The sequence below is a fragment of the Bufo gargarizans genome, chromosome 2, assembly GCF_014858855.1.
Source record: "Bufo gargarizans isolate SCDJY-AF-19 chromosome 2, ASM1485885v1, whole genome shotgun sequence".
In the NCBI taxonomy this organism is placed as follows: domain Eukaryota; kingdom Metazoa; phylum Chordata; class Amphibia; order Anura; family Bufonidae; genus Bufo; species Bufo gargarizans.
The window spans coordinates 718064260-718136348 of record NC_058081.1 but is presented as its reverse complement, the minus strand read 5'-3'; the positions used below and the strand labels follow the sequence as shown (position 1 = coordinate 718136348).

The following is a 72089-nucleotide window of genomic DNA, read 5'->3' as shown; positions in this document are numbered from 1 at the left end:
GTTGTGATGGATGTAGAGGGGGTGTGGGTGGTAACTGTGCTAGTAGTGCTTGGAGTTTTAGTTGTAGGTTTAGGAGATGTAGGAGTTGAATGTGTAGTAACTGTAGTAGGAGTTACAGGTATTGGTGGAGTTGAGTGAGTAGTGCTTTTTGTTGTGATGGATGTAGAGGGGGTGTGGGTGGTAACTGTGCTAGTAGTGCTTGGAGTTTTCGTTGTAGGTGTAGGAGATGTAGAAGTTGAATGTGTAGTAATGGTAGTAGGAGTTACAGTTATTGGTGGTGTTGAGTGAGTAGTGCTTTTTGTTGTGATGGATGTAGAGGGGGTGTGGGTGGTAACTGTGCTAGTAGTGCTTGGAGTTTTGGTTGTAGGTGTAGGAGATGTAGAAGTTGAATGTGTAGTTATGGTAGGAGTTACAGGTATTGGTGGAGTTGAGTGAGTAGTGCTCTTTGTTGTGATGGATGTAGAGGGGGTGTGGGTGGTAACTGTGCTAGTAGTGCTTGGAGTTTTAGTTGTAGGTTTAGGAGATGTAGGAGTTGAATGTGTAGTAACTGTAGTAGGAGTTACAGGTATTGGTGGAGTTGAGTGAGTAGTGCTTTTTGTTGTGATGGATGTAGAGGGGGTGTGGGTGGTAACTGTGCTAGTAGTGCTTGGAGTTTTCGTTGTAGGTGTAGGAGATGTAGAAGTTGAATGTGTAGTAATGGTAGTAGGAGTTACAGTTATTGGTGGTGTTGAGTGAGTAGTGCTTTTTGTTGTGATGGATGTAGAGGGGGTGTGGGTGGTAACTGTGCTAGTAGTGCTTGGAGTTTTGGTTGTAGGTGTAGATGTAGAAGTTGATTGTGTAGTAATGGTAGTAGGAGTTGTAGGTATTGTTGATGTTGAATGAGTAGTGCTTTTTGTTGTGGAGGGTGTAGAGGGGGTGTGGGTGGTAACTGTGCTAGTAGTGCTTGGAGTTTTTGTTGTAGGTGTAGGAGATGTAGAAGTTGAATGTGTAGTAATGGTAGGAGTTACAGGTATTGGTGGAGTTGAGTGAGTAGTGCTCTTTGTTGTGATGGATGTAGAGGGGGTGTGGGTGGTAACAGTGCTAGTAGTGCTTGGAGTTTTCGTTGTAGGTGTAGATGTAAAAGTTGATTGTGTAGTAATGGTAGTAGGAGTTACAGGTATTGTTGAGTGAGTAGTGCTTTTTGTTGTGGAGGGTGTAGTGGGGGTGTGGGTGGTAACTGTGCTAGTAGTGCTTGGAGTTTTGGTTGTAGGTGTAGGAGGTGTAGAAGTTGAATGTGTAGTAATGGTAGTAGGAGTTACAGGTATTGTTGGTGTTGAGTGAGTAGTGCTCTTTGTTGTGAAGGATGTAGAGGGGGTGTGGGTGGTAACTGTGCTAGTAGTGCTTGGAGTTTTGGTTGTAGGTGTAGGAGATATAGAAGTTGAATGTGTAGTAATGGTAGTAGGAGTTATAGGTTTTGGTGGTGTTGAGTGAGTAGTGCTTTTTGTTGTGTAGGATGTAGAGGGGGTGTGGGTGGTAACTGGTATTGTAATTGGCGTAATTGTGGCTGTTGTAGTTGTTGGTGCTGTAAAATAAAATAATAAGAAAAAGGTAAGTGACAATTGGCTGAATGATATATTGTTTCAGTAAGTTTATTTGGCAGAATTTTTCGAGTTAATTAGAAGCATGTTAATTATTCTTCCCTGCAAGATCAAATGGTTTGCAGCAAGTACTAAGAACTGACATAAGTTTTTGTCAAATTATGGTGTGTAATGGTGTTTTTATGTTCAATGCATCATTACATACAGACGTGGACAAAATTGTTGGTACCCTTTGGTCAATGAAAGAAAAAGTCACAATGGTCACAGAAATAACTTTAATCTGACAAAAGTAATAATAAATTAAAATTCTATAAATGTTAACCAATGAAAGTCAGACATTGTTTTTCAACCATGCTTCAACAGAATTATGTAAAAAAATAAACTCATGAAACAGGCATGGACAAAAATGATGGTACCCCTAACTTAATATTTTGTTGCGCAACCTTTTGAGGCAATCACTGCAATCAAACGCTTCCTGTAACTGTCAATGAGACATCTGCACCTCTCAGCAGGTATTTTGGCCCACTCCTCATGAGCAAACTGCTCCAGTTGTGTCCGGTTTGAAGGGTGCCTTTTCCAGACTGCATGTTTCAGCTCCTTCCAAAGATGCTCAATAGGATTGAGGTCAGGGCTCATAGAAGGCCACTTTAGAATAGTCCAATTTTTTCCTCTTAGCCATTCTTGGGTGTTTTTAGCGGTGTGTTTTGGGTCATTGTCCTGTTGCAAGACCCATGACCTGCGACTGAGACCAAGCTTTCTGACACTGGCTAGTACATTTCTCTCTAGAATTCCTTGATAGTCTTGAGATTTCATTGTACCCTGCACAGATTCAAGACACCCTGTGCCAGACGCAGCAAAGCAGCCCCAGAACATAACAGAGCCTCCTCCATGTTTCACAGTAGGGACAGTGTTCTTTTCTTGATATGCTTCATTTTTTCGTCTGTGAACATACAGCTGATGTGCCTTGGCAAAAACTTCGATTTTTGTCTCATCTGTCCACAGGACATTCTCCCAGAAGCTTTGTGGCTTGTCAACATGTAGTTTGGCATATTCCAGTCTTGCTTTTTTATGATTCGTTTTCAACAATGGTGTCCTCCTTGGTCGTCTCCCATGTAGTCCACTTTGGCTCAAACAACGACGGATGGTGCGATCTGACACTGATGTTCCTTGAGCATGAAGTTCACCTTGAATCTCTTTAGAAGTCTTTCTAGGCTCTTTTGTTACCATTCGGATTATCCGTCTCTTAGATTTGTCATCAATTTTCCTCCTGCGGCCACGTCCAGGGAGGTTGGCTACAGTCCCATGGATCTTAAACTTATGAATAATATGTGCAACTGTACTCACAGGAACATCTAGTTGCTTGGAGATGGTCTTATAGCCTTTACCTTTAACATGCTTGTCTATAATTTTCTTTCTGATCTCTTGAGACAGCTCTTTCCTTTGCTTCCTCTGGTCCATGTCGAGTGTGGTACACACCATATCACCAAACAACACAGTGATTACCTGGAGCCATATATATAGGCCCAATGGCTGATTACAAGGTTGTAGACACCTGTGATGCTAATTAGTGGACACACCTTGAATTAACATGTCCCTTTGGTCACATTATGTTCTGTGTTTTCTAGGGGTACCATCATTTTTGTCCATGCCTGTTTCATGAGTTTATTTTTTTACATAATTCTGTTGAAGCATGGTTGAAAAACAATGTCTGACTTTCATTGGTTAACATTTATAGAATTTTAATTTATTATTACTTTTGTCAGATTAAAGTTATTTCTGTGACCATTGTGACTTTTTCTTTCATTGACCAAAGGGTACCAACAATTTTGTCCACGTCTGTATGTGATCTCAACTTTTCCTGAACCTTCTTAAAGGCGTTGACCAAGTGTTCAATACCGATTATCTATCTTTAAGATAGGTCTTCAGTATGCAGTCAGTGGGGGTTCGATGCTTAGACCCACTACTGTCATTGAATCTTGATTTATAAAATACTGGAATGGTTAGGGCAGTTATCATAGAAACCTGTTCTGCCATTGATGATAATAAAGAATATTCTCTAAAATACACTGAGAATACACAGAAAAGACATGATCTATGTCTTCTTATAAGAATGTTAAGTCTGTTTTTGGAGATTTGTAAAAAGAACATTGCATACAGAGATGAACTCAGAGATCATATGTTTTCTGGTAATCCAAGCCCCAATGGTGAGAAAATGAAACAAACAAATTTGAAATATCATTATGCAAAAAATTACCAGTTTTACCCCAAAATACAAAATGCTTTACATGTCTCAAGGACGCTAATAGATACTGGTATTAAATATCCTTTGTGACAGGAACTCATTTCACATTGGTTTTTATCAATATGCTTATGTGACAGAAAAATAACCAGTTTTTCTCTTTCCATGTCAGACCTTTCTGCTCTGATTATCTCTGATCATGGGCAATTACTGGCCTTGAACAGAGGCAGCATATAAATCTGAGAGATGAGGAACATACTGTACATAACATGAAAATGAAGGCTTTGTGCTCAGTGCTCTACTGATGGCATAAGTAACACATATGGGCTATCCTACGAATTGGAACATTTTTAGGTAAATTTTAATTGAACCAGCTACCTTAGAGAAGAACCCTACAGAATGTGTGTTCTTAAAGGAAGGAAAAGGATGATAAATATTTTTTGTAAGTTGGGTTTATTGCTCAAAATGCCTGGTTTAGTTGTATCTGGGTGGTGCTTCGAAGTGGCTAGAGCTCATTACTACTCTGCTTCCATCCTCTATAACAATTGATGCTATTACGTGGAGTAAACTTTGTATAGTTTTTTTACTATGCCAATATCTTACTTTTTTCTACATTGCTAATACGCTACCTGTATACAGAACTCTGGCTGACTACTGAGTACTCTAATCTAATCCTTCTATTGACAATAGCTGTACCTCAAGCCGTGGCTGACTACTGACTGCACATGTCTCATCTCACTGTTTTTTATATCTGTATATAGAGCTCTGTCTGACTAGCAAACATACTTGTCCAATCCCACTACTGCAGATACCTGTTACCCAGCCCTGGCTGACTACTGACTGCACATGTCTCATCTCACTGTTGTTTTTTATATCTGTATATAGAGCTCTGTCTGACTAGCAAACATACTTGTCCAATCCCACTACTGCAGATACCTGTTACCCAGCCCTGGCTGACTACCGACCATGTTTGTATAATCCCACTACTGCAGATACCTGTTACCCAGCTCTGGCTGACTACCGACCATGCTTGTGTAAGCCCACTACTGCAGATACACTTCCGCCAAACTCTGACTGACTACCGACCATGCTTGTCTAATCCCATTATTGCATATTCCTTTCCACCAAGCCCTGGCTAACTAACAATGAGGCTTGTCCAATCCCACTATTGCAGATTCCTTTCTATCAAGCCCTTGCTGACTACTGACCATGCTTGTCTAATCCCTCTATAGCAGATACCTTTCCAACAAGCTTTGGCTGACTACTGACTATACTAGTCTAGTCCCTCTATTGCTGATACCTGTCCACCCAGCCCTGGCTGACTACCAACCATGCTTGTCTAACCCCACTACTGCAGGCACCTGCCCACCAAGCCATGGCTGACTACGACTATGCTTGTCCAATCCCACTACTGCAGATACCTTTCCACCAAGCCCTGACTGACTACAGACCATGCTTGTCTAATCCCACTACTTCAGATACGTGTCCACCAAACCCTGACTGACTACCAACCATGCTTCTCTAATCCCTTTATTGCAGATACCTTTCCAACAAGCTCTGGTTGACTACTGACTATACTAGTCTAATCCCTCTATTGCTGATACCTGTATTCAGAGCTCTGGCTTACATGTCTATTGCTGATATCTGTGTACCAGACTCTGGCTGGCTACTGACCACTCTTGTCTAATCTCTTTTGCGCTATTGACTTTGACCAGTTTCTGATCCATTCCTATTCAACCCAGAACAGTTCCAGTAACTAAACTCTCATTCTGACCACAGACCGCTACAAATTGAGTAAATAAGATGCATGTATGTTTTACACACTTTTAGCTCAATTTTCCCCAAAGTGACCAACCCATTGCACGCGGGGCTATTTTCTCATTTATACATTTACTTGATGAGTTGTGCCCACAGTTATAAATAATTTCTTTGATTGGCATATTCAAGCATTATTCTTTATATCTGGCTGAGGGCTTCTTTGCATACAAAAAAAAAAGGTTGCAGGAGAATTGCAGACAAAACCGTTTCCATTTACAATATCTATAGGTTAGATGTTTAAAAAAAAATAAAAATCTTGTGCCTTGTCACAAAGGCTGATGACACTGACAAACGCCATACCTTTTTTTCTCATGTCGGCGGTCGGTGTTGAAGAAAAATAAGCTTTTAAAAATATGCAAATGAGGTATTTCAGCACTGGGAGGCGGGTCTATGCCGTCCAAGCACTGCTTCAGTGACGCCCCCATTCCTTACTAATGCTGGCCTTCTCCACTTAATCACGCCCCCATGCCTTTTGATTGACAGCGCTAGACCCGGTGGTCTAGCGCTGAGATCCAGTGCCTGCGCACTCGCCTCCATAACGGCGCGTGCGCACAGGATCTTTTCCTTCCTTCTCGGCTTCTGAATATGTCTAGTGTGCATGTGCCATAACGTCACTGAACCTAGAAGTGACGACATGTGTGCAGGCGCTGGATCTCAGCGCTAGACCCGCTGGTCAAAGGCATGGGGGCGTGATTAAGTGGAGAAGGCCAGCATTAGGAAGGAACGGGGGCGTCGCTGAAGCAGTGCTCGGACGGCATAGGCCCGCCTCCAAGTGCTCAAATACCTCATTTGCATGTTTTTAAAAGTTTATTTTTCTTCAACATCGGACCGCCGACATGAGAAAGAAAGGTATGGCTTTTGTCAGTGTCATCAGCCCTACCAGGCAATATGCATAGGGTAGGCTTAATCCAGATGGCAGAGCCTCTTTAAATGTATTCAAAATGTTGGCAATTTACCAGTAATAGCAGAAAAAAGCATCAGTGTTTGTGTTTGTTGATGCAGCGCTCTGCATGTTTAAGTGACTGGTATTCCAGCAAATCCCATTTCAACTAAGCCTTGCTTTTCGGGGAACTTTATTGAAAGGGGTTCAGTGCTATAGTGAGTCCCATCATTATAATCTGTCAGGAAGACTTGGGCCAGACACCCACTAATCACACAAAACCAGGTAAAACTAATTAATGCTTTATTCAAATACATTGTGAAAAACCTAAAGTCCCTTTGGTACAAAACAGCTTAAAAGGAACTATAATTCACCCAATTGTCTGGTTTAAACCAAACAAAAAAAAAATACACCCACTGAAAAACTCACCTGTTGTAGATGTGTGTTTCTGAGGTTCAGAAACCGGTGGAGTTGATGATGGTGTTTTAATATGAACCAGGGTAGTTGAAGTTGTTGAGGATATAGGGGGTATGTGGGTGGTGGCTGTACTTGTAGTGCTAGGAGTTTTAGTAGTAGGTGTAGGAGATGAAGAAGTTGAGTGAGTAGTGGTAGTTAAAGTTGTTGGGGGTGTTGAAGGTGTAGGGGATGTTGGAGGTGTAGGGTGTGTCGGAGGTTTAGTAGGTGATGTTCCTGGTATATCAGTAACAGTAGTTGAGGGTGTGGAGGGTATGTGGGTGGTGGCTGTACTTGTAGTGCTAGGAGTTTTAGTAGTAGGTGTAGGAGATGAAGAAGTTGAGTGAGTAGTGGTAGTTAAAGTTGTTGGGGGTGTTGATGGTGTAGGGGATGTTGGAGGTGTAGGGGATGTTGGAGGTGTAGGGTGTGTCGGAGGTTTAGTAGGTGATGTTCCTGGTATATCAGTAACAGTAGTTAAGGGTGTGGAGGGTATGTGGGTGGTGGCTGTACTTGTAGTGCTAGGAGTTTTAGTAGTAGGTGTAGGAGATGAAGAAGTTGAGTGAGTAGTGGTAGTTAAAGTTGTTGGGGGTGTTGATGGTGTAGGGGATGTTGGAGGTGTAGGGGATGTTGGAGGTGTAGGGTGTGTCGGAGGTTTAGTAGGTGATGTTCCTGGTATATCAGTAACAGTAGTTGAGGGTGTGGAGGGTATGTGGGTGGTGGCTGTACTTGTAGTGCTAGGAGGTTTAGTGATAGGTGTAGGAGATGAAGAAGTTGAGTGAGTAGTGGTAGTTAAAGTTGTTGGGGGTGTTGATGGTGTAGGGGATGTTGGAGGTGTAGTAGGTGATGTTCCTGGTATATAAGTAACAGTAGTTGAGGGTGTGGAGGGTATGTGGGTGGTGGCTGTACTTGTAGTGCTAGGAGGTTTAGTGATAGGTGTAGGAGATGAAGAAGGTGAGTGAGTAGTGGTAGTTGAAGTTGTTGGGGGTATTGAAGGTGTAGGTGTTGTTCTTGGTATATAAGTAATAGTAGTTGAAGTTGTTGTAGGAGTTACATGTATTGTTGATGGTGAGTGAGAGGTGGTAGTTGAACCTGTTGTTGAGGAAGTAGATGTAGAGGTTGAAGATGTTTGTTGTGTTTTTGTTGATTTTTCTGGTGTTGCTAAAAGAAAAGAAAATCTTGTTGAAATGTGGAAACTTGACAGTTGTGTTTTTATGTCCTAAAACAACCTTAGAAGGATATCAGCAAATGTTCTGTGGGTTTGGATTTGGATGCCTTCAATTTACTTACCTGGTAGAGTTTTTGTTTTGTTATGGAATGTCAGGTATATATCGCCTTTATTTTCTTTATGTCTGTATATGTAGTATTTGTAGATGAATTCACATCAGATGCTCTTACCTCTAGTATCAGTTGTATAATCCATTTTTGTACAATGGAGTCAGAGCTTTAGATTCTGTGACCAAACTGCAAATCATACTGTAAGTGCAGGGGTATGATCACAAAATCATTTGTTTTGGAAATTTAGTATACTTACCTACTGTATGTCGTACAGATAAATCACAATGATTATGTTGAGGGCAACAAAATATTTTAACATGCACTCATCTTATCTTTTATATATGCAGGCGTGTAATGGAGCCCAATAAATTAATTTTAAATAGTGCCAATTCTGTATCCATGTCTTTGCCATTATGAACCTCTCTTTTCGTTCTACGCCTTAGTAATTAATATCCCTCCCCTTTTCACCAACTGAAATGCACTAATCACTGTCTCGTATATTTTTAGGTTTGTGAAGAATGAAGGTGGGGAGGGGAAATGTGGTCTAGTGCCAATGAGGTAGGATGCTCATCCTAAGAGTTATGCTTTAATTTACATTAATCCTGCTCCATCCTCACTAATTTTAGAGATTATCCAGTAGTGTCAATACAAACGGTCCTTAAAAGACAAAAGTGCACATTCTGAGGCATTCCCTTTGCAGCCTGATCATCTAGGTTGTAGCAAGAATTATGGTGTCCAAGCCATGGTCTCGTTTACTGACCTCCCCGGGGCCCTGATGACAGCAGTTGTATTAAGATATAACACAATCTCCCAGATACTTCTGCTGGAAATCGTGAGGCCTCCAGGAGAACCAAGTCATTGAAGACCAGTCTCTCCTCCACAAGGCTTACATGGGTGTCTCTTGAAAACTTTCACTGACACAGTCCGCTTCTTTAGTTTGGCCAGTGCAATCAAATTTATGGTATCTAACACATTTTCTTGTTTGCATTATACTTTTGAATACTGTCTCATTATAGTTTTACTAATTCTAGTTTCACACTAGCGCTAAAATGTTCCAGCCACAACCCAGCATTTGTGCTGGAAAGTGACTGGATCACCGCCAATCTCATTATAGTCAATAGGGATCTGGTGGTGATCTGTAGAATCCGAAATCCAGTGAAATGTTCACCAGAGAACGTGAACTAACCTGGGCATTGAATTTGAGAAGGTTGTCAGATCCCAACAAGCATCTGATAGGGACGGAGGAGCTGTGCAAATTTAGGTTATGATATAACAATCCCCAATGGGAAAACAGGCCACAGCGATCTACCTATCCTTAATTATGAAAACTTTTGTAATATCCTTTTACCCCTCTAGTTACTCCTCTTCTAAAAGGCTCTTCATTCTTTAAACAGGCATTTGAAGCATCACCTTTCTGCCTAAATTAGGGAAATATCTATTGCTTTGCAGCAGTTAGGCCTGGTTCACACGTCAGTGATTTGGTCAGTGTGTGTTCAGTAATTTCCATCAGTGATTGTGAACCAAAACAAGGAGTGGAGTCTACACAAAAATAGGGCATAATGTAAAGGTTTCCGAGGCTTTTTTTTCTGACATTGAAGGCTTAGAGATTAGTTCTTCTATCCACTTCTCTGTAGTATTCCCTGATAACCTTCTAATTTTACTCACATTTTTAGGATAGGAAGGCCTTCCCTAAAATTATTAATGGGGGTTTCGGAGGCTTTTAAGAAATGTTTTTTGATGATGACCAATCCTGGATAGGTCATCAGTACCTGATTGGTGGGTGTCTGACACCCGGGACCTTTATAGTGATAATGTAGACACCACTACTATGGTGGCGGTGCCAGCGGTGTTGAGCTCAAGCCTGACAGGCTCCTGCCGAATTTTGAAGTCAATAGATGACCGCAGCACTCACTGTCTTAAAAAATTTGAAGGTTTATTCACCAACTCAGCGACATTTAGACTATTCAGAGTCTTTCTCAAGCAGACAGCCGGGACCCCCACGATCAGCTGTTTGAGAAGGCAGCAGCGTTCAGAGTAGTGCCGCGGCCTTCTCTCTGCTCACCAAGCACAGCGCCGTACATTGTATAGTGGCTGTGCTTGGTATTACAGCTCATCCCCATTTACCTCAATGAGGCTGAGCTGCACCTAGGCCATATGACTGATGAACGTAATGGTGCCCCGCTGCCTTCTTAAACAACTGATCGGCATGGGTCCCAGGTGTCGGACCCCCACCGATCAGATACTGATGACCTATTCAGAGGATAGGTCATCAGTAAAAAAAAACTTTCAGAAGACTCCTTTAACATTTATTGGCAAATCATCAAACTTTACAATTAACTAGGATAAATCTGGTGCAGAGCCAGAGAGCTCAGACACGCTGTTCTGTTCCCTAACAGCCTGCAGGAACTCCTAACCTAAGGTCTAAGCCATTGGTAGAAGAATTTAATCCCAAGAGGAATGTAACATGGCTTAAAACAAACTAAAAATTTCTCAACCAGTCCCTAACCTACTTTCTGAGACACACTGCAAACTGATTTCCCATCCTCTACTAAGAAAACATCTCCCCCCTCTCTCTTAGGAAAAGCAACTTAAAAATAACTTATTCAAAAACAAATATCAAGCTTGTTCTCGCTCATTTGGTTGGCTTCTCTATACTGTTCCAAGGAGAAGCACATAAAATACAGAACCAGTGAGTGACCACCTCAACTTGACTAACAGTAAGTAATGCTGGCAGTGGATGGAGTTCTTCTTTCTAGCCCCTCAGAGCATTTTGACCCTCCAAATACAGCCCATTAGCTTTTGTACTAATCTTCAGCCAAACATCTAAGTCCGCTTCATTGATTACAGTCTTTGAAGAACTGTTGAACAAAGCTCAACAGATATATCGTCTTGAAGAACTAATCAGCTGGGAGAACCGTTCTTACCCTTTCTTTAAAGAGGACCTGTCACCTGTCTATTTTAGTAAATTGCATTCCATGTGAAATGGCTATTCTGGGGTATTTATTCTTATGACTATGTTGTGCTGTTCCTCTTTTATTTCTGCTCGGAGTTTGTGAATTAAGGTACAACTGGGTATTACCAGTTGGGGGTGTGTCCCTACACAATCTGACTCTGGCCAATCAATACTGCAAGTGATAGACACTCCCTACTGGTAACACCCAGCTGTACATTCATTCATAGCGTCATAAGAATAAATGCTTCAGAATTGTTATTACATGGGGAATGCAAATAGTTGCTGAAACATTCATGTCAGGAGAGCGGACAGGTTCTCTTTAAAGAATAAGCATCCACAATGACTGGTCTAAGAGCCACCCCTTTACCCTACCCCTAAAACCAGTAGTTACTGCCCACTTCCCCCATCTCCCCCACAGTTTTCGCTCATCCCTCTTTCCCTTCTTTAGTACAATTTAGAAAAAAATGCTTATTATTATTATAGAATAATTCAGGAGATGCCCGGGTTCTACCAGCATGGTCCATGTCACTATATACAAGAAGATGTATAACTTATACCAGCTGTACATATATAATGATATACAGGAGGTGCCCGGGTTATACCAGCATGGTCCATATCACTATATACAAGACATGTATAGCTTATACATCTTCGTTTTTGTAGTGATATGGACCATGCTGGTATAACCTGGACATCTCCTGTATAAAATTTTATATGTACAGCTGGCAGAAGTTATACATCTCCTGTATATAGTGATATGGACCATGCTGGTATAACCCAGGCACCTCCTGTATATAATTATATATGTACAGCTGGTATTAGTTATACATCTCCTGTATATAGTGATATGGACCATGCTGGTATAACCTTGGTATCTCCTATATATAATCTCCAGATTATACCAGCATGGTCCACATCAGTATAAAAAGCAGCATACTCAAACCAAGCACCTCCTTCCTTTTATTACCACACTGCTGAGTCGGCTGGAGAAAGGAGGAGAAGAAAATACCAACGTTTGTGACTTGCAATGTGTATTATCAATGCTACGGAAAATGTGATCCTTCTTCTCTCCTACTTACCTTGACAGGGTTTCTCTTCTGTTTTCCTTTCTTTCTCTGCTAGCCATGTTCATCTCTGTGTCAATACTGGACATGGTAGTGTGGGCAAAACTAAGACCAGAGGCAGTCATAGTGTCTTCCACCTTACCTTAGTGAGACTGGATCCAGGACAGCTCTTTCTTGAAAGGTCCTTACCTGCATTGTATTCCCAAGGTGTATCCTAAAAGCCTAGTTCATTCATGCAGTGTTCCTCAACTCAGCATGATTTGAGACTATCCCACAGAATGAATACCTGTGTTAAGTCCTGAGCCATTGACACTAATTACTGTATATCACCTGCTCCATACTAAGTAAATACTGAAAACATGACTAATTAAGTGAGCTCTGAAGACCGGAGTTGAAGAACACTGATTTAATGCACTTTTTTCAAGACAAAAAGCACACACTTGGCAATATTTGTTAATTTGAACTTAATTCTTTGCTTTTACCTATTGGTATTCATAATTAAGAGTTAAAGTACAACTATAGGAGTAAGTAGTATACTTGTGAAAGAATGTAAAACTATAAAAAGTTAATAAAATAGCAAAGATTTACTGCATCTAGACCCAAAATGTTGCTTATGTCCTGTACTCTTGTTCATTTCCAACCACCGTTGAGCCTGTGTATGGACTAAACTGCAGTGATGTTTCACCCAGAGCAGCATAATGTGGAATAGTCCACACAAAAGCCCAAAAGGGTTTGGAGGCAAGCAGCAGCATCCAGGTAGAAGGAAATGATAAAGGTGAGAACATTATAACTTATTTCTCAGTGACAATCTTTCCTCCCACATTCACATTTTTCATCGGTCATCAGGCCAGGGCAAATGAGTGCCGATAGATGTGTTCATCCATCAGCGCTTGCACTTCCCTCTAAAAGGGACGTGTTCTGAAAAACTTCACTGGCATGTGAAGCCCGCCACCCTCTCAGGCTTCCCGGATGGGCATTTATAAAAGCTGGCAAGTTTGCTATTAGTACAAGTGGTCAAATACATTAAATAGCTCTTTCCACACTAGAATTTTTCTCTTCCGTCACATTTAATGAAGAGTAGAGAACACGGACCACCTTCTCTCACCCTAACTAATTGGCTGCTAAATTACCAATATACAAATTGGCAATCATTGAGGAATTAGGTAAATGATAACCAAGTGCACAAACCTGGAATTGTGCTTGATGTTGAAGTTGGGGTTGATGTAGGAGCTGTGCTTGGCACTGGTGTTGTAGTTGATGGTTCGGCTGCAAATAAGAAATTAAACAAAGGAAACGACAGATGTTACTAAAGCGTTATATGCATAGTTACCTATTACAAAGTCGTGTTTGTTTGGGTGATGGCAGTTTTTCCACCACTGTTGCAGTAGTGGTCACTATTAGAACTTTTTGTTCTAAAATATGTCAGAAAAGTTGTTTTTATCACTTGCACATGTACTGTGCTGGTTCTTCAAAATAAGAACAAAAGAATTAACAAAATGTAAAAATGAACGGGTGGTTATCTTCATGAAATAATACCCAACATGGTCTGCGTTACAAAAATATCCTAAAATTTGCACCATAACTGTGCAACCATTTCAAGAACCCAAAATTATTTAGAACCTGCTCCCCAGCAAAAAATGAGAGTGAATGAATAGATGTCACGTTAACAGATAAAAAACTTACTACAAGGGACGCATGTCTTTTTGACTGGATCATAGTACTTGTCATGGCCGCATTGGTAGCATCCTGTATTAGAGAAATGTAGTTTAGAATTACATTATTACATTCTGTTGACGCTCTCATATGTTGTGATGTCTATAAGGGATATATTATTTAAAAAAATTGTATTCATGACTACTTTAAAGGGAATCTGTCACCAGCAACCTCTCTGTTTGCAAAACACTTAGCTGGGGTTCCCCTGATTAAAATGTGTTTTTTTCTATTTTTGATCTGAGTTTTGTTCCTGAGTTAAGATACCTTTTCATAATATGCAAATTAGGCCCTTGGTGCAACAACTGCATCGCGTTGCTCTTGATACACCCAAGCTCCGCTCTGTTCTGTGGCCAGCAACGAGGGAGGGGCTGGCCACTGAAATGAGTGGAGTTTAGGTGCAAAAAGAGCAATGGTGATACCCTCATTGCAACTAAGGCCTAATTTGCACATTAAAAAAAGTATAATGCTAGAAGTCTATCTGCAGTCTTGTTCTCAGCAGCGAGGGGGAAGCTTGGCTGAGCGCTTCTGACTCCTCATTCTAGCGATTCCCTATGACATATCAAAAGTTTGAAAAAAGTGTAGTTACTCTTTAAGTGATATACATAGACATCAATCAGCCATAACATTTAAACCAACTGCCTAATATTGCGTAGTTCACAATTAAGACATGGACTCCATAATAGCCCTGAGGTGTTATGTAATATCTTCCACCCAGACATTACCAGCAGATCCTTTACGTCCTGTAAGTTGCAAGGTGGAGCCTTCATGGATCATACATGCATTAATAAACTTTGGTCACCCATGACCCTGTTGCTTCACAGTGGTCCTTACTTAGTGGTAGTGTACAAAGCATTGCATAGAGGGCACACCCCACAAGACTTGCCGTTTTGGAAAAGCTCTGACCCAGTCGTCTAGCCATCGGAATGAGACCCTTCTCAAAGTCATTTACATTCTTACTCTTGCCCATTTTACCTACTTCCAACATATCAACTTCAAGAACTGACTCTTCACTTGCTGCCTAATAAATTTCAACCCCTGACATGGGCCCTTGTCATGAAATAATTTGTGTTATTCACTTCACCTGTCAGTGATGTTATAATCCTAGGTTTCCAAGCCAAAGCCAGGAATGGGTGATAAGCAAAGGGCACATGTAACGGAATCTTATTCCCTTTTTGAATACATGTCTGGTTTTGGCTTCAAAAACGGCATCCCCTGCTTGTGTGATCTCCTGTACTCCAAAGAGGTGGGTATCCCACCTCTCTCCCTCCCTAATGTACAGGATAGTACACATCTACATGCTTCTTTTCTCCACTGCTCCCTGGCTGTCCTTTCTCCATGTCTCTAGAGGGATCGTACGTCTCATGCTAGGCAGCAGAACACTTTCTCACTAGCAGACCTACATTGTGTGTCAGGGCAGTGAATCATTACAGTAATATCTTACACCTTCTAATATGTGTGCCTGCCGGCAGCTGTTAAAAGATGCAGTGTTCGTTAGAAGGGGAGAAATCTTGTTGTGAACTGTAGTTCTTTACATGGTAATCCCACCCACTGCAAGCCATAGAAGCATTAAAACAAAGGTGCATTACAGATATGGGCAAGATGATAAAAAAAAAAAATCTGATATTTGGGGCATTACCACACATATTAGTATTTTTCTATATTTTTATTAAGTTGTGAAAAACTCTTTAATGTCAGTTCTTGAAAAGAATATAATTCCAATTGCTTAGAGCAGCTAGATGAATACAATGAAGACTGTGAACAGCTTCAGACAGGACATAGCGTAATATAGACCTGTCTTGACAGCAAGAATGGAAACGTACACTATAACTATATAACAAGTAAATATATTGACTTGGTACTATATTTTCATATGACTTGGTCATATGGTAAAATGAGTATTCAGTAAGCAGTGAACTTAATATGAAATAATGATTGAGGTTAGAGAATTTGACCCATTGAAAGACACTGTAAACAATTTACCTGCCGTTCGGATACATTACCTTCATTATTTTGATGAGGATAGTTCTGAGGAGTAAATGGACACTGGCAAGGCTGGTAGTGCCATGTGCAATTTATGTCTGGACTCATTTCATTTCCATTTCCATTCCCAATGTTAATATGTGTGTTTTCATAGTCACAGTAAACGGCTAAACAAGAAGGTGGAAACTCAGATCAGCACAAACAATGGCAGTAGTCGGCTTCCATAAGTAACTATGGACTGTTCAACTAATGATGACAGCCATTCTCAAAGTCATGAAAAGACATTTAGCACTTGGCACAGCATATCCCAGTAACATTGATAAATATCGTTATGGTCTTTGAAGGGGTTTTCCGGGATTTTATTTTTACTGACGACCTGTCCGGATAGGTCATCAGTATCTGATAAGTCCAAACCCAGAACCTCACCAAAGAGCTTTTTGAGAAGGGTCCGTTGCTTGCAGTAGCACTGCATCCCTTATACCAAAGCGTAACTTTGCAATACCTCTGACTAGTGTTAAAACTAAACTTTATTTCACTATATTAAAAGTATCAATAGACTTCTTGGGAACATTAATTAAAATCCTCAGGAGTTCAATGGGTCAGGGTCATATGCCATGTATTAATATACAAATATATGTGTTTGCACTCCATGCTATTACTGGCTTTACAGATTGTGCACCATCTGGGTGTCCAGATAATTTCACTAGGCGCCCTGAACAACTCCTGCCTAAAAACTAAAGTCCTGTGTCTCTACATGTTTCACCCAGCCTCTCGGCGTCTTCAGGGGAAACTATACAGGACCTGTATAGTTTCCCCTGAAGACGCCGAGAGGCTGGGTGAAACATGTAGAGACACAGGACTTTAGTTTTTAGGCAGGAGTTGTTCAGGGCGCCTAGTGAAATTATCTGGACACCCAGAAGGTGCACAATCTGTCAAGCCAGTAATAGCATGGAGTGCAAACACACATATTTGTATATATATTTGATTCTTTGGCTGATCAACTGATCAAGCTAATAATCGGGAACGAGTGTTCTTATGAATGCCTGTTACTGATAATATCTATCCATTCTATCTCATATCTATCTATCTAATATCTATCGATCGGTGTATCGATCTATCTCTATTTAATTCAGTATTTTTTTTCTTTTAAAACTAAATTATTTACTACTAATTTAGTGTTGCTCTTTGCAATTTCTTTTTAGATTTTGACTTCCCTTACTTACTTTACAATTATACTCAGTTTTCAATCATGTGTACAATACAGGATGTCTGACAATTGATGGTGGGAAATTGTGGTTGTCTCTAAGGATAGACCATCAGTAAGTACAATGAACCCGGAAAACCCCTTTACCAACTTCACCGCCCTATCAAGTAAAGGTAATTGTGAACTTACGGCAAAAGTCTGGTGTTCTCCAGTCAACACAAATTCCAGCACTAAGACATGCTGCAGCATAGGCTTGGACAGCTTCACAAAGGCATTCACAGTCTCCTCCTGTGTCACATGCACAAGCATCATTTACACAAGCCTGAAAGTATTTATGATAATACACCTGAAAATAAAAGAGTATGCGGTAAATAAAACGAACATTCAACTAATTCCACCATTGTCCTCAGCTGAACATTTTTGTATTCATACTGCATTTTCAGTGTCCGTTTGCCGTACACACTGGGAAAATTATGTATAGGCCCCAATCATTCGATGTAGGCCAAAGCACCCTGGGCTGATATACATCTATATACCCTTTCTTCTTATGTGTAGATTTGCGTTGTCTGCCTATAACAGTTGTATATTTCTGGAAATAATTCCAAAGTATACCTCCAAAGTATATTGCAAATGCATTTTAAAAGCAGCCTAAGTTTTTGCCCCCTCTCTCCTTCCTTACCACTTTATTGCAGGCCTGAAAAGGTTTAGACGTCAGAACTTGACAACTCTTTTCACCCCAGCTCCTCCGTTTTGGATTTTTTTCACAGGAATCTACGACAGCGTTGACATCCATGCATGTTGGTCTATCTTTCCATGAGTTTATGAACTCAAGCTGAGTAGAAGCCACATATTTGCTTCTTGTTTCAAAGTCATCATTCATGTTTCCATTATAGTTTCCACAAAGACCACATATTGATTCCTGAATGGGAGGAAATTGCTGAATTATTGTAAGAATTATTTCTAGCAAGTACAAGTATGATACAAAGCAAGACATCTGCAGTCACATATTTCATAAGGATGAACAAAATATAGGTCCATTGTTAAGGGCAGTGGGTGTGTGTGCCCACTGTACCAAACAACCGGTTTGGTTTTAGGCTAACCCTATGGGCGTTATCCTGGCAGTGCCCTGTATTCAACCTTTAACCCTGTACAGGAATCCAGACTTCACTGCTGGAAAGCTACCAGGCCTCTACCTCTTGAGATCGCACTGGTGTGGTTGGCAGCAGACCCACTCGGGACAGAGACACTGGTGCAAAGCACCTAGCGGTCAGCCAATATGCGTAGTCTGGAGACAGGATAAAGTCAGGGCAGGCAGCATACAAGCATATTCGAGTGTCAAGTCTGAGGTCTGGGCAGGTGGCAGTAGGGCAACCTGAAACACAGGCTAAGGTCAAGGCTAGTATCTAGAAGTCAGAATTGGTTGTCAAGCAGGAGTTCTGTACACAAGTAGTCAGACAGAATATAACACCTTTTTGGAATACTAGAAACTAGAAACCTACAGCTCAAGCATTTTCCCACTGGGGAGCTGTCACCATGATTTTGGATTATTTTCTGTTGTCATACATGAGTAGTTCTGCAGATAACGAGTCCACATCACAACTTTTTTTTAAAAAATTCCTACTTTTACCCCCTCCCATTTCCTGCAGTCAGGGTTTAAAGCTGGGCTGAAATACATTGTCAGGACTGCTGTTCATGCGCAAAAGAGTTCTTTCCATTATATTAGCACAGCACTGCAATCCAGGCTGTGTATTTCAGAGCAGCTTTCAGTGCTGACAGTGAGGGAATGGGGGGCAGTAGTAAAATATAAAATGGCGAGCTGGACTCCTTATCTACAGTACTACTCATGTATTACTGCAGAAAATAGTCCAGAATTACGGTGACATGTTCCCTTAAACTACCCAGGGACGACCAGCAATTGACTGGGGAAGAATTTACATATGCACGCAGGCCCTTCAAGAGCTCTGTTTAGAAATGATGATTTAGGTGTCCACATAAGCGATGATTTCACCCAATGAATAAGAATTTACTTGTTTATAGTGTGACCATTTACACTGGCCAGTTATCAGTTATCTTATTCGCATCAATGTTCGTTCCCAATAATCAGCCCAATAATAGTCCCTTGTAAATGCACCTTGAGTATCTATCTCTCTGGTCAAAAAAAAATTCTAAAACGTTTACTACAAAACAATTCACTTTTACTGGTTGGGCAATATCGTATATATATCATGGAGTCATATGCACCATTTGCTGTTATAAATCACCCGGTTGTCTTGTATTTTTCACAATTCTAAAAATATGTTTGTGGATGCTAGTGCATAATGACCATTGAAGTGACTATAGATGGTACACCCTTGGTCAGTGTGCACACATGAGCCCAAGACCTAATCAAAGTGAACATGGATGACCTCAGACTTGCACAACTACTAAATGTACATGGTCAAAGGTGTAGCTAAAGGAGAGTGAACAGCTGAATCTGAGCTTTGTACCCGAGGGCCCTTCTATCCAATAGAAAAACACCAGTATTAAACATGGCAGGTGACGGGTCCTGTTATTTTCCATTAGGACCTATGTCAGCTTTGCAAATATCTGTATAAGCACCAAAACACCAAGACGTATCTTTTTGTGACAAATATGAAACAAAGACACATTAGGTCTTAGGATAGACCGGCCAATTAGTGATGGCTGGTTTCATCTATGCCAAAGCTATGTACTCTATAAAAACAAAGGCATATGGTGAAAATGAAGAGGTACAAGCTTTACTTGAAGAGACTCACATACCTTGCCAAGCTTTACTATCTTGATGAACAAATTCATATTCTTGTTCCAGGTGAGTGAGATGTAGAACTTATCAGGGATAGTGATATCAAACATGATGTAGAGGGTGTTGTTCTGTACTAAAATATCCACATCGGGTGTTTCATGGGAGATGGTATATTTTCCATCAAACAACTTTAGCTCTGTGTTCTGTACAATTTAAGATGCAAATTAGTTGCAGTTTATTGATCTAACGTTTGCTAATATCATAATTAGGCTATGTAATGCTAGAATGACTACTGGTATCCTTACCCCAATGGTGACAGTCATGGACCGAGCGCAGGTTGCGCCAGTGGTTCCACAAATTACATTTTCTGTGACTATCTTAAATGAAGACAGCGATGTGTTCAAGCCACATCCATCCTAATGAGAAGAAAACACACATATTAGTCATGTCATATGTGCTATGTCAGGGCTGTGTATGTGGCTGTGTTGAAACCGTACTGTCTGGTTGTACCCTAAGGTATATCAGAACATTTTCAGGTGAATGTAATGGGGTAGTCCATGACTTCAAACTGAAAAGATGCTGGGTGATTCTACAAGACAACAGCTCGAAGCACACATAGAAGTCAACAAACCGAATGGTTGAATAAGAAGAAGATTTGGAATGGCCATGTTATAGTCCTACCCTTGAGGGGGTTTTACGAGACTTTTATTCTGATGCCTTATCCTCTAGATAGGTCATCAGTATCTGATAGGTGGGGTTCTAGCACTCGGATCCCCCATGATCAACTGTTTGCGCAGTAGACTGTTGCGCTGTACATTGTATAGCATCTGTGCTTGGTACCGCAGCTCAGCCCCGTTCACTTCAGTGGGGCTGAGCTGCAACTAGGCCATGTAACTGATAAACATGATGTCAAACAGCCTAGGCTAAGCTGTCAGCACCGGAGCCTTCTCAAACAGCTGATCGGCGGGGGCCCCAGGTGTCAGATGCCCACCGATCAGTATCAGCCCTGTATAAGTATGTACTGCATGATAAAACTATTGTATAATTTAGTGGATATCATATGAACTCTAAGGAGCAGTATAGGGATCTTACAGTGACTAAGGTGTATTCACAGTTCCCATTAAACAAGTATTGTTGTCCGTCGAATGTTTTGATGTGGCTCTCCCCAAACATCATACAGGTGGAGGAACAGTTCGGAGTCTCCTCACATTGCCAATGTCCTCCGCTGCAGGTGCTGTAGAAAAAGAGGTAAATCGTCAAATATAAACTATTGTGCGAGAAGAGAAAGCTGAATGATTCATTATACCATGAATAATCGCTATTGACTCAAAACTGGGCACAACCCTTTATTGACCTGTGATCTTCCATTGACCTGATATTGGATTATCATTCCTGTTGCCTTTCTTACCAGCTCTGACAATCTCCAAACATGGACTCTCCACTTCTGTAAATGATGCCACCATATTCACAGGAACAATCGCTCTCTTCTACACAGCTGCCATCAAGATCCTCATACGTCCCAGCAGGGCAAACACAACCAGCCTCACACTTAGTGGGTACCTATAAATGCAAGCAGATATTTAAAAACAATATCTATCTATCTATCTATCTATCATATCTATTTCCTGTCTATCGATCTATCTATCTTATATATCAGTCTTTGGCCTCCTCAAAAAGTAGGGGCATCCTTTAGCAGTCTGTGTGCCTAGATTGAAATCTATCTAGAGTAGATACCAGTCAATGTTTACCCCACTCCCACCATTCCACTCCACTCCCCAGCGGTGAGGGCTGATAAGAAAAACCAAGTGTGCATAAATTTATGCACACAGGCCTTCAAAAAGTAAAAAAATAGAAGTCAAAATAAATTACCCCAAGTATATTTTTTCAAATCCCAATTGGGCTGTCAGATGGTAGAGATAGCTCTTCAATGTTTTGCAAATGAAATGCACTTAAACTTCCTAATATACTTTAATTTATAAAAATGCATGGATCACAAGATTTCAGTCCCTGTCATTGTGGTCCCAGATGTTTTGAGCTCCTGCTGTAAGTTGTGAAGCCAGCACCCTACTCCATTACAGCTGATTTCAGAGACATAGAAAGGGGTTGACCCTAAAGTGCTTTTCCAACCTCATGTCAATTTTTAACACCCCTCTCCTTACAGGACCTGTTGGGTGAAGCATACTTACCTGCTTCCCAATGATCAGTTCTGACTCCTAGAGTCCACTAATGCTCTCTTTTGGGCTTCGAATGCCGCATGTGAACACCGAAATGTACAGGGCCATGTGCGTCGATGCAGCCAATGACTTTTCTCAGCGGTGACATGTTCCCCAAGCCGCATCTGACCAGTACCAAATGTTTGTGTTCACTAAAGGTCTGGAAAAGACAGTGGTGGACCCTAGGAACTAGAATCAAGCTTCGAGGAGCAAGTAAGTAAGCTTCACCTGTAGGGTGGGGGTTGGGGTTTGAAAACTGATATGGGGCTAGCCAACCCCATTAATCGTGCATCTATACATTGAAAAAAATTTAAGTATAGTTTCAGAATTTGATTATTTAACAAATTTATTTTGTAAAATAAGAGCTTTTTCTGGTGTCAGACAACCCCTTTAAAGGTGGTGACTCAGTAGGAGCTCTATACTTTATATTTTTGGTAAAGGCTTCTCCTCTCTTTTCTGTCTTTAGAGCAAATACATAGAACTGAGATAACACATACGCAGCGGATACCAGTAGCCAGAAGCTGACATGTTGGGGCACAAGCTGCTCCGAATTTATCAGACAGGGACCCACAGGTCTTCATTACTTTAGGAGCCATGCAAGTTTCTTAAAAAAAAAGAGGAATGGTGAGTGGAAGACCTGCAATGACCCATGATAGCAAACACTGCAATGATAAGCCTCAATACCTTCAAAATCCATTGGTTTTCCTATGCAGCTGAGTCTTCCACTGGCGCAATAACTGTAAAATAAGCAGACACAAAAATTAACAAAGTTTACACCAACTGTATGTGCAGCACATGTTACCATAACATATCATGTAATGTTCTAATTTACATTGAGCAGGAAGGTGACATAGGGAGAAACATATGCATAAAGGTAGAGTGGTTGTCCACTTTGGCCAATCCCTACCAGATCCCATTATAGTCTATGGTGTCTCGGAGGGAACGGTAGTATCCAGCAATGCCAGATCCAGTGAACTTGGTCAGACTGTTTTCTGCCGATACACCCACTGGAATCAGGTTACTGAAGGTGTGAACGTAGTCTAATGCAGTAACATGCAGAGTCCTCTAGAGTGAGACATTTTCTTTTTATCTCCCCTCCATCATGGATCATAGAGTAAGGTTTCTGTACAGGGGATGTCCCTCTACTAACTCAAAATTAATAGGAATTTGAAATCACCTTTAAAGGGAATCTGTCACTTATTTCCAGTGTATGTAACAAATAGAAATGCATTCTAGTTCAGGTTACCATGATCACAACTATATCTGTCTTAGGGCTATCGCTGTTTCCAATCGGCAGCAAATGATGTTTGTTTGATATGCTAAGGAGTCTTCCAAGTTCGCGGTGGGGCATGTTTGCAGGAGCCGAAGCCTACCTCTTGCAAGTGCCCAAGCCCCCTTTCATGAAGAGCCCAGGCCCACCTCTACTCAAGTTTCCAGTGCTGCCCCATGTCCGCCCCCTCCTCTGCGAAGTAATCATCTGCACAAAACAAAATGTTTTGCACATGAGTGAGATTTTCGTTGAGACACATGCTGACTAGGCGCCGGAGTTTTGTGCAAATCGTGACATCGCAAAGGAGGGGGTGGACATGAATGCGCAAAGTGCGGCTCCGGGAACTTGAGTAGAGGTGGGCTTGGGCTCTTCATGGAGGCTGCCTCGAGCACTGGCAAGAGTCAAGCTTCAGCTCCTGCAACCGTTAATCACACCCTGCCGGAACCTTGGAAGGCTAATTGGCATATCAAACAAACTTCATTTTCTAAAAACTGAACTAGAATAGATTACTATTTGTTACACACAACGTGTGGATTTCTTTGATATTCTTTCTCAAGCCTTATCCTGGTTGACTTAATCCGTCGGCATCATTTGCTGCAGCTGTGTGGCTGACAAGAATAAAAAGGAGATTCGGGGCTCTGCACAAGAAACAAATCTCTCTGACCACATGAAGAATGAAATACGAATGGGGTTTCTTTAAATATTAAAGGGGTTGTCCAACAAATATGAAAATCTCCTGAGTGCCCCTAAATGTGATCAAATAACAAAAAAATATTATACTCAGTTAAAGGGGTATTCCCATCTCACACAATGAGGGCATATCGCTAGGATATGCCCCCATTGTCTGATAGGTGCTGGTCTCTCCGCTGGGACCCACACCTACAGTGAGAATGAAGCAGGGAGCGCTGTGGCTGGAGGACCCCGGATTTCCCGTGGGTCCGTCCACCAACAATCGCTGCTCCCATAAAAGTGAATGGGAGCGAACCGTGCATGCGCGACCCATTCCTATTCATTTCTATGGGGCAGCGCTTGGCTATTTTGGGCAGAAGAAAATAAAGGAGGGCAGCTGCGCATGCGCAGTGCGCCATCCGTATATTTCCCCGCTCCGTTCTCATTGTAGGTGCGGGCCCCAGCGGTGGGACCCGCACCTATCAGACAATGGGGGCATATCCTAGCGATATGCCCCCATTGTCTGAGATGGGAAAACCCCTTTAATCCCTCTCCATTTCCAGTGCAGTGATGCAGCATGTGACTACTGCAGCCCATCACTGACGTCAGTGGTATACAGCATGAGACAGCCGAGGCTTGTGATTGGCTGCAGCGGTCATGTACCAGATACAGTACCTCTGCATCATCCCTATAGCCTGTAAACACTGCAGTAGCAAGGCCCATTAAGTGATGAGTATCCAAAATTGTACAAATTTTTTACATTTAGGGGCACTCGGGAGATTTTGAAATATGACCAGCAATCGCTTTAACACTTTATTTCAGCACACCAAGATATCATAGACCCAGGGTAAGCAACCTCCGGCACTCCAGCTGTTGTGAAACTACAACTCCCAGCATGCATACCTGCTCTGCTCTTCTAAGAACTCACATGGAAATGAATGGAGCATGCTGGGAATTGTAGTTTCACAACAGCTGGAGTGCCGAAGGTTGCTGATCCCTGTCATAGACCATAAAAGTGATTTTTCCACGCCCTAAGGCCTCTTTCACACGACAGTATGTCCATTTCAGTGTTTTGCGGTCCGTTTTTCACGGATCCGTTGTTCCGTTTTTTGCTTCCGTTGTGGTTCCGTTTCCGTTCCGTTGTTCCGTTCCGTTTTTCCGTATGGCAAATACAGTATACAGTAATTTCATATAAAAAATTGGGCTGGGCATAACTTTTTCAATAGATGGTTCCGCAAAAAACGGAACGGATACGGAAGACATACGGATGCATTTCCGTATGCATTCCGTTTTTTTGCGGACCCATAGACTTTAATGGAGCCACGGAACGTGATTTGCGGCCAAATATAGGACATGTTCTATCTTTAAACGGAACGGAAAAACGGAAATACGGAAACGGAATGCACACGGAGTACATTCCGTTTTTTTTGCGGAACCATTGAAATGAATGGTTCCGTATACGGACCGTATACGGACCGCAAAAAACGGCCCGCAAAACGGAAAAAAAAAACGGTCGTGTGAAAGAGGCCTAATGCCTTGATACAGTCAGTATTCGGTCAGTGATTTCCATCAGTGACTCTAGGTGTGACTTCAAACATAGAACTGGTGCAGGTCATTCCCTGAGATCTTATCTCTGCGGAGGCTCCACAATCACTGATGGAAATCACTGACCAAACACTGACTGAATTCGGGTTCATGCACACAACCGTTTGTGTTTTGCGGTCCGCAAATTGCAGATCCTCAAAACACGGATACCGCCCATGTTCCTTCCGCATTTTGTGGAACAGAATGGCTGGCCCCTAATAGAGCAGTCCTATCCTTGTCCGTTATGTGGACAATATTAGGACGTATTCTATTTTTTTGTGGAGCAAACATACAGACACGGACTGCACACATTCCGTTTTTTTTTTATGGCCCCATCGAAGTGAATAGTTCAGCATATGGGCCACAAAAAAATGGTACGGACAAAAAATACATTTGTGTGCATGAGCTCTACGGCATAAGGCTTCATGCACACTTCTTCATCTGAATTTCAGTCCACAAACAACAGATGTGAAAAATATGGATACCTTCCATGTACATTCCACATTGTTCTCATTTCCAGCCAAAGAACATCTAGAATCAGACATTGCAGCTAGCACATGGATGGCCTAACACTGCAGCCAGGGATGCATGCTGTAGATTGCAATGCAAAGGGTGAAATCGCTACAAAATTAACAGCGGAAATGATCTACCGCATCTGGACCCGGTCTAAATGTACTGGTTGACAACAGTTATTTATTTCAGTTTTGCGATTGATAGTAGTCATGTTTACCATCTACATTCAGACTTTCCATCATGAAATCACCCCTTACCATGTGAGACCATTGAAGGTGGTTTGCTGGTTGGGCATTACAATAGTGTTTGCATCCAAGTAGCAGGGACATTGTGATTTTGGAACACACTGCCGTTTGTTATTCAGGTACAGTCCCAGAGGACAGTTACAGCCGTCAGTTGGGATGTCAATGGGGTAGCACTCCAACTCCATATTAGAAAGAGAGAGACAGGTCCGACCACAGGGGGTAGACTCATAGCTGAAGGTCTGGTTACCACTGCAGTTAATAGCTGGAAAAGCAAATACGACATTCATTTCAGAGATATCAAAACTGTTGTTAAACAATGTAAGTCTACATATCTACCAGGGCTTCTGCTGTAGTGTAGAATATGTGCTAGATGGCGATGTTGTACCATACTGTGCACCATGTATGTTACCACCCAATAGAAAAGTCTAAAATAGAAGTTGTCCTGGTGTAGACTGTCAATGCTGGTGATAGTTTGTAGCACTTGTTAAGGATACAACCACACCCTCAGGTTTCTGCATGCAGTTTTGAAAGCCAAAATTGGAGTGAATTCAAAAAAGAGGAGGCGTTGTATCTGTACTTTATACGTACTCTCCTTTCATGATCCATTTCTGATTTTTGGCTTCCTAAACTGCATCCAGAAGCCTGACCGTGTGGCTGTCTCTGAACAAGGTTCTAAACATGCCCTTGTTAGAATCGTGGGTTTCACCATCTTTGCGTAATAAAACTTTCATATCAGTTCATCCTATATGTGAATTACACCGCTGGAGTCATTGGGATGGAGCTGAAGCAGCCCAGTCACAGTCATAGGTCTTATCACACCCATTGCTCCTTGAATGGCACCCCCCATTAGATGGTACTGTCATCAGGCACCTAGGGGGTTGTCAGTCAAGGAGGAATGGGCTTCATAAGAGCTATGACTCCATGACTAGGAGATAGTGAAATCCACAATTTTAAGGGCATGTTTGGAGCCCTGTTATAGAGTACGGCCACACTGTCAGGTTTCCTTTTGGAGGCCAAAATCAGGAGTTGATCATAAAAGTAGCAAACATATAAAGTACAGATACGACTTCTCTTTTTTGAATCCACTCCTGGTTTTGGCTTCCAAAATTGCATCAGGAATCCTGACCGTGTGGCTACACATATAAGCTTATGGCATTGGATGAATCACAGCAGTTATGGTCATTTTTTTCAATTGTTTATTAAAAATTGTCAGTACTTTTTGTGATAAAGGATTAACGCTTTGCCTAGCTTTGAGCTTCTTACGTTCACGTTGAGCTGTTATCTGCCAGCATATCCCTTATCTTGGAACTACTAACAGCTAATAGACACCAACAGCTCAGGCCTCTTTCACACTTGCGTTGTCCGGATCCGGCGTGTACTCCACTTGCCGGATTTACACGCCGGATCCGGAATAACGCAAGTGTACTGAAAGCATTTGAAGACGGATCCGTCTTCAAAATGCTTTCAGTGTTACTATGGCACCCAGGACGCTATTAAAGTCCTGGTTGCCATAGTAGGAGCGGGGAGCGGGGGAGCGGTATACTTACAGTCCGCGCGGCTCCCGGGGCGCTCCAGAATGACGTCAGAGCGCCCCATGCGCATGGATCATGTGATCCATGCGATCACGTGATCCATGCGATCACGTGATCCATGCGCTTGGGGCGCCCTGACGTCACTCTGGAGCGCCCCGGGAGCCGCACGGACGGTAAGTATGCTGCTCCCCGCTCCCCACTACACTTTACCATGGCTGCCAGGACTTTAGCGTCCTGGCAGCCATGGTAACCATTGAGAAAAAGCTAAACGTCGCATCCGGCAATGCGCCGAAACGACGTTTAGCTTAAGGCCGGATCCGGATGAATGCCTTTCAATGGGCATTCATTCCGGATCCGGCCTTGCGGCAAGTGTTCCGGATTTTTGGCCGGAGCAAAAAGCGCAGCATGCTGCGCTATTTGCTGCGGCCAAAAAACGTTCCGTACCGGAACGGAAGACATCCTGATGCATCCTGAAGGACGGACTGTCCATTCAGAATGCATTAGGATAATCCTGATCAGTATTCTTCCGGCATAGAGCCCCAACGACGGAACTCTATGCCGGAAGACAAGAACGCAAGTGTGAAAGAGCCCTCAGTAAGAAAATAATTGACCTGTGATGATTGTTTATGGGGTCAGGAGATCAGAGATAAGGAGGCCTCAGCGGAGCTCACAGAAGGGAAACAGTACAAACACAGAGAGCTGGCAATAGAGAATCTCCAAGGCTGAACAGATAAAGGACCTGCAAATTTTTAACACAGTCCTACTGATAAAAAGATTTTTAACTCAAAATGAGTACAAGAAAATGGCCCAATGGTATCCATAGCCTTTAATGAGAAAATCATACCTGCTCTCTGGTGCTGTGTTGTGAAGCATGGTTTCATTTGTGATCTTTTGGTCCTCAGTTTGGCCATGGTATGGACAGGGTCATGTGCATCAATTCAGACAATCTTTGGCCTTAGGAGTGATGTGTCCCCAATTGGCATGTAACTCAGCAGGGCTGTGACACTTTGGGACAGATCACCGTTAAGGATGGTCATTGACCTCAGTTGTGCACATGACCCCATCCATAACCCAGCCAGAAGTAAACTGGCCAGAGAATAGAAGATAGCCGAGTCGAGCCAGGTTGCCAGGAATGGACCAGCGGGGAGCAGGTCAGTATATTTTTTTCATTAGGTACCATACAGTTGGTTAAAAAGGGCCATAATCCTGGAAAATCCCTCTAATGCCCTGACTACCTTAATATAATGAGGGTTTATCTACTCACTGCAATTGGTGAAGGTCCTCCACTCGTTTAGGAGGATTCCTTTGGCAGCACAGGCCCGGGCATAAGATCCCAGAGAAGAGCAAATGAAGCTAACAGTTTCTTGGTAATTGCAAGCTTCGTAGACACATGCCTAAAACACAGAATATCAGGTGTAAAGATTTAAAGAGAACTTGTCAGCATGAAAATGCTACTCAGTCTACCAGCAGCATGTTATAGACTAAAAAGAGCTGAGCAGATTGATATATAGTTTTGTAGGAAATGATTCAGTGTAATGTGTAACTTATGGACTCAAATCCATTTTCTTTCTGTGCCTTAGGAGTCCAGTGGGTGCATACAGAGATAACTGACAATCACTTTATAGGTTTGCCCACTGGATGCCTCAGTATAGAAAGAACAGGGATTGCGGTCAAGTTAAAATTTATACTGACTATTTTCCCAAAAACTGCTACAATTTGGTACCTGCAGATTGCATTGCATTTTTAAAGGCTTCCTTTAAACACAGTTAGGCCTCATGCACACGACCGTTGTTTGGGTCCGCATCCGAGCCGCCATTCATTTCAATGGGGCTGCAAAAGATGCGGACAGCACTCCGTGTGCTGTCCGCATCCGTGGCTCCGTTCCCCGGCCCCGCTAAAAAAATATAACATGTCCTATTCTTGTCCACGCCATTGCGGAAGGCAACACGGGCTCCTTCCGGTTTTTGCGGATCCGCGGTTTGCGGACCGTAAAAAAACGGCACGATTGTGTGCATGTGGCCTTACATTGTGATTTCCCATCCTTTCATGTGAAGGTTGAGACTATGTTCACATGGGCATAATCTGCCAATAATTCAGCAGCGAGAAAAAAAAAAAAAGGCAATTTCCACTTCGTAAGTCAACTACTGATTTTTCTGCTGTCGATTTTCCATGTGAACCTAGCCTAAAAAAGGTCCTGTCATCTCTCCTGACAGGTCTGCTTTAACTACTGGCATTCCCCTTGTAATAACAAATCTGGGGTGGCTTTTCATAGAACTGTATGCTGTACAGCTAATCTGTTATTCCTTCAAAAAGTTTAGGAAAGAGGTGCTAGCAGATCCAGCTGGCAGCAGCGATTGGATAGTGTCAGACTGTAGGGACACATACCCAACTAGTAACACCCAACTGACTGGAGGTGTGAATAGTCTCTGATTGCTGCAGTTACATGATATGTGACACAGGGGGCGTTATCACAAATATTTAATTGAACTAACATGAAGACGAGAACCAAATCGACAAGGCTTAGACACCATGTGTAAGAGAACCAAACCCCTTTCAGCTAATTAGAAGATATCGAGGGGAGAGAAAACAGATCTAGGTTGCAATATTAAGTATTGCCAGATGGCTACAGAGGAGACATCGTGTATCTAAACAAAGGAATTCCTTTGCTTTTCCCCGTTAGTGTTGTCTTAATTGTGTCCAGATGGTATGTTTTAAAGTCATATAGATCTGTGTGGCAGAATCAGTTGTATTTTTAGGTTGTAGGGGTAAGGGCTCATGCACATGGCTGTTGCCCAGCCATAGCCGTGTTGCGGCCAGCATACGGTGGGTCCACAATACACAGGCACCGGCCGTGTGTGTCACGGATTGCAGACCCATTCACTTGAATGGGTCCGCAATCCGGGAGATGCGGAAAGGAAGCACGGATCGGAAGCACTACGGAGTGCTTCCGTGGGTTTACTGTACGTGCCTCCGCACCACAAAAAAGTAGTGCAAAGTCAATGGGGGTGGATCTGTTTTCTGGTGTGTCAGATTGTGTCCGAGAAAACGGCTCCGTCCCTATTGACTTGCATTGTGGGTCATGACGGATCCGTCTTGCTCCGCATCCCAGGATGGAAAGCAAACCACAGCATGCTGCGGTTTGTTCTCCGGTATGAGAACCGAACGGAATACATTTTGGAGCATTCCCTTCTGTTCAGTTACGTTTTGTCCCCATTGACAATGAATGGGGACAAAACGGAAGCATTTATTTCCAGTATTGAGACCCTATGACGGATCTCAATACCGGAAAATATTAACGCTAGTGTGAAAGTAGCCTAAGCCTATAATGCTACTCATCAATAATTATCAGTAATGTTCTGATTAGAATTGGCAGAAAGAAGCCACTTTGCATTAGATTCATCTCTTAGACTTGGAATATTTTATGTAAACTCATTCCATATGATGTCAGAGTTCAGTAAAAAATCATCTTCATAACTCAGACAATGATAACTTGTGTATCATTCTGTATATAATCTTCACAGTCCAATACAAAGCACGACCCTTACCTTGTAGTAAGGGTCTGGATCCACCATGGAATGGCATGTTTGAAATGGAGTTCCGTGGCTGACCAGAACAGAGCAATGTGACTGTGCATATAGTTCTGATAAAAAAAGAGAGAACACATTAGTTACATGTGACAACACCCTAAATACATGCAGTCATTTTTTTTTTTAACTCATTGGTTTTCATGACTGTCACCACAGTAGAGAGGAGATCCCTAGTCTGCTGATTTAGGAGATCTAGTGCAGGCAGCAGTATCCTGGACACACAGGTCTCACATCCAGCATGTGTTGTTGAGAGGGGCATACCAAAATAAGAAAGGTCTGAAAGGTGCAGGTTGTGAACTGCATATTACTGTGTCTGAAAATGAACGAAGGACTGAAAAATGCAGCCTGAAACTTTTCATTTCTAAATATATCTCCTGTAGAATTTGCCAAGTTTACCAACAGTTTACACAGCTTAGCAATGTCTGTCTACTTAGTAGCAAAGCCATTCATATGGAATATCTGACATCAGGATTCAGATCTACTTGGGACTTACCATTAGATATACTCATGGAACAAGGGTTAACATCCATATTCTCAGCTGGTTTGCAGTTTGTAGCTGCCCTCCAGGAGTCTACGAACACGGTCACTGTTCCCTCTACAATTCCAGAACTGGAAAGGAAGTCATCCTTAGTTTCAGCATTGAAGTTTCCACACAGACCTATTTTTTTGAAGAAAAAAAGGAAAAACAATATGGTATTAACCTTACTGCATAACAATTGTGAGCATATTCTGCATATTCAACAGAAAATCGGCAAAAATATTCCAGCATGTCCATTAATTTCTTCCTTCATTTTTATCCTATTTTGTCTAATATTACAATTAATACTGAGAAATGCAGAAAGATGTCCCATGAACTCAGCCATGACTCCTCATTATGCAGCCTGGTTGTGGGATACCTGGCTGCAGCAGGAGCCTCCCTGCTGTACTCTGTTTGCAGCAGGACAAAATTGTCTAAGGTTACTTTCACACAATTTTTTTTTTTTTACGGTTCCGTCATGGATCGCAAAAACGCTTCCGTTACAAAAATACAACCGCATGCATCCGTCATGAATGGATCCGGTTGTATTATGTCTTCTATAGCAATGACGGATCCTCCATGAACTCTATTGAAAGTCAATGAGGCACGGATCCGTTTTCTATTGTGTCAGAGAAAACGGATCCGTACCCATTGACTTACATTGTGTGTCAGGATGGATCCATCTTGCTCCGCACCACATCGCGGACAAAAAAACGCTGCTTGCAGCGTTATACTACCTGCTATGGGGACGCAACCGAACGGAATGCATTGTGGTGAACTACGTTTCGTTCAGTTCAGTTTTGTACCCATTGACAATTAGTGAGGACAAAACGGAAGCGTTTTCTTCCACTATTGAGACCCTATGACGGATCTCAATAGCGGAATTGAAAACGCAGATGTGAAAGTAGCCTAAACTGTATTCTGGCAATTTGTATTCTGGTAATTTGAAGCTGAAGCTATGCATAGGGGACAGAATCTTACCACTAGGACCTCCACCGATCACAAGAATGCCCCTACACACACCCAAGATGAACAAAACAACAGGTGTTCACTAATGCTCCATTCCACTAATGCTCCGAGTGCTGTACTCTGCTCTCTCCAGTTGTTTCATAGAGATGAATAGAGAGGCAGTGGGCATGCTTCACCTGTTACTCCATTCATTTAAAGAATTTCCAGAATTATTATTACATTGGGGATCCAAGTCTTTACTAAAAAAGACATGTGACAGGTCCTCTTTCATAATACGGTATTGTATTGCTGTATGTATGTTATTATTGTCATAGGTTGCGGTGATCACATGGTATTAGGTATTTCATCGATAAAATTTATCTTTTGCGCATGTTTGAGAAAGAAGGAGGTTCCATCAAAATCTGCTTGGATTGAGTGCTGAGTTTTTACACGTATATTTTGAAAATCAACAGTGGTCTCCTAGGACTCATATTTTTTTTCTCAAAAAAATAAACACAGAAAAAAATATAACTCCAAAAGGACCAGAGAGAGAGAGAGAGAGAGAGAGTGACATGCATAATTCTTCTCTGACTGAGACATGCAAGCCATTTCTCCTTCCAAAAGGACAAGAGTTGTGAATGTCCCAGTGTTATGCTTTTCTGACTGAGACGTGCAATCCAGTTCTCCTTCCAAAACGACAAGAGTACTGAGGGGGGTCATTAATAAGATCAGAGTTTTAGACACTGGTCTTAATAACCTCTTATATCTGGTGGTGGATCCGTCAGTTGTAAAGAGGCGCAGTCCAGTGCTAGTCTAAATGTAAGCCAGTTTCCTAGCTGGCTTACATTTAGACCAGTTTCTATGCCTAAAACAGGATGATGAATGAGACGGGCCTACCAGCCCTTTCCCTCCCACTTTTTTAGACCTGGCGTAAGCGGGAAAAAGTTAGTTGCGCCGCAATCTGCACCAGAAATACACCTACTATAGGCATATTTATGGATAATAAATGACCCCCTGAGTGCCTTAAGAGAAAATTGTCCTGGTTATCTGACTGCTCTTGGGGAACACTCTTTCTCATTAGGGAGACCACCTAGTATGCATGAGGAACATCTATGCAAATTAGCATATCTTATCTTTCTCTTTCTTTCAGTTCTACTTTTACAAATACAACACAAATAATCAGCCCGCAAGGCATACATTTCTAATTGATATTAGTTTTTATTATCATATTAGATTAAGTATGCAGTTTTAATATACTTGTAATGATTTGTGTTGGAGGTAGGAGTCTGAGGCTGTGTAGCTATGTACTACTAGATGGTGGCACCACTTTTGTATAGAGTCTAGATTCTGAATCGATGGCATGCATATCCCGAGACATACCTACCATGTCTTATTCTGTGATCATGCTTAGAAATATTAAGAAACACTTCTATATGGGCAAGAGAGCAACTTACAAAAGTCATTTTGCGTGGTGTGGATTTTCTTTTATTCTGAGAACTGCCAAATGTCTCATACATTCTCTTTTAGGACATAGGCCTGAAAGTCTTTCATTGTGGCCTGATATTCAACAGTAAGCCAATAAAGAAAACATGTAAATTATGAGAGGGTTCAAAATAGGACCCACATTCTTACCTTTGGTGTTTCCAAAGTAATCTCTTTTCAACTTCATGTAGGCACTGAAGACGGGGACTCTCTGCACCATAATCTCAAGGCCAAATGTTGTGAAGAGGAGGATGTTTGTGGAGGACACTCTTATAACTATAATATCATCTGTAAGAAAAAGCAAAAGATAATTAGGAACCAACAGAAGTTTGATCAATTTATTGTGAAGATGACTTGAGCCCAGACTTCATTAATTGTATAGTACTGATATTAAATTATGCATTGATCTATTTGGGCACTATGTAGTGGTATTTACTAGTAGTTTTATGGGCACTGTATAGACTATTATTTTGCGGTGTATGTTGGTGGTGACTGGAAAAACTGTGGTTCCGGACCTTTTGATGGCACTGCCAGGACTCTGATCAAGAAAACTTCAGGAACGAAGTATAGGATAGTGAAGGATCTTTATTTAATTGTAGTCTACGTATTTCTGGGGCAGGATTACCCCTTTCGTCAGGAATATTCCTGAAGTTTTCTTGATCAGAGTCCTGGCAGCGCCATCAAAAGGTCCGGAACCACAGTTTTTTCAAGCCATTTACCTTGCCTGCTGACTGTCCCAGAGCACACGCAGAGGACCGCGGCTGCAGCCTAAGGACAACCGCCCGCTGGTCGGGATACAAAAATAACCAGCTAGGTAATCTACAGTTGTTGTGACTCCTCACAACAGCACAGGGTAAGCTGAATTTTACCTTTTAACCAGAATAAGGTGACTTTTAATGCACATGTGGCGCTCTATTCTCCCAGTTTTATCTCTACACACACATATGTTGGTGGTGGCTCTGTATGTGGTGGGGAGGCAACAGAAGGTACTACATAAGGCACTCTCAACATAAGGCCAGCCCCAGGGGGCTGCCATAGACCCTAAAGGGAAACTTCCTGGTGTGCCGATGCCCATGGGACCGCTCAAGCCCCTATCTCTGCTAGTAGCTGGGTACATAAGAAGCTATCAGTAGTAATTAACGATGTGAGAATCAGGTACTCATGTACCCAGCCAGCGACATGCCGTCCTGAATTCTACTATGTCCCGCATCTCACCTCCTAAGCACCCTGTTCCATACTGGAAGATGAGAGAAAATGGGTGCTATTGATGGCTAACTTAGAGGGACAGCTTTTGTGACAATATTTTGTGTGGCACTGTGGTATGTGGTATTTTGCGGTATGGTATTGCAGACCCCCTTACTTTTGTTGACCCTCTTTCTGTCAATTTAGACCCTCCTACAATATGGGGCCACTTTTAGGTATATTTTTTCAGAGCAACTTTAGGTTCCCAATCTGCCCCTCGCCAGCCCTGTGATTAATTTACATGGACACATGTTTTAATTGCATTGAAAAGTAACTGTTAACACAGGAAGATATTTAAGCAGATTGTCGGGAAGGAAACGTTACTTCCCGACAATCCGCAGATCACTAGTGGAGGAGACTGGTGCATTTACATGCAGCGATCTCCTCCATAACTTCCAGAGTATGGGGAGGAGCGATCACTAATACCATTGCTCTTCCCCATGCTGTCTCGTTGTTTCCCGGCAGCAGATCGTGTTTACATGGCATAATCTTCTGTCGGGAAACAAAGATTTTTTTGTGCTGCACAAACGATCCAATTACTTTGCATTTACACCTCCAGATCAGTACCAACGAGCGCTACCATGAACACTCATTCGCGATGATCTGTTCAATTCTCAGCCCGTGTATAGGGCCCCTTAGATAATATTGCACTTATCTCTATGTACAGGGTCGAAGTGGCCATAAACCCTACAGGGAATTTTCCAGGTGGGCTAATGCCTAGGTGACCGCCCAAGGCCTCCTCACAGCTGCGTGTCAGGTGCATAGAAATCTGATGCTCTCAGAATTAATTAATGCTAGGAGTATCTGGTATTTATGCACCTGGCTGGCAGAAGCACATGCCCTTCTGTATTTAACTTGTATTGCTGTCCTCAAGACATAGGTGGCAGTATTTTGTGCTGCTCTGTGTATTTGGTTCTACTGGGGGGGGTATTTTTGTGCTGCACTACAATTGCAGGCCCTGCCTACTTATGTTTGTCCTGCCTACTTATATGTGACCTGCCTTCGGTCAATTTGTACCTGCCTCCAACATGGGTCCACTGTTAAAAAAAATGTAGGCCAATTTAAGTTCCCAATCCTCCCCGGAACAGTACATGTCTCACAGTATGTAACAACGGTATTCATGCAAGGTACAAAAATATAATTCTTGTAAATGTCAAGTCTGCGAGAGAGATGGGAGGGAATTGACTGTCTTGGAGAAATGAGGGGAGAAAGAACCCATCTGATTGACTGGGTGTCTGGCAGATCTGCTAGTTCCTTGATAGGTAAGGCTGGGTTCACATCTGCGTTGTGTATTCTGGCACTCTGATCCACTCACTATATCCAGCATATAATACTGCAGCATTTTTTTAGACACCCGAAACCCGGCATATATCCTGGAAAGTGGCCGGATCCCGGCACGGTGGTATATGGCTATGCAGGATACAGTGAACTCCAGCAGTCTGTTCCTCCACTGGAATAGACTGCCAGAGTTCACATCGCATATGTCTGAGCCTCGAAGAGAAAGACTCAAGTTACTGCATGAACCGATTCAGTCAAGTTTACATTTTTGGCGGCTATACAGTCAGGAAATTTACACTCACCTGTAACATATGGCAGTTCCTTTATCTGTCCATTGACTGTGATTTGTTCCTGCTTTGATAGCATTATTACCCCCTATAGCAAAGTATTAGAAAATATAATTCTTATATGTTGTTACTGCAGGAAACATATTAATCTCTGAAGAATATGGTTTATGTTTAAAAAATCTATTCATTTAGTTCATTTAGCTCTGGTTCAGAGCTGAACACGGACATATCCCCTTCTTCACCCAGGCAGCCCCTCTGACATGAATCACGCAGGGAAAGGGCTGTTTGTTTATATTTTTTTACACCGCTAGGAGGAGGCTTCCGCTTAGCAGTGTTCCCTGTGACGTCACCGGCACTAATGGGTGGCCTTTAGTGCTGCCCTAGCCGTTTTACAGGCTATTGCAGTGCTAAAGCCATCGTCACCAGGTTCACTGCTAGGTGGAAGCCTCCACCTAGCAGAGACCTAATACATCACCAGATCTTCACAAAAAGCCCTTGCCCTGCACAATTCATGTCAGAAGGGCTGAGAGGGGGAAGAATAGGATATGTCCGGGTTCAGAGCCGATCATACACTTTTTTCTACTTTAAAATGGCTCATTTACATATGTCCACCTTTTGGCCCATGGAAAATGAAATACAAAACTGATCCAGCATCGCCGGACTGGACAGAAGAACACTGCTGGCACCATTTTTCTATTAGTGGTATCTAGCTAAAGCAAAGAGAAACTATTTGGATGAACAGGATAGGAGAACACACCCTGACAAATTGCTGATGGGCGTTCTGTGTGCTTGTAATTCAGTCATAAAAGTCAAACTAGCAAATTGTATCATCATAGAAAACAAATATTGACAGACTGCTGCCCCGTTTGCTTGTTAATCAGGTGACAAGTAATGCTGGTGAGGTCACCTAAATTGTGTGTAAAACAGATGTCTATGGGGGGCATATAGAGGAGATGATTGGTGCATGTAAATGAAGCTCTCACCTCCTCTAATGAGCAGGCAATTATTGGGAACAAACGGTTAGAAGCTGTAATATTTTCATTACAAAAAAAATACTCACACTTGAAGACGTGTAGATAACATTGGTGAAACAAGTTTCTGAAGAGCTCACTCCGCACTTCTCAAATGTTCCCATCACACTTCCTCCATCAGGAAAGTTAGAACTCTGTATAATACAATAAAACACACACAATAAAGAATTAGTATACCATTTAGTAACCTTCTAGAAGTGGCTACTAAGCATAAGCGAATTTCTTAAAATTTTTTAGTTACGATTTGGTCGAATTGGCAAAGAAATTAAATTCTAATTGATTCTACCCAAAACGAATTGCTAAAGAGAGAGAAATAGTACCCTCCCTGGATCCTCACCAAGGCCTCTCACTTAACTAAGGCAGTTCTCACTGCACTAATGAGTCAATCACTCTGACTCATTCACACATCCCCTTCTGTTTTTGCAGATCCGCAAAACATGAATACTGCCCTTGTGCCTTCCAATTTTGCGGATGCAGAAAGCACACGGTGTGCTGTATGCATCTTTTGCGGCCCCTTTGAATTGAATGGGTCCTCATCCGACCCTCAAAATTGTAGAACGAATGAAGACATAAATATATGGTCGTGAGAATGGGCACTTATTGGGGGGCAATTCTCTCTCTATTCAACCTAAATAAATCTGATGAAACTCTGAATCTACCAAAACAGAATGTTTTAAAAAATATTTTAGTTGTATTTTGATTCTAACAAAATAATTAATCCATGATTCTTTCATTCGGACAGAAGTATGGTAAATCCAGAAGCAGGGCCACAGCAAAGCAAGAGAGGGGAAGTACTGAGACATTGATCTATGGGGGGCAACAAGCCTGTTTGCTTTTACTGGGGTAGATAAATACAGGGCTAGGGCAGCAAACTGAACTTTTATCCCCGAAGAGGATATTAAAAAACAGCTGGTATCCTTAAAGGGGCTTTCCAGGATTAGAAAAACATGGCTGCTTCCTTCTAAAACAGCACCACCTCTGTCAACAGGTTGTTTGACTGCAGTGGAGCTGAGCTGCATTACCAGATAGAACCCATGGACAGAGGCGGTGCAGTTTGGAAGAAAGCAAGTTATTTGTATTTTGGACAACCCCTTTAAGGAGAGACAGTACCCTGCCTAGGCTGCATCCAAGTCATCTCACTCAGCCAGCCAGCATCCTACTCCATAATGTTGAGGGGCAAGCCCCCCGAAACAGTTGAATATTTGGCTTGGCTGTTCTCTCTTGTCATGTCCTAAGGCTTGTTAAAAACTTACAAAAGGTAGCACTAGCGAGACAGATCTAATTCCTTTGCATATTATTTTCCCATGGAGCATTGCCTCTAAGTCTCCATAAGGAGAGCCAGTACCCCCACCCCCTGCTAAGTCCAAGAAGAAGGAAAGCCTAGCTAGGGCTCTTTCCAGATATGGTCAGGAACCCTGTTTTCATGAGACTGGACATTCAAAAGTTGTAGAAAAGAGGCCCACCATTTGCAAATGGATTCTGAGCCTCACTGTGGCCATCCCTTCAATAGTCATTGAGCAGCATGGTGGCTCAGTGGTTAGCACAGGTGCCTTGCAGTACTGGGGTCCTAGGCTCGAAACCAACCAAGGACAACATCTGCATGGAGTTTGTATGTTCTCCATGTTTGCGTGGGTTTCCTCCCACACTCCAAAGACATACTGATAGGGACCTTAGATTGTGAGCCCCATTGGGGACAGTTGGATGCTAATGTCTGTAAATCGCTGAGGAATATAGTAGCGCTATATAAGTGCATAAAAAAAAATAGTTATTTGCATAAGTTACTTACCGTGACAAGGGCATAAACACAAGCTCCATGAAATCGATATGTGTCCGTATCAAATGTTGTGACAACAGAGCCACCTTCTATGGAGCATCTACCTGGACAAGGAGTGTTATCGCACCTCCACTGACCCATTTGACACTCACTGTAGACAAAGCAAAAATAAAAACCATCAGTGTGTTTTTTTTACCATGATTTTGATACGTTATATCAGCCAATTAAAGGGGTTACTCCAGGAATCATGTTCATACCAAAAATCACAAATATTCTTCTACTGTAGAGGCTCTGCTCCGTCCCTGATGGAGCTATTTCCATTGGGGGGATCTGCAGTGCACAGAGCATCACTACGCAGAGACCTGGCTGTGGGGAGAATGACTCGTCATGCTGGCCGACCTGCAGCACTCAGATCAGTAGGTGGACGTGCAAGTTGCTATACAATCTGAACACCAGGTGGAGCTATACCGTATCAGTAAAGGGCAAATCTCTTGAAGAGCAAGTAAACAGCTGTTACGTTTTTGATATATGTAATGCATATGATATTTAACTCCTTCCTACATTTGGATTCAACTATCCATTTCACCTTCCTGCAAATGGTCACACAGTTGGATGCCGCGAGCACAGGAGCTGTGGTGCCAAATGTAATAGACGCCGGGCACCTGCTGATTGGGTTCATAATTCTTAAATTATATTTTATTGTATATTATATATTTTTATTAATATATGGGGGCACCGTGTATATCTTTTAACCACATCCAGAAATACTGTAACAAACTAAATAGACCCGTGTAAAGCAGGTAATTCTGCTAGTTAATATATAAAAAATAAATTATATATTAAATTAGAATTGATGAACGGTATGATTGCATGCTGTACTGCGCAGATTTCACGTGGACACTTGTAACTGGGATTGATATGTTATAATGTATTCACTGTTGTGTGAATTATTTTCTTTTATCATTCTATTAATTACTTGTTATTACATTTAGACACAGCGACATTAATGAAACATTTGACGCTGCTACTACGGCGTAAGAAAGTTGCTAATTATGGTGCATGCCATTTTTGTGCCATAATATGCGACTTTTCTTTTGCAGTTTTAAAAAGTGGCACGAAAAGTAGGCAGGCCATTGCAGAGGGAACGTGGCCTCCCCAACAGATTTTAGGAATGCCGCCCGTGTGCCTTCCACAATTTGGAACAGGAGGCCCATTATAGACATGTCTCATAATTTTTGCGGGGTCACGGAACAAAGAAACAGATGCGGACAGCACGCAGAGTGCTGTCCGCATCTTTTGCGGACCCATTTAAATCAATGGTTCCGTATACGGACCGTATACGGAATCAAAATTACGGTTACGTATACAGAACGCAAAAAACGTTTGTGTGCATGAGCCCTTACTATCAGTTATACTAGAAAGTCATAACTGCCATAGATTTGGATTTTACAAATACAATACATTTGGCGCATGCTACGTCAACGGACTTTAAACTCAGGCTGAGCTCACATCACCGTTTAGCTTTGCGTTCTTCTGATCGGTCAGGAAAAGAGAAAAAAAACCAGGATCTTGTAAAGAAACGGATCCTGTTGCCTCAGTTGGCATCTGTTTGACCGTTTTCCATCTGAGATCCGTTTTTTTAGACGGGAAAAAAAGTACCGCATGAACGGATCTCAGACGAAAATGGCTTAAACAGTTTTTTTTTCTTTCTTCTGATTGCTTAGAAAAACGGAAAGCTAAGCAGTGACATGAGCTCAGCCTTAGGGCTCATGCACACGAACACATGTATTTTCGGTCCGCAAAAAATGGATCTACAAAAAATACGGATGACATCCGTGTGCATTCCGTATTTTGCGAAATGGAACAGCTGGTCCCTATAGAACAGTCTTACACTTGTTTGTAATGCGGACAATAATAGGACATGTTCTATTTTTTTGTGGAACGGACATACGGAAACGGAATGCACACGGAGTAACTTCCATTTTTTTGCGGACCCATTGAAGTTAATGATCTTGCATGCAGTCCGTAAAAAAATAAATAAGGCAACAGACACGGAAAGAAAATACGTTTGTGTGCATGAGCCCTAAGATCGACGTCTGTAATGCCAGTTTTAGTATATCAGCCCCTTGTGAGCTCTATATATATCCATTCATGACGCTATTGTATTGTTTGAGAAGGGCTCTAAAGCAGAGCTACATTTGTATTTTAAATTGAATCTGCTGGAAAACCGCCACACTTTTTTTATTTCTTAAGGGGGTCCTAGAGCTGAGGTTCTGAGGCTTCCACTATTTTTATATGGTGTTTTTTTTGCGTATATTATATATATATATATATATATATATATATATATATATTTTTTTTTTTTACATATTTTATGCAGATATTAGTTTCCATGCAGTGCACAAACACAAATGCACTGAGTTGTATTAGCAAATAAGGAATCTTTTACACTCGCTAGGTGGGGACTATTGTCCGTGTCCTTTGTGGTTTTATTTCTCAAGACTTAATCATGGATAATTGAGCAAAACAAGAACCTCACAGGTCTGGAGGCAATGGAAACTTGTAACCCAATAATAGTGCCCTGAGCCAAGCTATAAATATATGAATGCATCCACTTCTCTGAGAAATTATTACTTGGCTGCTGGGAACTCTCGTGTCTCATGACAGAATTGAGAGATTAACATATTTCCCACTACTTGTCATAATATTCTAATATCAGGCGGATAAGGACGCTGTGACTCGCTGTGAAGGGTGAGGCCAACGGAACAAATTGTAAGACAGCTAGTGTTTATTGGCATGGAGAGTGATTTATAATGTAAAAAAAAAAAAAAAAAAAAGGCTATCTTGCCTGACCCCCCATCCATACACATGCATGCTTGGTTCAGCTTGAATGGGGAGAGATACCTTATACACACACAAGGCTCTGTATGAAACTCGCAGGTCAGTGGGGGTCTATGTATAGTCTATGAGATTGATTTTTAAAGGGGTTGTCTCACAAAAAATATTATACATTTTTCAAACCAGCACCTGGATCTGAATACTTTTGAAATTCAATATAATTAAAGATTTAATATAGCCACCTGACTTATTCACTGAAATCTATTTGTATGGCGCCACCTGCTGTTTGCCCTTTTTCAAAATCCTCTGTCCAGCTCACTGAAGTTGACGTACATGCTTAGGCTACTTTCACACTAGCGTTCTGAACGGATCCGTCCCCATTGACTTACATTTTAAGTCTGGACGGATCCGCACGCCTCCGCACGGCCAGGCGGACACCTGAACGCTGCAAGCAGCGTTCAGGTGTCCGCCTGCTGAACGGAGCGGAGGCTGAACGCCGCCAGACTGATGCATTCTGAGAGGATCCGCATCCACTCAGAATGCATTAGTGCTGGACGGAAGCGTTCGGGTCCGTTTGTGAGCCCCTTCAAACGGAGCTCACAAGCGGACAGCCGAACGCTAGTGTGAAAGTAGCCTTAGTTCCATCCTTCAGCTGCAGCAGGAAGGACACCCCCCCCCCCTCGAGAACGGACATGCCCCCTGAGCTGCCAGCAATAAATAAATCTAGAAGCGCAATTGGAGCCATTAATGAGGAGATCTCTGGATCCAGGGCTGGTTCTAGCTTTGTTAGAAAGGTATTGTCATGTGCTATATGATATGTGATTTTAGTTTTTTTACATTACTCATGGGATAACCCCTTTAAAGGGCTTTTCTGGTAGAAAAATATTGATGGCCAATTTTCAGGTGATGTCATCAATGTCTTATGGTGGGGGCACCCAGACAATCAGCTTTTTGAAGAGCCTACAGTGCAGCACTGCGGTGGCCTCTTCCTATGTACATCGGTCACATGGCCTAGACGCAGCGCAGTCATAGTCAAGTGAATGAGCCTAGGCTGCAATACCAAGCACAGCCACTATCCAATGTACGGCGCTGTACTAAATGTGCTGCGCTCACTGGTGGGCCGTGGCCTCTTCAAACAGCTGGTCAGTGGGGTCGCTGGAAGTCAAACCCCCAGCAATCTAACATTGATGAAAAGTCAGCAATATTGTACTCCCAGAAAACCCCTTCGGCTACCATCTATTGCAGTTGCCAAAAACACACACCGTGTTGTACTTTCTATACACACAATGCAGAAAGGAAATAAACGTATTCAATATGGCTGAACCCAAGCCAACATAAAAAAAAAAACTTTTTGGAGATTTATGAAACTGTCTAAAAAGAAAATAGTTTCTGTTGCCCATAGTAACCAATCACAGTTGACCTTTCATTTTTCAAGAGCATTATAGGAAATTAAAGCTATGTTGTGATTGGTGGCTGCGGCTGTGACCAATTCTTCATAAACCTGCCTCGTTATTTTTCTTCTACAGGAAGAGTGAAACTAAAATTACAGACAGAAGGCATTGAAGGAAGTTTATTAAAACCAGTGTTAAGTAGAACTGGCTTAGTTGCCCAGAGCAACCAATCAGATTCCACCTTTCATTTTCCAAAGGAGCTCTGTAAAATGAAAGGAGGAATCGGATTGGTTGCTATAGGCAACTAAGTGAGTTTTCCTTTTACACCAGTTTTGCGAAATCTCCCCAACTGATTGAATAAAAACTTTCTTATACCCAGTTGATGAGCTTAGGTCAGGATATGGAAATGTGTAACCATAGATGATATCAGACATAAACTACAAGTAATTGACGTGTATGGCGGCATTATTTTGTATCCCAAGGGCTATTAGGTTGCAGAAAATTCTGACAGAAAATCCACAGGATGGTTTCAGATTTTTTGGGTGTGAAGTATGATGCCGATCTCCTGTATCTCTCCATTGAATTCAATGGCAAAACTGACTCTGCAGTAGAAAACATTGAGGAGAAATCTGCAACAACATTCCATGCGGATTTTGTTGCAGATTTTTCTGCAGTGATTTCCACTCAGTTTGCCATAGGATAACGTGGTAGATGTATTGATGTTGCAAATTTTATGGTGGAATTTTTCAGCAGCGTGTGAAGGCACACTTAGGCTACTTTCACACTAGCGGCACTGACCTCCGGCAGGCTGTTCCGTCGGGTGATCCAGCCTGCTGCTAGTGACCATGTTCCCCCGGACTGCCGCTCCGTCTCCATTGACTATATTGGGGGCGGAGATGGAGTTCCGGCGAGGCACGGCAGCGCACGGCGAGAGGCTGCCGGAATAAATCTACGACCTGTCCGACATTTATTCCGGCAGCCTCTCGCCATGCTCTGCCGTGCCTCGCCGGAACTCCGCCCATGCCCCCATTATAGTCAATGGGGACAGAGCGGCAGTCCGAAGGCACACGGTCACTAATGGCAGAACGGATCCGACAGGCTGTTCACCCGACGGAACAGCCTGCCAGAGGTCCGTGCCGCTAGTGTGAAAGTAGCCTTACTTTTTCCATATGCTGTATATTACTGGATAACTCTTACTGAAGGTTACTGTTGTGACACAGGCAGGGTTACCGACCTTAAAAGGGTTGTCTGGCCTTGGACCCGACATCCCCTGGGATCCTAAGCTGTGCCCCTAAACACTGAAAAACGACTCGCCTGTCTGCATTCCTGCCACTGCTCCATTCCTATCCGCTTACAGTCCCTGCAGGACCAGGAAGCTGCTTGGTCCTGTGACCACTGTGGCCTCTTACAGTCCTCAGTGGTCACAGCGGCTTGAATGCTAGCTCGCAGTGTTGTGCCTGCTGGGGTCGGTAATTGGCCACAGCAGACATGGGACTAAAGTGCTTTCTGGTCCTGCTGGGACCAGAAGTATCCAGGAACAGATGAACAGTCTTTTAGAGTTCAGAATTTAGAGGAGAGGGTTTTTTTTATGTTCAGGTGCACAGGTTAGGACACCAGGGGTTGTTGGATCCAAGGTTGGACAATCCATTTTTTTTTTTTATGTTCAGGGGCACATAGGACCCCAGGGGTTGTTGACAACCTATTTATTTATTTTTTCTAGATGACTTATTTTAAAGACAGATTGGAAAACCACGGTTTAATCTATATATCCAAACATATCAATTCTTTCACAGACTCTGAAAAAGTCCCTAATTTTACAGCCTGTCCAGGACTTTATGGACAATTAACAACTCCAGTCACATCATTTATGTGACCATGTCTTGAAGTGATTGGGAAAGTCTATCAATTGTCTGTCCCTTCGATACAAATTGAAGCACTTGACATAGAAGACATAATTACCAACAGTCCCTAATTTTCAGAGACAGTCCCAGCAAATTTGGTCTATCCCAGGCAAAATTTGTGTAGTTGTGTAAGCCCCCCTCACCCCTTATAATTGGAGGTCCTGGGTGGGTTTACCTTTACCGGGCTTGCATGCCCAAAATGCACCAACTAAGATGTCGGCAAGTATGCCAATGGATCAAATAGCTTTCAACATTTTCTATCACTTACCAAAGACTGCACTCGGTGCTTATATGATCTCCTGGGCTGTAGACCTGTCCGTTATAAAAACAAGGACAGTCGCTGACAGAGACACAGGTGAAATTTTTGGAGAGATCATCAAGGACGGTGCCTGAAAAATTAATAAATTATGATAATGTCATGTTATTTTAGGCAGAAAATGTACACAATGGACCTTTCTTTTCATGAACTGGTATGAAAAATCACAAGCTGTACTGTGATTGGTTGTGGAAACCTGGCATAACAATGGGGTGTCTGTGTAATTCTAGACAGGGCAAAGAGATATTGACCCCCATCTATTTACTCAGAATTCCTGGAATTGGATGTATGGAAATTTTCTAAATTAGAGAGCCCATTGAACACAGCCCTGGGATTCTGTTCCTGCTTTCTGAACTAGAGTTAAAGGAGTTTTCCAAGGGTTTAATATTGGATGGCCTATCCTATAATCAGTGGTGGTCTGATCAATCAGCTGCAGTCTCCTCACAGCTTACCAAAAACAGCACCTTACATTGTATAATGGTTCTGCTTGGTATTGCAGCCCAGGCGCATTCACTTGAATGGGATTGAGATGCGCCTAGGCCATGTAATCAATGAACGTGACCTCACTGGCCATGGAAGAGCCCATAGTGCTCCCCATAAGGCCGCGGCCTCTTCAAACAGCTGATCCGCAAGAGTGATGGAAGTCGGACCCACACCTATCATATATTGATTACCTATTTTGAGGATATTAAACTTTCGGAAAACTTTTTAAAATTAAAGTTGGTTAAAGGGTCGTTCCCATTTCAGCATTTCTCCTACATCAACCTCTTCCAACCTGGATGAGGTGGCCAGGGGGGATCGGAGCTGCAGGAACAGCTGATGTGGGCTTTGCTATACCATTTCCGAAGCAACAATGGCACAGCCTGCTTAGCTGTTTTCATACACACATTGGAGCAGATTTACTAATACTGTAAAATTTTTAGACAGTGTAAATTTGATAGACACTCTAAAGTTCCACCAGATGTGGCTGGTGCTGGGTAATAAATATGGCACACCTTTAGACTACTTGGATTAACTTACGCCAGAATCCTGTGCCAAAATTTTGGTTAGTTGCCACAACCTAAGCTACCCATATTTACATACACATTTTCCTTAACTAGTCAAAGTATAATCACTTGCGTAAAAGGATTATAAAGCAGGATAGACAGTAAAAACCCAGGTCAGTGACTGCCAGCTTTTCCCTTAGTCTCTGCACCTTTCGCACTGTATTACCTTGTGGGCAGAAGCATCCGTACACGCAGTGTGAATTACAGGTGTATTGGGGGTTGGAGCATGTAGGACTACATGGACTTGCACATTCTTCATAAATCTGGTTGGACAGACATGTGTCCAAAGCTGTATAAGAGAACACAAGACAGTACTTAAATACAACTTCAGCATCAGTGAGAAGATCATATAAAAGGGTGAAGACCATGAGGAACATTTTATTTTACTGAATGAACAAAATCTGTAGCTGGGCCCCCAACTCTCTTGAGTCACTCATAGCACTGGTTGCTTAATATGGCAGGTGGACATTCAGAGCCTGGGGGCATTGGAAATTCTGCAACCCCTGTGGTTATATTCTGGTATATACGGTATATACTGAGGATTCATTTAAAGGGCATTTCGTTTGCATAACTGATTAATAAAGTCAGCTTTGAGTCAATCATTGATCAACACAGGTGTGACAACAGTACTGTCACATCAAGGAAATGGCACGCAAAATGATGAATTGCAAAATATAGCAACGTAAGCCTGCCACAATACAGGCAAAATGTGAAATTATCCTGAAACTATTGAATGTCACCTACTTGATCACATATTGTCTTGTAATTGTATATGTTATATCCCTCCTGCAAACTATGTGGTTATACTTCCTTTTGTGATTTTTACGTGATGTTCTACGCCCGGGTTCTTTGTCTTCCGAACTACATTGTAAGCATGGTGCTTGATTCCATTGTACTGTGTTAGGCAACATTTGCAGTACTAGACAAATGGACTATAATTATTTTAGGTAATGGTGGGAAATGTGCTCTGGTAGTAGGGGTGGGAAGGTTTGGTGGCAGGGTATGAATCTATGCCCAAGGCAAAGAAAAGCCTATCTATGAGTTTGCCTTTTGCCAAAACTATTGTTTTGAGTACTCACGACATAAGTTCTTGTTTCTCCAGTTGTTTATTGGTTGGAAGCAAAGGGCACATCTGGTGGAGTACTCTGAGAGGGTGGCACATGCACAGTTTTTGTCTCCAGGAACATCACACTGTTGCAGGTCTTGTTGGCACCTTTTTAGAAATTGGGTCTTGTCTACCAGACATTCAGAGGAAACTTGCTGCAGAAGATCTAAACATTCACTTACCTAAAAAGAGTTGAAAGAATATAGTAACATTACATAAAGGCAATGGATCATGTATAAAGCTCCATCAGGAAGCTCAATTTTATCACACTATGTCAACCCTGACAAGGTAGCAACAATGCTTAGACCATGGGGAACTTTGATGTTCAGGAAAATATACAGAAGGCAATAACATTGCACCGGCAAAAGCGATTCTTTCCTTAAAATTGTTAAAATCATAATTTGTGGTTGCCCTTCATTTTAAAGAAACCACTACTAGTGGTCTGTCCACCTCTACAGACAGTTGCACCTAATGTAAACAATGAAGCAACTTTGCAACTGGTATTGGTTAAAATACCAAACTGTGTTATGTGTACATATGTATGTGCTCCTATGCAGACCTATTGTTATCCATGGTTACAGACTACAAAAAGAACCCTGTGTAGCCATGTGTTAGGCTAATGCTACACGATGACATGTGTCGCGCAACATTTTGTCGCACCAATGTCGTGCGACAATTTTTAAAATTAGTCTATGGTGTCGCAGTCCAAGATGGATTATTCGGCGACTGTCGCGTCGCAGTCTCTGCATGTCACCATAGACTATCATTATAAAAATGGTTGCGTGACATTGGTGCAACATCAATGTTGCGCGACACATGTTGCAGTGTAGCCCTAGCCCTACTCTCTTCCATCTACCCCTTATTGGACGTCTAAGGATTATTTAAAAAAGGGCATAGAGATTGATCATGGATCTGGGGAATTATTCTGATATTTGTAGTTTGGAAGGAATTTTTTTGAACGAATATAAGGCAATTGGTTGCAGCCTCATGGGCGCATTTGGCTTCCTTTGGGTAAACACTTTAGGTTGAACTACGGTAGATGTACCTGACTCAACTATGTCACTATATAGGAGAGAGTAATTCATGACTACAGGATTAGGGCTCATGCACATGAACGAGTGCCGGCCGGGCCCGAGCTGCAGACCGCAATGCGACTGTCCGCACCGCGAAACTATAGTGTATGCACTACTTTTTTGCGGTGCGGAGACACGGACAGAAAACCCCTGGAAACACTCTGTAGGGCTTCCGTGGGCTTCCGATCTGTGCATCCGTTCCGCACTGCACAGCATCTCCAGGATTGAGGACCCATTCAAGTGAATGGGTCTGCATCCGTGATGCAAGGTGCACACGGCCGGTGCTGTTTGAGGGCCGCAATACGGCCACGGATGGGCAACGGCCATGTGCATGAGCCCTTAGACTGTGTTACCTATAATCATGAATGTACAGAGGCCTACATAGGAGCAGGATGGAAAAATAGTAGGATATTTTTAATCAAAGTACATTTACTACATTTTTTTCCCGTATTATCTTTGCTATCTCAATTATTGATGCCGTTTTAAACTCTGGAATTTAAAAGGGTTCTGCTATGGTTGATGTAAAAATGAAATTCAGACATCATATATTACATGACAATTTCTCCCTAACAGAGCTATAACCAGCCCTGTACAACACATGGATCCAGAGATCTCCCATTTATGGCTCGAGTTATTCTGCTAGATTTATTTCAGGCAGCAGCTCAGGAATGTGTGTCTTTTCTGCAGCAGCTCTCTCCCTGTATCTACCACAGCTTCTAACACGAGATACGGCTGGTGGCAGTTGAAGTTTTAAACTGAGCGTGTGCGACCACCTCAGTGAGGTGGACAAATAATAAGGAAAAGACAAGTATACAGGGAAAACATTGAAACCTCTCTAAAATACCACCTCCCTTTTGACCACACCTCTATCCAGATCATATTCCCTGTTACATTTTCAGTTCCACCATATATTATGTTGTTTGAGGACCCCCCCCCATCAGAAGACCAATTTTCAATGCAATCTTGTGAGTCTGTCACTAAAAAATTTCACTTACATATTGTTTGCTATCTAAGCTGTTTGTCTGTGGCACATGAAGAGGACAAATTTCATTAGGATCATCCATCTGTTGCAAGTTGGCGTATTGATAAGGTGTCAACATTTTTCCTAAGAAAATATATACAATTAAGGTTACTTACAGTGGCGAAGAGTAAATGCATTTCATAAACTATGATTTAAACATTTAAATTTCAGAGTTTTCTCTGTTTGCCTTTTATAATTTAGATTCTCTGTACCCCATAATTGTAATTTGTGTCTCCCTCTCACATTCCAAGTAAATGAAACATGCAGAATAAACGACTTGAAATACAATATTACCATCTAAAAGGATAATTTTTTTAAATATTTTTGTGTGGAGTAATGGTAGAAATTAATAGGAAACAGACAACGGTCATTGCAAAAAAAAAAATACCTCTGTAACTTGTAGGCATGAGTATGAAGGTCCTCATTCATGCCTGGTCCTATAGGAGCAACATGAGCTGCTTTGCCATGAATGTTCTGCGTATAAATATATCAAAGGTCTACTAGGACCTTTTTATACCCAGGGCTGTATCTATGACCAGGGGACATCCTATACGTGTAGAGGTAAAAAGGTTTCTACACCAAGTTAGAAGAGGGCTGTTTACTGTAAGAGCAGTAAGACTATGGAACTCTCTGCCAGAAGAGGTGGTGATGGCAAACTGACTACAAGATTTCAAGATGGTCCTGGTTGAATTTCTGGAGAGTTATAATATTACAGGTTATAGTTACTAGAATTCTGGAGAAGGGTTATTGATCCAGGGAGTTATTCTGATTTCCTGATTTGGAGTCGGGAAGGAATTTTTTCCCTAAGATGAAGAAAATTGGCTTCTACCTCATGGGGTTTTTTGCTTCCCCCAGGACCAACTTTGGAGGATAATAGTCTGAACTGGATGGACATATGTATTTTCTTTCAGCCTTACAAACCATGTTCCTATGTAATTCCAAAGATTAAAATGTAAATTAAAAAAAACGTACCGTTCGCTGCAAAATCATCTTTGTGAATGCCATTAAAGTTTCCGCAAAGTCCACAAGTTCTATTCATGTATTTCCTGTCTAATTCCACCTGTTTGTCAAGAAATAAGAAATTTCAAGTAAAAATCAAAAGAGCCTGCTTTGGTTCCAACTTCCTAGTCCTATAAATTACAGACTCCTATAGCAACTAGTATATAGAAGACTTTCAAGTAGGATACAGTCTTTGTGAAATTTCTTTGTGAAATTTGGTGAAGCAGCCGAATCAAATTTTTGATTACAGGCATAATGAAAGACGCTTGAGCACAGAGTCGCCATATTAGGGAACGTCGTGCAGTACATTTACACCATGGTAGCGTCTGGTGTTTTTAGCACTATAATAGCAGTCTGAGTTTTTAATGAGGTGTCTATACTTTTAGGTTGAATTAATAAGTTCATATTATTATTGGGTATTTGTGCAATGAAAGATAACAGTATGTGGTTTATAAAATGGAGCTAGAACCCAATGATTAACAGGTAAGTAGCTTTCAATTTTGTAGAATTCATTTGCCCTCAACTGGTGTAAAGAAAAAATAGTTTAGCTGCCCACAGCAACTAATCAGGTTCCACCTTTAATTTTTCACGGCTCCTATGGAAATTAAAAGGTGGAATCTGATTTCTTGCTATGGGCAACTAAGCCAGTTTTGATATGGGGTGAATCGCTGCTAGGCTCCTTAAGGCACTAGGGCCCGGGTGACTTTTGCCTCTGTATCCTCTAATACAACATTTTCTAGTTGCCATATATACCATACATCTAACTTACCATAAGATTGCTGTTACCGCTCCAGGTCACTGTTAGCTCAAATCCTTTTTGCTTAGTAAAAAGTTTTGTTATGGCTCCAGTTTTGAAAAGTTCAATTCCACTTGTGGAGTACGGTAAACTTATTTTCCTTGGAAGAATAAAACAGCGCAAAGTCAGTAAAAAAAGTGGCTTAATTGTGGAACTGTACATAAGTCCTCACGCACACAGCCTTTTCCATACGGATACCTTCCATGTGCAAACCACATTTTTCTCACTTCCATCAATAGAAATGACTATTCTTTTTCGCAAAATGGACAAGAAGAGGACATGTTCTATAATTTGTGGAATGGACATGTGGATGTGGTGTCCGTTTTTTTTTTTTACTTTGTGCACCCATAGAAATAAATGGGTCTGTGTCCGATCCGCATTTTTTGAAAAATACAATTGTGTGCATGAGACCTAAACGTGAAGGGAATCTGTCACCAGTTTTGTGCTGCTAGGTTCTAACAGCTCCAGCACATGCCAATGAGTCCTGATATTCATGAGCTCACGGCTCTCCCCGCCCACTTGCCTCTGATTGACACGTTTTTTTCTATGTGAATCAGCAGCAGATGGGTGGAGAGAGCCGTGAGCTCATGAATATCAGGACAGGCTGTTTAGCACAAGATTTTAGCAAAAATGACTGGGTCAGTTATACAAAGTGCTAAGGGGAATCTGTCACTAGTTAATGTTGCCCTTAGGGCTCATGCACACGACCGTATATATTTTGCGGTCCGCAAAAAAAGGATGACATCCGTGTGCATTCTGTATTTTGCAGAACGGAACAGCTGGCCCCTAATAGAACAATCCTATACTTGTCCGTAATGTGGACAATAATAGGACATGTTTTTTTTGCGGAACAGACATACGGAAACGGAATGCACACGTAGTAACTTTCGTTGTTTTTGCGGACCTAGAAAGTTTCCCAGAACGGACATGGAAAGAAAATACATTCGTAAGTGTAGAAACTGTAAAACTGGTGACAGATTCCCTTTAAGTCCTATAAGATTGTAACAATAAAGGACTAGGTATTTAGGCTTGTAGACTTACTTTCCCATTATTGTTATGGTGTTTCCACTGACGACCACATTGATGGTTCCAACCTGTATCATAATTCTTGTAATGGACGACCCACTGGATCGCTGAACTTGGACGTTGAATTCAGGGGTGTTACTGTTACAGACAGTAGTAAAAATATAGTTGCAGGATCCTCTGAACTCATAGAGATCATTGTCAAAGGTAGAAAAATGATTGTTCCCCCATGTGGAACAAATTCCTTTATCGGAACCTGAAGACATAAGTGATAAATTAGATTAGATTATGTGGCAGCTATCTCTACATAGTGGTCAACTCAATCCTGTAAATCCCTAACCCTGGGTTCACACCTGAGCGTTCCTCAAACGCGCGTTTTACGCACGTTTTTGTCGCGCGTTTTTATGCGCGTTTTTTGTAATAGTAAACGCGCGTTTGACGCGCGTTTGTGTCATTGACTGCAGTGTCCTATGGCCACAAACGCGCGTCAAAACGCCCCAAAGAAGCTCAAGTACTTGTTTGAGCGTCGGGCGTTTTACAGCGCGTTCGTACGCGCTGTAAAACGCCCAGGTGTGAACCCTTCCCATAGGGAAGCATTGGTTTTCATGTCTTAAGCGTTTTACAGCGCGTTTGAACGCGCTGTAAAACGCTCAGGTGTGAACCCAGGGTAAGGCCATAACATTTACATCAATGGGTTAATGACCTAATGCTTTTAACCAGTTCAGAACCAGGGTAATTCTGGTCTTCGGGACCAGACACAGTTTAGTTGTTTTACATGTGTTAGTTTAAGGGCTATAACCTTTTTTTATTCATTGAATAAAATTTTTGGCAGTAATTTATTTTTATATAATTTTTAGACATATATTGTATTTAGAATTTTTAGGCTTATAAATTGAGAAAATTGTCTCCTGGGTTGCCAACAGCCTCAGACAGCAGGAGACCAAACATTTAGCCTTAAAGGAAAAGTGTCACCAAAAATGTTGTCTTCCAGTTAAAAGCAGATATCGACACATATCCTTTTTTTTCTAATCTGATTTTATGATTGCTGATTTTTTATTCTATTTCCTTACCATGATTATGGGGGCGGCCATTTGGCCTGAGTTGTTCTAAAACAGCCTTTACAAAGCATTAAGAAAATTGCTTTAGAGCAGCCCCATGGGCCAGACACAATGGTCAGGAGGGGACCTCATTGACTTCTATGGGAGAGTTTTTTAGGCATGCTCTGTGACCTGTGCAGATGTCAACACACAAGGAAAGAACAGATAACGCTCTGACAGTCACCTATCTTGAATGGATGCTGTCTTATCTATCATTCTGATATCACCTTTGTGTATAGATAAGAAGATAACTGCAGTAAGGTGATCTGTACAGACATAGAGGTGGCATGTATTATTAGGTGTATTGGCCAGTGCAAAAACTGTAGGAAATGGTTTTTGTTTAAATGTAGGTATTGACATGTAAAATGTAAAGTAACGACCCAAATTTTTTTCAAATATGTTAAACATCAGAATGTGATTTAAACAGACATAGGTCATTTTCTGATGACACATTTCCTTTAAACTAGTGCTGTATACGCTATATGTATTTAGTAGTGGCTTCCTCAGGGAATGTGGAAGCATATTTGGTACACTTTATCAGAAGCTATATTTTTATAGCATACAAAATTTACATTTTGTTTTGTTGCACAAGAGCTATTTTACAATTCAATTTTACATTGTTCTTGCTACTTTTGCAAAAATGACAGCGGTTGTGGCTTCCCATGTCCTGGCAGATTTACTATAATTTACCCCAGAAATTGGTGGTGCAACTCCACTTTTAGAAACTGATGTGCATGGTGCAAATGGCTATATATCTTGCTTCAAATGGGAATAAATACGTCCCACAGTAGATAAGACATAATTTTGCTGAAAATGTGTCAGAAAAAGGCACAACTTTCTAGACAAATTTGAGCCTCCTCACCTTTAAGAAGACAATTTTTCACTGTTGTTGAGGGCGGCTGTCTAAAAAACTTTTCACAGTATTTTATTTAATATGTACTTTCACTCCGATTTCTGTCTATAGGGGTCAATATTAAAATAATTTTATCTGATAAAGGGCATCTGTCAGCAGATTTGTCCCTATGACACCGGCTGACCGGTTACATGTGCACTTGGCAGCTGAAGACATCAGTGTTGGTCTCATGTTCATATAAGAAATATGATGTTTATTATATGCAAATTAGCCTCTAGGAGCAACGGGGGCGTTGTCAATACACCTAGAGGCTCTGCTCTCTCTGCAACTGCCGCATCCTCTCCACTTTGATTGACCTGGCAGTGAAAACTTCATTATGCCTGGTCCTGTCAATTAAAGTGTAGAGGGCACGAAAGTTGCAGAAAGAACAGACCCTCTAGGTGTAAACAACGCCCCCGTTGCTCCTAGAGGCTCATTTGCATGTATTAAAACTTCATTTTTCTCACCAATGTGGACACATATGAAGATGGGACCAACACAGATGCCTTCAGCTGCCAAGAACACATGTAACAGGTCAGCCAGTGTCATAGGTGCAAATCTGCTGACAGATGCTTGATCTGTCAGGCTGTCAGAATTGAAAAAGTGACAGTGAAAAGTAAGCAGAGCAGTGTTCCTTCTCTTATCTTCCTAGCAGGTCATACAAAGCAAACGAATGTATTGAGCAAGAGAAAAAGATAGCCCCTCCCGTGTTAAAAAGAGTTTACATTCTGTGACCCATGAAGAGGCATGACAGCAGTAAAATTCAGTCAAACTTATTTTAACAGTGACTCTTACAACCCAACTCTTGTCTCTGCAGTATTTTTTTTTTTAAAACAACGAATTTACCATAATTATATTCATGCCCAAATAACTTTTGCTAAAGTCGCAACATGTTTTCTTGTAGATGTAAAGTTTACAACAAGTGTGTGATATTTTTTATGTTGCAAGGATGGAACAGACCTGACTGTAAAATGGTTTATTCTGGATTATTTTAGTCACTTTCTCAGAATGGTAAAACTGGAGAACTATTAGATCGTAACCCCTAGTAAACCGAATAAGTTTTTATCTTTAAGGAAGTGTCCAACTTACAGCTTGAGAAGTTTGCAGGGCCTATTCCAAGACCACCAATAATGTAATTATCTGGGGGGAAAAATCCAAAAAGTTAGACACTTATTTCCATTACCCACTGATAAAAACTGTAAAACGCTCTACAAGGAGAAACCAATGATTCCCTACGGGAATGGTTCTCACCTGGGCGTTTTACAGCGTGTACGATCGCGCTGTAAAACGCCCGACGCCCCAAGAAGTACATGAGCTTCATTGGGGCGTCTTGTCGCGCATTCCCGTACATAGACTTTCGGGAACGCGCGACAATGGGTGTTCGCTTGTCTCTGTATGCGCCACTGCAAACTCCGGTACAATCGCGCATACAGAGCGCTCCTTTCAGAACGCTCAGGTGTGAACCCAGCGTAAGTGTCTACTCGTATTCTTGTTGGCCAACCCTACCAAGGTGCGTACTGTGGGTCCACATGCGCTTATTGCCACAAGCATATCTATCCAAACTGTACTATAGAAGTGCTGGTTTTAAATATAGATGATGCACTACCAACATTATCTTCATAAGGGCCTATCTTACAAAGATGGTTGCCAATACCCATCACTGGATACTGAATACCCATACTGGATACGTCATTGGATCTATCTATCTTTCTATCTTTCTCTTTCTATCTTTCCCATACTATCACAATACAGTGTCATGAACTGGTTAATATGATACAGTTCCACTTACCATCAGTAGAATCATATTCTGCTTCTATTAGATCTGTGGTATCTATAAATGTAAAAGTGAAGGCAAAAGTTATTCTCCAGATTCTGAACTACTGAACCGTTTAGTTAGAATGGATTATTAGACCTTTAAAAAAAAAACAACTACAGTATATGGTATTTGTAGAATTACAGGTGTTATAACATTACTATGTGAGCAAAGATAACTACTACTGAATACTTGGGTAACTTTTCATGACGCAGGATCTTTCTCTATCTACTGGTCGGTTTCCAGGAGTTGATTGTTAGTGTCAAAAATCCAGAGATAAAGGTATACAAATGGCTCTTAGCATGCTCTGCCTCTGATGCTACCAGATGTAAGGTACGTTATAAGTCAATTTTTGACCTTTTAAGAGGTCTTGAGATATGACTTGGATATTAAATAAGCCAGTATCTCATCTGCAGAGGGCGATTTTGGGGTGATTGCCCCTCATCAGTTCACAGCAGAGAGTACTTTCTTAGGCTACTTTCACACTAGCGTTCGATCGGATCCGTTCTGAACGGATCCGATCATAATAATGCAGACGGAGGCTCCGTTCAGTACGGATCCGTCTGCATTATTTTAGCATATAAACAGCTAAGTGTGAAAATAGCCTCGTACGGATCCGTCCAGACTTTCAATGTAAAGTCAATGGGGGACGGATCCGCCTGAAAATTGAGCCATATTGTGGCATCTTCAAACGGATCCGTCCCCATTGACTTACATTGTAAGTCTGGACGGATCCGCACGCCTCCGCACGGCCAGGCGGACACCCGAACGCTGCAAGCAGCGTTCAGCTGTCCGCCTGTCCGTGCGGAGGCGAGCGGAGTGGAGGCTGAACGCCGCCAGACTGATGCAGTCTGAGCGGATCCGCATCCATTCAGACTGCATCAGGGCTGGACGGCTGCGTTCGGGTCCGCTCGTGAGCCCCTTCAAACGGAGCTCACGAGCGGACAGCCGAACGCTAGTGTGAAAGTAGCCTTAACTGGGTGAGAGGCCTAGGTCAGGATTTGGGGGGGTACTTTATCTCCTTAGGGAGAGCGCCTTAATCAGTGAGTTTCATCAGTTGAACATTGACTTATGAGATAACTGCCTTACATCTGGTGGCATTGGAGGCAGAGCTTGTTAAGAGATCATTTTCATATCTTCTTCCCAGAATTCCAGAGGAGCATTATCTGGCCTATAAGACTTCTTGTACCAATTAAGGGGCTTTCCACAAGGCGATACATGTCAGGAATCCATATACATTAGTCACAAATAGATAAAAACAGACAATCGGGTATATGTTATTAACAAATTTGTTTTTGCCAGCCAATGACAGAACAGTATCTGAAGATGTAGGCCATGTTTGAAATTTAAACTGACAAAAAAAATAATAATGAAACATCCTCAAAAGGATTGCTTGTCCTTCGCCAGGTGTTATTGAACTTGTATGGCCAGTGTGAATAACCATAATGGCCATATTGGACTAAAATGTGTCAGCAAAAAAAAAAATCTTTCCCCGAATGATTTTTTATTCAAAGGTTGTTTAACCATCCCGCTCCTTTTATTCAAGTGTGTATGGCCATCTGTAAGGCCAGGTTCACTTCACAGTTTGGTTTTCCATTCTTCTGACAAACAGAAAAAAAATGGATCCTCTATTTTGAGCATCCGTTGTGCTTATTTTGCATTCGTATTAGCCATGTCTATTTAAGATCCATTATTTTTGACTGTGTATGCTCAAGGCTCTAGAGCTTTGACCCGTTCAAGTGATCAAGGGATGAGCTGTGATACCAGGCACAGCCACAACCAAAAGTATGGCACTATGCTGGGTAAACATGGCCATTTTATTTCCCCTGATGATTGCTCCCCAGACAAAACAAGCCACCATGAGTAATGTAAGGTATTATTTGGGAATATATTTATAATAAAGTAATATTTAAGTATTTTCATTTTCTTAATTCCCGGAGAACCCTTTTGAGCCAAGGCACTCACCATTGGAAAGTGGAATCAAATACTGCTGAAATACTGTAGATAGAAAAGCAGGTTGAAGGTTATATTGTAATGTTATATATAAAGAGATAAACTACCAAAACCTCAACGTGTACTGTCTATAGCATTTTCTAAATGTATTGGGCAAATAAAAACAGTTAATTACCATTACCTTCCATAAAATACACACATTTTAGGCTACTTTCACACTTGCGTTCAGAGCGGATCCGTCTGCATTATATGTCAGAAAAAATTCTAAGTGTCAAAGTTAGTCAGACGGAGCCGTCCAGACTTTACATTGAAAGTCAATGGGGGACGGATCCGTTTGAAATTGAGCCATATTGTGTCTACTTCAAACGGATCCGTCCCCATTGACTTACATTGTAAGCCTGGACGGATCCGTTTGGCTCCGCACGGCCAGGCGGACACCCGAAACGGAACTCACAAGCAGAGCCCCGAACGCAAGTGTGAAAGTAGCCTTAAATAGGTTTTCTGAGATTTTGATACTGATGACCTATCCTCAACATGGGTCATCAGTATTAGTGGGGGTCCGACACCCTGGACCACTGCCGATTAGCTGTTTGAGAAGGTATTGGCACTCCTGTGAGTGCTGCAGCCTTCTTTGTGCTTACCAAGTACAGTGCTCTACATTATAGCGGCTGTGCTTGGTAAAGCGCTCAGCCCCATTGAAGCGAATGAGGCTGAGAGAGATACCAAGCACGACCCCTATACAATGTACGACGCTGTGATTGCTAAGCAGGGAGAAGGAGCAGGAGCACCGGTGCCTTCTGAAACAGCTGATTTGGCGGGGGTCTCGGGTGATGGACCCCCACCGATCAGATACTGATTACCTATCCTGAGGATAGACCATCAGTAATAAAATCTCGCAAAACTCCTTTAATGACTAAAATTTGAAGCCCATAAATGTAACTTGTATTAGTTATCTTAGACCATGCAGGAGTTATTTGAACAATTCTGTGCCTAGTTGATATTCACAGCATGACATCATGTACGCCTAGTGGCAATTTATTAATTACCGTAAAACCCTTATAAGCCCATATAAGTCTGTATTTGTATTCCTTTACACAATTTACAAGAATAAGGGAGAAAAGTTGTGTTTTTTTAAAATTAAAATGGGACTAGGTTTTAATCTTCAGCTAAAAAAACAAAAAACTAACAACACGTATTTGAATAATGTTTTGAACTTGAAACGACATCTTTATCAGGTAAGTGATATTTATCAAAAACTATAAAACCCTTTCAATGTCTATTTTCCCTGTTTTACATGTGCCTATAAAATAATTAATATACTGTGGTGCAACTACAGGAAAAGTAAATGTAGCCAGAGCTACATCAGGGGCCATGTAGGAGCTAGCCACTTTAGACAGCAGGATTATATGAAGGAGGTGTAATGGCTTCTAGAATGAATATATTTTTTAATAAAGTAGAATGATATAGAGAAACCATAAGTCAAATCTGCAAAACAAACTGACTATAAATATCATACTCACCCAATCTATTGTTTGGACTTGAATCTAGGAACAGATATAAAAGATTGTTAAATACCAATTAAACTGCCTACCTTATTAAGTGCGATGTAAGATGCAAGTAGGCAAAGCTTTATATAGCCTATATATTTTTCTACACTTATTTTTTCTGGAGTGCTGCCCGTTTTCTTTTTACTTTATATACGGGGCTGGCTTATCCCCATCTGGGGTTTTTGCACCCATCTACTCATTGTCTGGACTGTGCCACCATTCTTTTTCTTTATATATATATATATATATATATATTGTAGGAAGGTACAAGGGGTCGTTATTGATGGTAGGTATGTGTCACCAAGGTTCCTGGCCTCGGTGAAGTAAGAGCTTGTATTTTCAAGTGTCAGCGGCAGCTAATGCTGATTGACACTTTGCTTTTTAGTATGGCTGTAAATAGCTGATCCGGGACGGCTCTTACTGGGAGTAGTCAAAGTGCTGGGTGGGTGACTACTCCCCACGTTCCAGACCGGGTCTTGGCGGGCTTATGAAAAACAGACAGCACTGTCAGGTGGTGTGCAGGCCGCCTTAAAGCCTGCAAGTGGACTTTCTGAGGCTGCGCATTCAGCCGGGTGTGAACTGACAACCAGGACACCAGGTGAACTTTTGTTGTTATGCTGTTATGTTGAAGAGTGATTTACAACCTGGTCCTTTGCCTCTATACTGCGTCCACTAACCTGCCTACCAGAGCGAATCCCCGCGCTATATATATATATATATATATACACACACCATATATATACACATATCATATTTTTTCCGGTTATTTTAAAGAATTATCATTCTGATTAATTTTAGCAGATGCAATTACCACTAAGGCCAAGTTCACACTTTAGTTATTTGGTCATTTATTTCCATCAGTTTTTATGAGCCAAAACCAGTGAAGCCTACTCATAGATAAGGTATAAAGGAAAGATCTGCACCTGTTCTGTGTTTTTGACCGTCACCTAGTTTTAGCTCACCATCTCTGATGGAAATAACTGACCAAATAACTGAAGTGTGAACTCGGCCTAAGCAGTATTCACCTCTGCTGTTTTTTTTATGCTTTTTTTTTTCTAAAAAGGTCTATAAAAAATCACAACAATCACCATAAAATCACAACAATGGAGGAAACAGCTGCAAAACTCACATAAAATAGCATAAAAACCTTGCTTTAGGATCCTGTTTTCCTTAACTTTCCCAAACCCTGTACAATTTGCACATGGTAAACCCATATAAAAATAACTGGATAGCTTATAAAAAAAAACTACCCATTTTGTTATTATAGATGCAACAAGTTTGTGAGATGACTTCTCCTCAGGGACATGCCTTCTCAAAGTTGGCGCAGAGACCACAACATCTACAGGGTGACACAGTTGGCACCCACATGTGATGCCACGAGCATAGCTCCTAAGCCTTATCATTCACTGCGCTGTAATAATACGGCAGCTCATTGGAACTACCTTCCCTACAGGATATATAATTACAGTGCAAGGCTTGAAGGGGTTAAGACATTGTCATAATTCTCTCCAATGTAATCCTTTGGATTAAGCCTAAATGAAAAATATTTCCAATATGAAACATAATTTTGTTCACGGTTTTAAGAGCATAGCTTACGTTCATGCAAAGGGTGTTTTTATGAAATGTAATTGCTTTACCTGGTTTTAAGTAAGTGCCGGAAGAATCTGCAACTATTTCATGGTATGCAGCTGTGGGAGGAAAGAGTGAAAAATAGTTGAAGCTTTATTACATTCTATTCATCTTTGGCTGGATTTTTATTTAGTCTTAAAACATTTTCAACAGTTTTTCCTCTACATCTTTCACTGTCATTGTATTGGAATTATTCTTAGCTCAAAATGAGTAGAATAAAATAATAAAAAATAATTACCTCCAAAAGACCCCATAGCCTTTGAAATGGTTGTCCAGGCTTTTACTAGAGACACAGCAGCACACAAAGTACCTATGACTTCTTAATACAGTACACCACAATGAAACCGTGAATGGGTTGTCCGGGCTATTACTATTGATGACTTATCCTCAGGATAGGTCATCAATATCAGAGACCCCTGCCGATCAGCTGTAAGAGACGACGATATGTCTCTTCCTGTCCGCTGCTGTCTATGGCAAAGACCAACAGGAAAAGAGGAAGAAGACTGCATGTGTGCACCGCACATATTGTCTTCTCATATAGCTGATCTGCGGGGGTCCCCCACTGATCTGCGGGGGTCCCCCACTGATCTATCCTGACGATAGGTCATCAATAGTAAAAGCCCAGACAACCCCTTTACGGTTTCATCGTGGTGTACTGTATTAAGGAGTCATAGTAGGTACATTGTGTGCTGCTGTATAGTGTCTCTGTATCTCAATGTATTCTCCCCTACAAACACTGGAGGCATTGGCAATCAGCAGCATACAGTATGCAGGTTCAGCATGGGCCCTATTGACAGTATATTCCAGATCAGTATAATAACACAGATCCATAACATGGTCATGTGCACGAGGCCTTAAATATTTGTCCAGAGAGTTCAGCAAAAATTGTTCAGGGACAGCTGTTCCCTTGTTCATTCCTGGCAGGCCGGATCTGCCTCTAGCTGTCCTTCCCTGGGTAGTCCCAGCCTCTGGCTATGTTTTTTTCCTTCTCACAGGCTGTGACCTGCTTGCCTGCTAAGCCTCTTCTCCTGCACTCTCCCTCCAGCTCTTAAAGGGCCCACACTTACGTCCTAATCTTCACCAGCCAAAGGCTGGCAACCTTGGGGTCTGTCAGGCTCCTTCCCTATTGAGAAAGTGCCGGAGCAATAGTTTTCTTAATAACAGGTCCTGCTAGGTGTGCTATACCTTATTTCCTGCCCATGTACCGATCTCTGCCTGTTATCCGTACTAATCCTACACTGCCTGTACTAATCTCAGACCTGTTACTGACTACGAGTCTGCCTGACCCCTCGGTGCCATGTGTTTCTGATCAATGTTGGTCAGCTGTTAACTACACGGAAACTAGTCCAAGAAGTTGGGTCTGGTGGCTCCCCTGCAGCAAAGTCCAGATCCCTGTATAGAGGTTAAAGGATAAATACCAGGGGACTTCCAGGATAAAGCCCTTAGGTTTAGCCTAAAGCCAAATCTGTTGGTTTTATGATCATGACAACAGGTGCCCTGTGTTCCCCTTAGTACAGCACTCAGCTTCCTTCAGTAGTCCCATAGATTTCAATGGAAGGGCAGTGTGCATGTGTGACCACCTCTACATTCAAATGGGGCAACACATGGTCCTCAACAATCAGAAACATATATTGTAGCCTGTGGATATACAACACATTTAGTCTAATGTGTATTACTGGGCAGGCTGGTCATTGAAAGCACAAAAAAAGTGAAAGTCCCCATGCTCATCTTTGGCTTTTTGGTGACTTGATGTATGAAGGTACTGCTGAACCAATGCACTCCTTTCTTCCATTGTCCCAAATCTGTGTGATCGTTGCAGCCTGGAAAATGTAGGTATAATACAATTCCAACTACTAATTATTAATCAAGGAGTTTCACTACAAAAGTATATAATTTCTTAATACGACTGTATATGATATATACGGTACATTCCATTCAGATGACACATTTCATCTTCATGTTTCTTGGATTAACATGTCCAAGAATAGCTTTGAAGAAACATACATGCAAGACGTGACCAGAGCAGCCATTTGTGATATGTATTGCTATATGGGCATAAGCTTCATGAAGAAGTTGCCATGTGCAGAAGTGTGTAGTTTGTTCCAGTGTATCAGTAGATCCTAGACGGTTTTAGAGGAGGAAGTGTTGAAGTTGTGTGATGTATGTGTTGCAGTGTCCAGTTGGGTGTTTTGATCTGGGTGAAATGTATTTTCTATCCATAAATCTGTACATACCTGTTCTGCCCAGCAAGATACTGAAGCAAAGAAGAAAAAAGAAGTTCATGGTGATATCCCAGAGGTTACCCCTTGTTCTTTGGGTCTTTTGTATGTTCCCACAAAATACCCTTTTCTGTATGGCAGTCCTTCTGCTGCCCAAGGGTGTGTTAAAAAGCTGCCATGCCAACCTTAAACTTTATATATCATGGTGAAACCCCTCCTTCTAATCTAAAAGCCTGGAACTTTCTAGTCAACCAGGATCTGACTTATCAGCCTTTACCCTTAAAAATAGCAAATACATTAATAAGTACATGAAGCTATTATTTAAATGACTTCACAAACACCTAAGAAGTGATAGTGCTAATGTGTATGTTCTGCACCTCTTATTTACTCTCACTATAACCCCGAGGGATCTACAAATATCTTAAGAGCTTTTGAGAAAATCTTAAGATCAAGGTAGAGTCTTCCTATTATAGGAACTTGCACTTTATATACTATATATTAATGTTGGGAACTTCAAATTACCGCCAGTGAATGCGTCAAACCATACAATTTAGCATTTATTAATTTGGATTATAAAGATATGCTTGTCAAATTAGGCAAAGTTCACATCTCCGGTAAGCTGATCTGGCAGGCTGTTCCAGCAGAGAACAACCTCCTGGAGTTCACCAGATCCGGCATAGCCAGACACTGCCATTCACCGTTGTATGCAAAGGTTTTTGTCCGGCCGACAAAAAGCATCCAGATCCCCGCCAGATCCCATTTTAGTCTATGGGGTCAAACACTGAACAGTAGTATCAGTAATCAGCTTACCGGAGATGTGAACTTAGCCTTAGAAATAATTATGTGTAAGTATGAACCATAATAAGTCAATCACAAAACTATTATGCCTATGGAAGTGAATACCCCTAGACCTGATAAAATGTGACACACCCAAAATGTTCTTGGGGACAATTGGATAACCTCATAAACTAAACCATGTACTGCATGTCACACTCTAAAGACCACGCTTCAATCTATTTTTACCTCCTAAACTCTATGGGCCAGATTTATCATTAGCTAAAGTCAAATTAATGGCGTGAAAAAGTAGCAAATTTTTGTGCAATCGGTAAAACTGCACAAAAATTTGCGACCTTTTCTGGCTCTGCTCTATGCTCGCCAGTTTTGTGAAAGTGGGCGTGTTTTCTTACGTAAATCAATCTCTAGACAGATTTACTATTGCGACAATTTAAAAAAAGTAACAAAAAATTGTGCAGTTTCACTCCACTTAGGACCATGCTTATGATGGGAAATGTATATATATGTCCTGCGCTTATCACATTGGCATCAAACAGAAGACTCTTTTTACTTTTTTTTTATCTTTTAACCTTTAAAAATGTTGAATGTTAAATGTAAAAATTTTCATCAAAATAAATTAATTTGTTTATATTATTTAACTAGAATTAATAATGTTTTATTAATGTATATTTAGTTAAATATATTGTAAAGTATAACATGTATATATATTTTTTTAAAGCAAGTTTTTTTAGTTTCATAAAAATAAAATATATTCTAAAATATTATTTTTGGTTTTGCACAGTTTTTTTTTTAAAATAATAAAAAAATGTGTTTTCTATAAATGTGGACAGTCGGATGGGTATCGCAGACCACATTTTAAGTGAATGGGTCCTATATCTGCATGCGGCTGTCCCATGAACAGATGACACAATGGATGTTAAAAAGGGACACACATAAAAAAAGACAAAAAAAATGCACTTCACACTCAAATATTACACTATACACAGTTATTACACTTTTTTAACTCTCATTTTTTTACCTTTTTAACTAATATTTTTTCTTCTTATGTAAAATTCTTCTTTTTCCTTCTTTTTTTCATCATCAAAAAGATCTATCATGAAGGATGGGTCCATGTTTGCCATGTTCTCTCAGGTACAACTGATAATGAAGTAAATCTTGTGACTTTTCTGTCAGAAATCTAAAACGTGCAACTTTTATGTATAGACGTGCACATTTTTCATAAAGACGTGCAACTTTTTTAAAGCCACTTATTGAAGGATAAACTGCTTCTGTCAAACCACATTTATCACAGTATTAAAGGACCATTAATAAATCTGACTTAGCCAAAAGTGACTTTGGACATATGTAAAAGTGGAGTAAGATGTAAGTGTAATGATAAATCTGGCCCTATGTGCTCAACATCTTTCCCTTAGTCCATTTAAACTTCTTCTCCCATGGCTGAAATTGGCGGTCATGTCTTTTTATCAACCATACTAACCATAATTTCAAGATCATGTCTACACAACCTCTCATCAGTTAAAATATTTTCCTGAATATCTGTGATCTGAATATCTAATGATTAAAAAATTCCCTTACAATGTTCCTTGTGTTGGGTCAGAGAATTAATCCCAAGATTTCAAACACAATAATTTACAGCTATACATTTGGATACGTATATTTTGGATGCACATCATTTTGGCCACAAAATGTTAAAAATTAAAGAAACCCACACAATTAAAAAATACAATACCTTAGGAATAGTTTCTTCTTCTAGTGTCTTCATGGCCTACAAAATTTGGCATTCATATTCGAGAACCAAAGGAATAAGGTTTGATTTAAAGAGTAGTATATTATATACTGATTATAATGGAACATGCATGTTCAACACCGAAACAAGAAAAGGACAAACTAGAAGGTCCGAAAATGTCTTTACATTCTACTTGACATTTCATCACTGGGGAAACAACTATTGAGCTAACTTTGAAGAAAGAATTGCTTTGTAGAGTATCCAGGATTGTGGTATGAATTCATTAATTAATGAATCTGACCTCGTTGTGAACACCAAACAGGTTAAATTGTTATTGTAACCTAATGAAGCCTGAAAGTGTGCAATTTATTTCATGTTTTTTCCTTTGACTTAATAACACTTTAATCAGTTATCTATGAAAGAGACACAAAAATAATGCCCAGTAACAACCTCATGAATCCCTGCTCGATACACAATTAAAAACGCACAATTTATCTATACCAGGGGCGGACTGGCCATAGACTCTATAGGGAAATTTCCTGGTGGGCGATGCCCAGGGGGCCACTCCAAGCCCTCGTCGCTGCCGGCCACATACATAATGAATGTAGGAGCATCAGATACTTATTTACCTGGCCAGCAGCTGCATGTGCCCTGCTAAACTCATCTGTATCACCATCCTTAGGACGGTGATACAGCTGAATACCATAGCATGGACAGCAGTATTTTATGCGGTGGTATATGTTTCTGCTGAAGCAGTATTTTGTGTTGCACAGTGATGTTGGTACTACTGGGGCAATATTCTGTGCTGCACTGTGGTATTGTAGTCCCCAGCTGCCTCTGTTGGCCCTGTCTACATATGTTGCCCCATCTTATGTCAGTTTGGACCCGCCTACAACATGAGGCCATTTTTTGATATTTTTTCCAGGGCCACTTAACGTTCCCAGTCCGTCCCTGATCCATTCTTTACCCATGCTGTATTTCTAAGTTTGCTAGATATTGAAGATTCTTTAATCTAACATATAATTAACTGGGTTGTATGCGTATAAAATATTCTTGCTTCCTTCCAGATAAAGCACCACTCTTGTCCATTGGCTCCTATTATACCTTAATCTCACTCAAGTATATGAGGCTAGGCTTCAAAACAAGATGAAACCTATGGACCAAAGTGGTGCTGTTTCCAAAGAAAAGCAGCTATATATTTTTTTCACATAAACCCTTTAAGGATAACTGTACTGAATACACTTCACATTTGTAAAATGTTTAATTCTATAGCGTTTGCTAGTAGTGTTGAGTGAACCCGAACTGTAAAGTTCGGGTCCGTACCGAATTTTGCGAGTTCGGGTACCTGTACCCGAACCCGAACTTTGCCGGAGAAGTTTGGGTTGGAGTTCGGTGTTCAGGCATTTATTAAAGCTTTTGAAAGGCTGCAGGGCAGCCAATTAACAAGCTTTAAAGCTGTGGGCACTTAGGAGCCATAACAGCCATGCCTAGTAATGGCATGAGGTACACCCGCACTGCATACGTGACCGGGAAATGAATATAGTTAACCCGTCTGTTAGTTTGGTGGGTGACATATTCCCATTTTTGGTGTGAGGTACACCTGCACTGCATACGTGACAGGGAAATTAATATAGTTAATCCGTCTGTTAGTTCGGTGGGTAACTTCAAAGAATGAGCAGAGCATCAAATTGGGGACGTGGCCCTGGTCATGGTTCTACTGGTGCTGGTGGAGTTCCTGTTGCAGGGAGAGGACGTGGTCGATCTGGGCCAGCTACACACCCAAATGAAACACCCTCCTTAGGTGCACTTAAGCGACAGGACGTTCAGCGTCATTTTGTAGGCCCCAATAAAGTATACTGAGTGCACTGATGCCCAACCACTTATGTTTCAGGATGTGGACATGGGAGGACCACCGCAGCACGTCTCTGATGATGACGAAACACAGGTGCCAACTGCTGCGCCTTTCTGCCATGTGCAGACTGGCAAGGAGGGCAGGGGTGAAGAATGAGTCCTAGACCCTACACAGAATCAAGGTCATGCGAGCGACGTGTGCAGTTCGGAGAAAGAGGTGGTGGTCACACAGCACCAGCCTTTCATCAAAAGAGGGAGCAGGGTGCAAAAGCAGAGTGGTCGTCCCCTAGCCAGTATGCCTGCTACTGCCCACCGCACCCAGGAACTGAGCACACCAAAGCCAGCTCCAAGGAGTTCCCTGACGTGGCAGTTCTTCAGAAAATGTGCTGACGACAAGACGTGAGTAGTTTGCACGCTGTGCAATTAGATCCTAAAGTGGAGTATAAATGTTCTAAACCTGAGCACCACCTGCATGACCAGGCATCTAAATGCAAAGCATGAGCTGCAGTGGAGTACACACCTGAAAAACCACAAAATATCTCAGGCTCCTCTTGCTCCCTCTTCTGCTGCGGTCTTGGCCTCTTCCTCCCCCTCTGAAGTGACAGTGGCACCTGCGACCCCCCCAAACAGAGGATGTGGCAGCAACACCACCGCCGTAACCCAGCATGTCCACACTGTCCCATGAAAGCATTCAGCTGTCCATCCCCCAAACACTGGAGAGAAAGAGGAAGTACACCCTACCCACCCGCGATCTCTGGCCCTGAATGCCTGCATTTCAAAATTCCTGCATTTGAAATGCTGTCATTCCGTCTGGTGGAGACAGAGACTTTTAAAAACCTTATGGCGGTGGCTGTCCCACAGTACATGGTTCCCAGCCGCTACTACTTTTCCAGGCAAGCCATCCCTGCCCTGCACAACCAAGCGGAGGGCAAAATCAAGTGTGCACTGCGCAACGCCATCTGTGGCAAGGTCCACATAACTGATACGTGGACCAATAAACATGGGCAGGAACTTTATATCTCCCTAACTCCACACTGGGTAAATGCAGTGGCGGCTGGGCCTGAGGCGGATAGCAGTTTGGCGCATGTCCTACCGCCACCGAGGATTGCAGGACATATCTCGTTGCCTCCTCCTCCTACTCTGCTTCCTCCTCTACCGCCTCCTAATCCAGTCAGCGTAAAATCTTCACCACAACTTCAGCACAGCCAGGGGGAAACAACAGTAGGCTGTTCTGAAACTCATCTGTTTGGGGGAAAAAACCCACACCGCGCAGGAGCTGTGAACGGGCATGGAACAACAGACCGATGAGTGGTTGGTGCCGCTGAGCCTCAAGCCCAGCCTGGTGGGGTGCGATAACATAGTAACATAGTACATAAGGCCGAAAAAATACATCTGTCCATCCAGTTCGGCCTGTCCTCCTGCAAGTTGATCCAGAGGAAGGAAAAAAACTAACTGTGAGGTAGAAGCCAAAGTGGGGAAAAAAAATTCCTTCCCGACTCCAATCAGGCAATCAGAATAACTCCCTGGATCAACGACCCCTCTCTAGTAGCTATATCCTGTAATATTATTACGCTCCAGAAATACATCCAGGCCCCTCTTGAATTCCTTTATTGTACTCACCATCACCACCTCCTCAGGCAGAGAGTTCCATAGTCTCACTGCTCTTACCGTAAAGAATCCTTTTCTATGTTTGTGTACAAACCATCTTTCCTCCAGATGCAGAGGATGTCCCCTCGTCACAGTCACAGTCCTGGGAATAAATAGATGATGGGAGAGATCTCTGTACTGACTGTACTGACCCTAATATATTTATACATAGTAATTAGATCTCCCCTCAGTCGTCTAAAGTGAATAATCCTAATTTAGATAATCTTTCAGGGTACTGTAGTTGCCCCATTCCAGTTATTACTTTAGTTGCCCTCCTCTGGACCCTCTCTAGCTCTGCTATGTCTGCCTTGTTTACAGGAGCCCAGAACTGTACACAGTACTTCATGTTTGGTCTGACTAGCGATTTGTAAAGTGGCAGGACTATGTTCTTATCACGGGCATCTATGCCCCTTTTGATGCAACCCATTATCTTATTTGCCTTGGCAGCAGCTGCCTGACACTGGTTTTTGCAGCTTAGTTTGCTGTTTATTAAAATTCGTAGATCCTTTTCCATGTCAGTGTTACCGAGTGTTTTACCATTTAGTATGTACGGGTGACTTGCATTATTCCTTCCCATGTGCATAACTTTACATTTGTCAGTGTTAAACCTCATCTGCCACTTATCTGCCCAAGCCTCCAATCTGTCCAGATCCCTCTGTAGTAGTAGTATAGTGTCATCTGCGAAAATTTATATTTTACTGTGCAAGCCTTCTACAAGATCATTAATGAATATATTGAGGAGAATAGGGCCCAATACTGACCCCTGAGGTACTCTGCTAGTGACAGTGACACAATCTGAGTGTGTACCGTTAATAACCACCCTCTGTTTTCTATCACTGAGCCAGTTACTTACCCACATACAGACATTTTCTTCCAGTCCGAGCATTCTCATTTTATATACTAACCTTTTATGTGGTACAGTGTCAAATGCTTTGGAGATATACGATATACGACATCCATTGATTCGCCGCTGTCAAGTCTAGAACTTACCTCCTCATAGAAACTGATTAAATTAGTTTGGCATGACCGATCCTTCATGAAGCCATGCTGATGTGGCGTTATTTGCTTATTTCCGTTGAGATGCTCTAAGATAGCATCTCTTAGAAAACCTTCAAACAGTTTACCCACAACAGATGTTACACTTACCGGTCTATAGTTTCCGGGCTCTGTTTTTGGGCCCTTTTTGAATATTGGCACCACATTTGCTATGCGCCAATCCTGTGGGACATTCCCTGTCAGTATAGAGTCCGCAAATATCAGAAATAAGGGTCTGGCTATGACATTACTTAATTCTCTTAGGATACGGGGGTGTATGCCATCCA

General features: G+C 41.8%; 1 protein-coding gene across 1 annotated transcript; it reads right to left on the bottom strand.

Annotated features, from left to right (window-relative positions):
- Positions 1-12712: 12712 nt before the first annotated feature.
- LOC122926356 (mucin-6-like) lies at positions 12713-62783 on the bottom strand. Its single transcript, XM_044277731.1, has 32 exons — positions 62768-62783; positions 62538-62588; positions 60874-60897; positions 57377-57418; positions 56677-56727; positions 53617-53854; positions 52549-52675; positions 51753-51840; positions 50755-50864; positions 48661-48868; positions 47748-47870; positions 46488-46608; positions 40102-40240; positions 38345-38449; positions 37300-37372; positions 34628-34765; positions 32024-32188; positions 31489-31583; positions 29208-29337; positions 26424-26673; positions 22815-22867; positions 22628-22734; positions 21326-21477; positions 21010-21151; positions 20223-20333; positions 19935-20120; positions 17836-18075; positions 17346-17502; positions 15973-16119; positions 13943-14005; positions 13448-13525; positions 12713-12741 (listed from the first exon to the last, which is right to left on the bottom strand). Exons 1-32 carry the CDS (start codon positions 62781-62783, stop codon positions 12713-12715), a joined length of 3759 nt encoding a protein of 1252 aa, XP_044133666.1.
- Positions 62784-72089: the final 9306 nt, after the last annotated feature.

Excerpts from the sequence above, each read along its gene's own strand:
- LOC122926356 (XM_044277731.1), bottom strand. Across the intron at positions 47,871-48,660 it reads GAGAAACAAGAACTTATGTC|CTTTGGACACATGTCTGTCC; the intron begins GTGAGTACTCAA and ends TCTCTTATACAG. Across the intron at positions 17,503-17,835 it reads TTCAGGCCTGCAATAAAGTG|GTGTATTATCATAAATACTT; the intron begins GTAAGGAAGGAG and ends TTTTATTTTCAG.